The 72,089-nt window shown below is 38.3% G+C and overlaps 1 non-coding gene and 1 pseudogene across 1 annotated transcript; both read left to right on the top strand.

Annotated features, from left to right (window-relative positions):
- The first annotated feature begins 18,662 nt into the window (after positions 1-18,662).
- LOC131232056 (small nucleolar RNA R71) lies at positions 18,663-18,769 on the top strand. The gene has a single exon (XR_009164661.1). It is a non-coding gene; the product is annotated as a small nucleolar RNA R71 (small nucleolar RNA).
- Positions 18,770-46,332: 27,563 nt separating this feature from the next.
- LOC131231375 (mitochondrial Rho GTPase 1-like) lies at positions 46,333-71,591 on the top strand (annotated as a pseudogene).
- The last annotated feature ends 498 nt before the right edge of the window (positions 71,592-72,089 follow it).

Genomic DNA, 72,089 nt, shown 5'->3' with positions numbered 1-72,089 from the left:
GATAATTTCCCTAAGATATAGAAGAATGATTGGAAATGTAGAAACCCAAACTTAGTTTCCCCTCATAAATAATTAAGATAGTCAATTGAAATGATGTGAAATCCCTTATATGTAGAAGTAATTGAGAATACAGGAACCCAAAACTTTAGGCCCCCTAGAAACTTGTTTGGAGGACTTAAGAACTTAGGAATGAACTTAGGTCTCCCTTAGAATTTATTAGAATAACCATTTGAACTCATTTGAACTTCCCCTGTAGTTAGGAGAAATTGAGAGTATAGAAATTTCAGATCTTAGGCCCCTAGCACATTGTTGGATAATCTTAGGACTTGGGAATGGAACTTAGATTCCCTTGGAAATCTCATGTTTAGTCAATTGAACTAGGAGTTAAACTTAGGTACTGTGGAAAAACAAATACCGATCATGACGTATTGGAGATCCAACGAGAACATTCCTTGGACTTAACCCTTGGTGAACAAATTTTATAAATCTTGAAATTTGAACTTCTTTAAAGATTTTGTAGTTAGAAATCATGCTGTTGCCATCTCCAGGGAATGAAACAACCTTAGGCATTGTAAGGAAATCCCATTACTCACCACATCGTACATTAGGTCAGTCGTGGGTCAGTCGTGAATGTTCCCCAAACTTGAAAAATCATAGTAGGGGTCATAGTTTAAATTTCCTAATGCATCTCGTTAATTAGAGACGAGTTTTCATGAATCTCAACACTTAAGATTAATTAGTGACGAAGTCATAGAGTTCTGAGTAAATTTTCAACCTGAGACTAAGCATATTAGAACTAGATTTGAAAATTTCAAACTCAGGTTCCCTATAGAAATCCTGGTCTTGAAACTTCCAAGTAGTGCATTAGGTGATCAGAGCGCGCAGTGGAAGCGTAATGGGCCGCATAAACTTGAGGATATAAGATTACATGATATTTTCTAGAAGTCCAGAATAATTAGGATCACGGATTGATGGAACCATATTTAGACGAAGTTTACATGGTTTGACTCGAATTCTAAGTCCTAGCAAATCTCAATGACTCCAATGCTCTGATCAAGTAAAGGATCGAGATTTAACAGGATTGTGAATGGATACCAAAATCCTCTGTCCTGCGTATCAGGCTCAAACCTACTACGACCATCTATTCGTGTTAGCCTGAACATTGAAAATTTGAAATCTTTAAGGGGAGTAGGTTGCAATGACTCTTGTTTTAGTAGTGAGTTATGAGCACTTACACAAATAATCTTAGTGCAGAAAACAAGCGGATGCATACGGGCACCGTAAGATTGATTGTATTGAATCTCGAGGACGAGATTCTCTTTAAGGGGGGTAGATTGTAACATCCCGTAATTTTCAGTACTCGAGTGTTACTATTATAATCTAGGTTAGCGTATTTGTATGAAGATACAAATAACGTACACTGTTCGCCATCATTTGATAAGTCACAACTCATTACTTAGTGTCAATAGTCAGAATGCCAATATCTCATATCCCACCGTTGATTTAAATAAATTGGTAACTAAATGTTAAAATCCCATGCATTTTGGCCCACTTAGAAGCCCGAATAATTTAATCCTTATAATCAAATACTTATAGAAGACTGAATAAATAAATAAATGGCTCTAATTGGGCTGTTATCCACATGAACAAATTAGAAATGTACATATATTTGTATATATATAAATCTAAAAACAAATAAATAATTTATCGTAGAAAAAAAAAACATGAAGAACATCTCCAAAGAGAGAACCATGAGAATTAAATACGAATAATTGATAATATATATATATAATAAATTAAAATGAAATATGAAATATTCTAAAAATGTTATTTAATGTTATAAATATATATTAGACCATTTAATTCATAATCTGACAATTAAAATCTAGTTAAATGGTTCTGTAGACCCATTTTAGCCGTTGACATTCAATTTCAGAACAATCCGACCATTAGATCGACGAGAATCCACCGTTGAGGGAAAACATCGTGCCCATCTGACCAGTGGAACGCGCCATAAGGACAAAGGAAGTCCCCAAATGTAATAATACAGCCCACCTGGGCCGTGGCTCCACCCCAAACCTAGGTAGGACCTTTAAGATTGAACCCCAAGACAATTGATCGGAGCAGATCAGACACCGGAGCCGTGATGTGCCCCAAAGATAGGTGCACGTACACCCAAGCTCTAATGCACGATGTGCATTGAACAACTCCCTGCGGTCAAACAATATTTGACCGAACTCAAATCCAATTTCTTAAAGCACATCTCCCGCCAAACGTACGATTTAAAAATAAGTATCTTTGAACTTCAAAGTGGACCACCATGGCCAGTTTCTGGGTAATCCAAACCGTTCATTTTGTTGGTGGGATCCACCCCAACAAAACCATATTAGGATAAGGGCCTCTGCAGAGGAACGAAGGAAATAACTTTGAGCCATCCATTTTTAGCAAACACAGCTGGGTCTTTAAAGGGCGGACAGATTGCTGGCGTGAAGGGCAAGGCGGCGTCGGTTTACCCAAGGAATCACTGACGTGCACCGCCAGCCAAAGAGAATTCTCTCTCTCGAGCCATACACTCCCTGACATAGATAAAAAGTGGAAACAGAGCTTTCCATTTATAGAAAGCGGCGTCTGGCACCGGCGGCCGTCGATTGGGGATGGGCAGAACCAATCCCAGCCTTTGGATCTCCATCTCCTTGCCTATAAAGGGAGACGTTAGTGCCCTCAAAATCCACATCCAAGGAAGGATGAAAGAAAGAGAGGAGAGAAAACTGAGAGAGGGAGGAAACAGAGAAGAAAATTGAGCGTACGGTGAGCTCGGCTCGCACTGCCCCCACTCAGTCCGTGAGAACGGACCGAGCCGAGTCAGTGTAAGACTGCAGCCACACCACTTGAGGGGTGAAAGAGAAAGGAAAGTGAGAGAAAAGAGAGGAAGAAGGTGAGGGTGGTGGCTGTGTGCGTGACAACCCAAGTTCGGGTCGGACCCAACTGCACCAGGTAAAACTTCTTTCTCTAGGAACTCTAAAACAAACTGGGACTAAAGCTCCACCACGCCTCTCCCGCACCTGAAACAAACCCCCAAACAAAGCCTTGTTCATAACTGAAAAACACCCTGCAGCTAGAACCACACGCCGGACCAAGAACAGGCCCTGTTTTGGTGTCGATGGTGGCCTGCGTTCAGGCACTGTTTCGGGGCCGAAACTGGCCCAAGTATGGCCCTGTTTTTAGGCCAAGCAGTGACGTATAAATGGCATCAGGAAGTTGTTAAGACTGAGTTCTAGGACAGCCTAAAAATCGGGCTTTGTTGAGCTGCTGCACACCTCAGGAAAAAAAAATAAAATAAAATCGGACGGAGAAGCGGCCATTTTTCGACATGAAAACGGCCCTGATCGGACCATTCTTTGGCTGAGAGAAGTGGCAATCACCATGCCACCATTTGGGCATTGACATGAGTGTGAAACGGCCAGGAAAAGAGCCGTGGTTGAGCTGAAAATCAGAGCCGGGAATGATTTCCAAAACGGCTGAAGCAGGGACCGTTTTCACGATAGGTAGGGTGCTGTACATGTTGCAAAGCAAGGAAGAAGTGCCGGTGGGCTACACCAAATACACCTGGGCCTTGCCAAATGCAGGTGGGCCTCACCCAAAACAGATGGGCTGCCTTGGTTTTAGGCCCTGCACAAATGCAGGCGGGCATGCGCACAGTGTCAGCAGGTGGACTCCACCGTACCACAGTTGGTGGGCCACATATATGGCCCCACCTTGATGAGGCAGCTTGTCCAGGCCGTCCGTCCATTTTCCCAGGCCTTGGACGTCCTACTTTAAAGAAGAAAAAAATAAAATAAAATATATATATATATATATATATATATATATATATATATATATATATATATATATAATAGTGTATTGAAATATAGAAGCATGCATCTTTACGTGCATGTGGATACAGCATAATATAATATACTATATTGCATACAGCACCACTGTTGAATGCATCCTTCCATGCAAATGTGATGCATGAGGACTGCATACAGGCCGTCCATCAGAGGTTTTCTATGGGCCGGATCTGAGAAGTTCATCCAAACCTTCCATTCTCAGCTCACCGTTGCGATAGTATGGAGTCCCCTCCATTTCATGTAGTAAAGTATTACATGTGGGCCCCACACCCATGTGGAACCCATGATAATATAATATTCAGATTTATATCAGGTACATATGAGTTATAACGTTTAGATAGGTATCAGAGGCATGCAACGTTATATAAGGCTGGAATATACATCAGATGCATGTAATATATGATATTCATATACATGTGCATGTGGCATTAATATGATAATTACATGTATAATGGGCACATGTGGTGGGCCCAACTAAAAAAAGCTGGTGGCCTGCACTGCTGGCGGGCCACACCATCAAGCCACAGTGGGCCGCACAATGCCCAAACGTCCATCTAAAAACGATGTGCCCAGGACCGTCCATCAAAAGACGTTCTGAGCTGGGCTGCCCTACACGTTCAAAAAATAATAATAATAATAATAATAAATGTATATATATCTAAATGCATATGATGAAAATAAAAAAAATAATGTGATATAATAAATAATTAGGAGGTATTGTATAGCACATGTGTTGTGGTAGGGACCACTTACACATAAACTCACCCAGCCGTCCATCTGTTTTCTTCTGGACGGTGGATTTCACTGATTAACTGACATCAGTAAGATGGATGCCATCTTAAGGTATGTAATACCTCTTAACTGTCCAGACTGCAGGCCCCATTTGTCATGGGCGTATGGTGCATCCACACCATCCAAGAGCCTAGTCATATCCCTGGTGGGTCATGCCCATGAGGTATATGTGGTATCTCAACCGTCCAGGTAGGATAAACGGTAAGGCAGGGGAGCGCTGCTATGTATGTATGCACAAACGTCCATCCTTCGACTGTGGTGCGTGGGCCACCACGTCGCACGTACCTTATCCACGACACCCGGTCCAGCTAGAAGTGGGGCCCATTTACATAGGACCCACCCTAATGTGTATATTATACATCCACTCCGTCCTTCAAGAACCATGGATCCCTGGCCGTCCATCAATGGACGTAGCTAGATCATCCATCTATGGACATCCAGCGCCAGATGTGAACACCCAAATCCATAGCCCCACTAGTAGGCTGTGTGGAGATATCTCACTTCAGCACTTGAGGTTTTGAAGGCTAACATGGAATGTGTGTACTATCAGGGGTAGCATCAGTGCCATCTAAACCATCCGTTAGATACACCCCATGATTGGTCAGAGATGGCCGAGATATCAAACTACCTTCTAAAACTCTACGTGCCATACATGTGGACTCCACCCTACTATACATGATTCATCTAAACTGCCACCTCGTGATGTGTTGCATATCTGCACCATCCACGGGACTTCACTGTGATATATCTGTTAATCCAAGTCGTGGGAATACCTGACAAATGTAAATTATAACTCTAGGAGACTCCCTGAGTAACCCCGGACCAAAACAAGGCTCAGACCAAGTTCGAAAACACTACCATACAGTGATGATTCTTCCCCTTGAGCTTTCCATCTTCTCATTAGCTTAAGTTATAGTTTTTATATAAATTTATATTTGATATCTCTCTCTTACAATCACATGTGCTGATGGAAATTGAATTGCTATATTGCCTGCTTAATGTTCATCTTATATGATTGTTCATGGATTATTTGTGGATTGCTTATGGAACTTGAATTGGTACACCAGTGGAAAACCCCCACCTACATGTGTACACCCATACTTGGGATGTAACCCGACTGGTTGTGATAGTAATGGACCTTCGGCTTAGTGGTTATTGAATGGTGGTTTAAATTAACCAGTGATGTGAGCCTACCATCCAGGGTTGTTGTGTCTAACGGTTTTTCAAGGATGGTCTTTTATCGCATGATTTTGATAGTCGCCCTATGTGGCTTATTTTGATATTTGCCTTATGTGTCTTGCTTTGATATCGCCGTATGTGTCTTTGTCCTGGTATTTTCCCTTTATGGGCTCGATGTTTTTATATTGTGCAACCATGCGATGGCAAGCCCCATATGTTGTAATATGATTGACCACTAGTCGATAATTTTTCATTAAACATCCTAAGGTGGTAGCCTCATGAGCCGGGGATGGTGGTAATGGGACACTATGCCCGAGCCGTCGGCCTACGCTGGGCCATGTGCTCCCTGTAATGACCGTGAGCGTATTTAAATTGGCTGATTGTAACTGGTCTAATAATGGTTTGGCTAATCATGCATTCATAGCATGTTGGCGATAACGGGTGGCTAATTCTGGATGTTGTAGCACGTGCCCTTAGGATCTTTGGGTTATCGTTTCGCTAGCTCCCAGACCATCGACTATCAACCCCTGTCCGACTGGATGATTTTCCCAAGTCGATGATTTGCATGGGTGACGAGCCCAAGTCCGGCTGGATGTGCATCCCCAGGCCGATGTGCATTCATGCATTCATGCATTTAAAAAGATTGCATCATGTATTGTTTTGATTGCCTTGTTGTTTTATAATTATACTTACCTAATGTGGCAGTGTGTAATCTTGAGGGGAATTCACATGAGCTGGCCACTCATCCATCAAATATACAACCGTATAGGTAGTGCAGGTGGCCCCGTATATTGGTGAGGAGCAGGCTATGGTTGATAAGGGTGCATGATTCTATTTGCTAAGGGTTGCTACATGGTTTTACAGTTTAAGATTGTTGCAGTTTACCTTGTTTCACATGTAATATTATGTCAATTTTGTATTTGTAAGAATGGGGACATTGGTTTGTATAAGTCATTACGGGTAACCACTTGTATATTCTAAATGAAAATTTAAACTTTCCTTTTAGCTTACTTGTCCATTCTACGCTCATCTGCTTACTCTGATAAGGAGAAAAAAAAATATACATGAATTTGACCATCCTTTAAAGTTAACACTGGAGCATTGCTAGATTCACCATCATCTTTTGAGTCTTTGGACTCCTTAGGTATCACATCCTTCTTAGGAATCTCCTTGTCAATTTCTTTTCCACTTCTCAAAGTGGTGATGGATTTAACATGTTCCACATGTAGAGTTGAAGAATTGGGATCACTTATCTTCAATTATCCCTTAGGGTTGGGTTGAGGTTAGGTCAGAAAGGTTCAATTTCCCCTATCATTTAGTTGTGCCTCAATTCTTGCAACTGATGTTCTGAGTTCATTCATGGCCTGTGAAACGGCCTAGCTATATGTCCTAGAGGGGGGGTGAATAGGACTATTCCAAGTTAAAATAATAACAGCAGAGTACAAGAGTATGATAGCCAACTAAAGGAAATCAATTCACAATGCTGAAATAAAAAGCAGCCTTCATAATCAAGTATTGAGACGTTGATATAAATGTTGTTCTAAGGACAACCTTACACCATAAAATCCAAGGGTTTATGGCAGGACAACCTTATTTCTAAAACGTTCTTTATATCAAAAATTCAAACTGAAAAGGAAATAAAAGAAATAGCAAGAAATAAATTCTAAACTATTACAACATTCCCACAATGCTTGAAATGTAAATATACAACATTCACATCCACACATACATCCCCCAAATCTGAATGATAAAAGATATAGAAATTAAGCAAACATTCAAATCACACGACACAAGAAATTATAGTGGTTCACCTGTGTGTACACCAACTATTAAACAACAGCCACACAGCTACTCCACTCCTAATATCCTCACACAGGGGATATCAACGTTCACTATCAAAATAGGTTTCACGGGTTCACCTAAAACCTTCACAATTGTGTCTTTTAAATGGGCTTACACAATTCAAAAATCCCTCTTTCTGAGTTTTCTGGATCACCTCAGACAAAACCAAAATAGAGATTTTCTGGAGCAATCTCACAAACCCGAAATGAATTGAATTACCGAAAAAGTAAAAACTTATCTATATGACGATTCTGAAGCAGCCCGGTAGAACCAACTTGATGAAGTTTGAATATAGAAGTTCAATGTCCAAACTCACTTTAAAATGGTTCTAGGTTCTAATTGATTTTAAATTAAACCAGTTGGGCTTAGCTTTATTTGATTTTGATTCCAAGAAGACGAAATACAAAAATTCCTCTTTCAAATCAGATTGGAATGTAGAAACAAAATCAAATGCATAAGCTAACAAAAAGAGAATATTAAATATGCACAAAGTAGCTTAAAATGAACACAAACTTATCTCAGAGTGAAGCCTTGAATTTTCTTGAATTGAGTTATCAATCTCTGAAATTCGTGCTCTATTTATAGATGCAAAAACCTCGTCTACGACTGGTCTTGAAAACACTTCGACTGGTCGTAGAACCAACGACATTTTGAAATTTTGAGCGCTATCTGAAAAAACCGTTCTACGACTAGTCTTAGGATGTCCACGACTGGTCTTAGACCATCCACGACCGGTCGTAGCAGACCCAGGACTGGTCGTAGGAAACCAGGATTGGTTGCTGTAGTTCGAGTCGTAGAACCAGGACTGGTCGTGGGACGAGTCGTGCACTGTTCACACGACCGGTCGACCAGGTCTCAGGACAGGTCGTAGCATAACCAAAAAATTTTGAAAAATTGCAACAACTTAGGACTGGTCGTGAAATTTCTTGGACTGGTCGAACCAGTGCTAGGACTAGTCGAACAAGGTCCAGGACTAGTCTTAGAACAGACCAAAATTATATAAAAAGATTCAACTTGAATTATGTATACAAAATGGCCTACCCTAAGGTCAAACTAAGGTCTATCATACCTAGGACATGAAGTATGAACATTGAAACTTCATTCAATCAGAAGATGGTTGACCTTTGAACCTTATGAAGCTTGAGATCTTTACTTGATGTAGCTTGATCTTGAGATCTTCTAAAGCTTGGATTTGTCTTCTTAGGTTGTACTTCATTTTGAGTTGAACATCTTCTTTAGACTTGAACAAGCACTCTTCTTATCGATGTAGTTCTGAATATTGAAGCTTACAGAAGAGGACCAAGTACATGACCTTGCATTTCTTGAAGTAGATCACCGTACTTGACTTGAAGCATTGATGCAGTGTCTTGAACATTCATATAACAACAAACTACACAAGACACATATAGAGGTTTTGGCACAACAGAATTTGACAACCAAAGGAGCATGAGACCATAGCACTTACAATCTCCCCCTTTGTCAAATTTGTGACAAAACACACTCAAATAAAAATAAGAGAAGCACAACACATACTTAACAAAGAATCATGCACCAGTTATAGCAGAAAACCAGTTACAGCCTGGTTAAAGAATCATGCACCAGTTGTCATAAACTAACACACAACATTCATCTAGAGGCACTCCTCTATACTTACTCCCCCTGAGTAGCATACATAAAAAATTATAAATCTGCTGCTACTAATCCATCTCCATTTCATAACCATAAGCAATCAAACTAAAAGCTTCTCCCCCTTTTTGTCACAAAATGACAAAGGAAGAATAAATGGACAAGAATAATAAATAGGAGAGTAATAGATGAAATAACTAGGCAAGATATGAGACAAAGATAAGCACAAGTAAAATACACATGTCATAATCCAGTTTAATCTAAAGATAGATAAAAACAGACTTACACACTGAGAGAGAGCAAAGTAGGATTGAAGTTATTACAGACCATCAGAGAAAAACATTTAGTCAGATCCAGAAGAGGGAGCAGGAATAGATGGATCAATTTTGTGTAAACCCTTAGTAACGCGCCTCATATACTTGCGCAGATAAGCAAATTGAGATGATTGTGTTACACATAATTGAGCTATCTCTTCCTTAAGAGAATTCAACCTCTCATCAACATCAGAAGGCTGAAAATTCGGATCATTTCCAGAGTCTGATCCCAGTTCATCAAAAATATCATCCATATCAACATCGTCAGGAGGAAGATTCCCAGCTTCTGCTTCATTCCCTGCTTCAGCACCACTACCACCAACATCCACTTGGCCAGGAGCCAATTCCAATTTCATCTTGTTAATATTTGTATTGTTGAATATAAGATGATGGATAGGTGCCTCTCCAACAGGCATAACTACGAGCATGTGAGTGGCTAAAACAATCATAAGATAGGTAAATGGAATATTACTATGACCTGGATGGAGACGAAACTGAATGATGGAATGAGAGATTAAAGAAGGCAGATAGATGTTTACACCAGAGATGACAGAATGCAAAACATGAACCATAAAAGCAATTAGTTCTGTTTTGTTACTAGAACGCGGGTACATATTTAAAATAAAGATTCTGTGAAGAACCCTGTATCTAGGTAACAAATACTTTGAGGGGAGTGCATTCCCTTTATAAGTCCATTGCACATCCATATTACAAGTTCTCTAGTGAGCATGCGCTTTTCTAATTCTGAGGGTTTTTCAGCTAAAGTATGAATGGGAATACCCTCATCATTAACAGGAATGTCCATAAGGCCAGCAATTAGATAACGATCTACATCAAATGGACCTTCTCTAGCATTAATTTTAAATGATAAATTCTCACTAGAAAAATAAGAAATGCATGCAAACATGGATTGAGCAATAGATTGGTATGCAGGCCCACCCCAATGTAAGATGTTATCCCATCCTACAGATTGGAGTAGAGGTAGGATACCAAAGTGAGCAATATGGTTAAGATCAACAGGACGTTCAACAATGACTTTGCACATACACAAATCCTGTACAACGGAGGGATCATTTTCGGGTGACCGAAGATGGCGTTGAGTGATAGAAGTTGATCTAGAAGATGATGGACCACGAGAAGTTTTCTTTTTCCCCCTAGCATCCATTTGCAATACAAGACTCGAAGAAACAAATAGATACAAAAGATTTGAAGTAGGGTTTTGATAGATCGGATTTTTCAAAAGAAAACCCCAAAATTAAAGATCAAATAGATTACTCCAAGAGTGAAAATGAAGTAATATTAACTAGAATCTACAAGAAAAATGTATAAAACCCACTAACCTTGAAGAACAATGAAGGTGGGTACGACTGGTCGGGCGTCGGCTTGTTGGAGAGAAAAGTGGAAATGAAGAAGAAAAGGTTTTCCTCAAATATTAAAAGATCCACAGAGTTTTACGATGGGTCGTGGATGTGCTCGACTGGTGTGACACGACCGGTCGAGTACACACACGACTAGTCGTGTACCAACAAAAATAAGCATTTTTCATAAAAATTTAAAATTTAAGCCATTAAATTATCAAATATATATATACACACACTATGATACAAGTATGCAAGAATATTCAATTTAAATTGCACATACCAAGATCAAATTTTAATTTACTAAACCTGCTTTTGTCGAGCGGTTTAGTGAAAATGTCAGCAAGTTGAGTCTCGGTCGGAATGTATTCCAAAGATATTATTTTATCTTCCACTAATTCATGAATGTAATGATACCTAATGTCAATGTGCTTAGTACGTGAATGCTGGATTGGATTTTTAGAAATATTTATTGCATTGCAATTATCACAATATAAGACCATATAATCTTGTGCTATTTCATAATCACTTAACATACGTTTCATCCAAACAAGCTGAGTACATGTATTTTCAGCTGCAATGTATTCAGACTCAGCAATTAAGAGTGATACGAAACTTTGCTTCTTGCTAAACCAAGAGACTAAACAATTTCCAATATAAAAACAACCACCACTGGTTGATTTCCTATCATCGGTATTCCTAGCCTAATCAGCATTAGTGTACCCTGCCAACTGAACACTAGTATCATATGGATACAAAAGACCCAAATTTACAGAACTTGCGACATATCGAATAATCCGCTTAACCGCAGTTAGATATGACTCTTTAGGGTTAGACTGATATCTAGCGCAAATACCAACACTTAAAGCAATATCAGGTCTACTAGTAGTTAAATAAAGTAAACTACCAATCATACTTCTATACAATTTAGGATCCACATCTTTACTTGTAGAGTCCTTTGAGAGTCTTAGAGTTGTACTCATAGGAGTATCAAAATTCTTACCATTCTCAAATCCGAACTTTTTAATCAAGTTCAAGGCATACTTGGTTTAAGAAATAAAAATACCATCAAGTTGTTGTTTTACTTGCAACCTTAGGAAATAATTTAATTCCCCAACCATGCTCATTTCGAACTTAGATTTCATTAAATCTGCAAACTCAACAGTCATGTTAGTACATGTTGATCCATAAATAATATCATCAACATAGATCTGAACCATTAAGATATCATCGTTATGTTTCTTAACAAAGAGCGTCTTATCGACACTACCCATTTGAAAATTATGACTTAGTAAAAACTTAGTCAATTTTTCTTATCATGCTCTAGGAGCTTGTTTTAAACCATATAGAGCTTTTTAAAGATGATATACATAATCAGTAAACTTAGGGTCTTCAAACCCTATAGGTTGTTCAACATATACTTCTTCATGTAAATCGCCATTCAAAAAGGCACTCTTTACATCCATTTGATAAATTTTAAACTTTCTAAAGCATGTAATGGATATAAAAAGTCTGATTAATTCAAGGCGAGCAACTAGGACAAAGGTTTCATCATAATCAATCCCTTCTATTTGAGTGTAACCTTGTACAGCCAGTCTTGCCTTATTTCAAATAATATTCCCAATTTCATCAGACTTATTTTTGGAAATCCACTTTGTTCCAATAATATGTTTATCTATAGGTCTAGGAACAAGGTATCAAACATCATTTCAAACAAACTGATTAAGTTCTTCCTACATAGCTACTATCCATTTTTTGTCAGAAAGAGCTTCTTTTATGTTTACTGGTTCAATCTGGGATGTAAAACACACGTAGTTACATATGTCTTCTAATTATCTATGAGTGCGCACACTAGTGAGAGGGTTTTCAACAATTTGAGTGGTTGGATGATCTTCGACAGTCCTTAATTCAGAATTATTTTGACTTGATGAAGTATCTGGTTTGTCAATCAAAAGAACTTCATCATTATCTGAACTAGGGGCAGGTATACTCAAGTGATCATCAATGGCCACATTAATGGACTCTTGAATCACACCGGTCCTGTTGTTCAGAACACGATATGCAAGACCGTTTAAAGAATATCCTAAAAAGATCCCATCATCACTTTTTTTGTCAAACTTTCCCAGATTTTCACGGTCACGCAAAATATAGCACTTGCTGCCAAAAACTCAAAAGTATTTGACAGTAGGCTTCTTATCAAACCAAAGTTCATAAGCAGTTTTATTATTAGATTTACATGTATAAACTTGGTTGATAATATAGCACGTAGTATTTACGGCTTCAGTCCAAAGATTTCTAAGGAGCTTCATACTGTTCAACATTACATTTCCCGTTTCTTGAAGCACTCTATTTTTCCTCTCCACAATTCCATTTTGTTGTGGTGTTTTGGGCATAGAGAATTCATGCGATATTCCCTGATCGCTACAGAATTTCTCAAAACTACTATTCTCGAACTCAGATCCATGATCACTATGGATCTTACAAACTTAAGAACCTTTTTCAGTTTGGATCCGTTTGAGAATCATTTTTACTTCATCAAGGGTTTCTGATTTATCCCTTAAAAAGGCTACCCAAGTGAATCTGGTAAAATCATCCATGATTACCAGTATGTATTTTTTGCCACCTTGACTCTCCATCCTGGTAGGTCCTATAAGGTTCATATGGAGAAGCTCGAGTGGTCTAGATGTAGCATTGGAGTTCACCTTTTTGTGAGAGCTCCTTGTTTGCTTGCCATACTGGCATTCACCACATATTTTGTCTAATTTTTATAATTTAGGTAGACCTCTTATTAGTTCTCTCTTGCTCAATCTGTATAAATTACGGTAGTGTACATGTCCAAGGCGTTTATGTCATAATTATGTTTCATCGATATGGACTATGTAGCACGATTGATTAGATGAGCTACCATCGCTTACAATATAGTAGTTTTCAGAAGTCCTGTGACTAGTTAATATTACAGAACCATTTTTGTTTAAGATTTCACAACCTTTATTAGAAAATTTCACGCTATGATTGTTATCACATATTTGAGATATGCTTAACAGGTTGTGTTTTAGCCCCTCAACATATAAAACATTCTTAAATAAGGGGAGGTTATAGAGTTGAACCATACCTTGGCTAATAATCTTGCAATTGCTACCATCACCAAATGTGACTGACCCATCAGTCATATCTTTAAGATCGGTGAATAAAGTCTTGTCGCCTGTCATATACCTGGAGCACCCACTATCAAGGTACCCTTTGAATGGCTTGTAGCTTTGAAAGCAGTGTGGGCAACCAAGCAAGTAACCTTAGGAACTTATTTCATAACTGTTTTGGGTTTAAGAGTATAGTTGGTCTTTTTCTATCTGTTGTTGTAAGAATAACCTACTGAGTTAGATTTTAAGAGCTCCTTAAGCAAATCAACTATTTTTTCAGCTAAAGGGTTTTGGTTTTGAGTTTTATAGTTGACATAATTGCTTTTAGGTTTTTGAAAAGTTTTAGCATTTTTAGAGAAACTTTGATTAATACTTTTCCCTTGTGATTTAGAGGTTTGTCCTTTCACAAACTTAGGAGGAGTATTCTTCTGTGTAGAAGGTATATTCTTATCATAGCCCAACCCGAATCTGTCGCCACATTTTCTAGATCCGGATAGAAGTTTTTCAAACATTGGATCTCCTTGGGCATACCTCCATGTATCCTTTAAACTCAAAAGTGAAGAGTTTTCAAGCTTAAGTTTATCATTTTTATATTTAAGTTTTTCAATCAAGGAGGTTTTAAATTCTAAATCACTTTTAGTCTTTTCAAAACAATTTGAAATATGGGATTTTTCTAAAACAAGAGACTCAAAATTTTCTTTAAGTTTTAAAAACTTTTCTTTTTGAAGTTTTAGTTTTACGGCAATTTTACAACTTTCCTTGTATAGGGCATTATAAGCATCTTGTAGATCTTCTTCATTTTCATGATCACTATTCAGATTTTCTTTACTAGTTAAATCATCATGATCTGAAAAAGTGAACTTGGCCAGAGTCATAAGGACTTTAACTTCATTGCTCAACTCAGTTTCAGAATCTTCTGATTCAGAAGAGGCTTCAGTGCCAAAAGATTCATCCTAAGTAGCCAACATTTCTTTCTTTTTAGATTTGTCCCTTTTAGGACATTTGTTTGCTAAATGCCCATATTCTTGGCAGTTGTAACATTGACTATCTTTCAAAGATTTCCAAGTTTTAAATTTAGGTTTAGATCTTTTCTTATCATTTGATTTTTGAAAATCAACCCTCTTCTTACTTTTGAAAATCTTGTAAAACTTTTTCGCTAAAAGAGTCATATCGTCTTCAAAATTTTCTAAATCAGAATTTTCTTGAGAAATATTTTTTGAAGATTTAAGAGCGATAGATTTACATTTAGGGGCTTTAAAGTTTAACTCATAGGTTTGTAAAGAACCAACTAGTTCCTCTACCCTCATATTGTCCGTATCACGAAGTTCCTGGATCGCGGTTACCTTAGAGTTGAACCGTTCAGGAAGTGAGCTTAGTATCTTTGCACACACTTTACTTTCTGGGATTTTATCACCAAGACCTCACATAAAGTTTATAATGTCATTCAATCTTATATAAAAGTCCATAAACATTTCATTTTCTTCCATATGAATTTCCTCAAATTTAGTTGTGAGGAGTTGGACTTTAGATTTCTTACCAATTGATGTACCCTCATGTGTCATTTCTAAAATATCCCAAGCTTACTTTACAGTATCACAGGATATAATTCTTTTGAACTCATCCAGTGATAGTGCGCAAGTGATTGCATTTAGTGCTTTTGCATTGGCACTACTCTCATTTTTCAGAAGAGTGGTCCATGAGAAATACGGTGTTACTCTCATCGATTTTGAACCATCAATACTAGTCACTTCAGTGGTAGGTGGGATCCATTTAGTCACTGTGGCTTGCTATACACTCTCATCCATTGATTTGAGGAAAATCCTCATCTTGGCTTTCCAATAGGCATAATTGGAGCCATCAAATGGTGGAGGCCTAGTGACTGAAAGGCTATCAAAATTTGACATCTTATATATAGCTTAGATCATTAGCTTAGGAAATGAATCCAAGAATAAAGAATTAAAAACGAGCTATTAGGCATTGATACCACTTGAAACGGCCTAGCTATATGTCCGAGAGGGGAGGTGAATAGGACTATGCCAAGTTAAAATAATAACAGTGGAGTAAAAGAGTATGATAGCCAACTAAAGGAAATCAATTCACAATGCTGAAACAAAATGCAGCCTTAATAATCAAGTATTGAGACGTTGATATAAATGTTGTTCTAAGGACAACCTTACACCATAAAATCCAAGGGTTTATGGCAGGACAACCTTATTTCTAAAACGTTCTTTATATCAAAAACTCAAACTGAAAAGGAAATAAAAGAAATAGCAAGAAATAAATTCTAAACTGTTACAACATTCCCACAATGCTTGAAATGTAAATATTACAACATTCACATCCACACATACATCCCTCAAATCTGAATGATAAAAGATATAGAAATTAAACAAACATTTAAATCACACAACACAAGAAATTATAGTGGTTCACCTGTGTGTACACCAACTATTAAACAACAGCTACTCCACTCCGAATATCCTCACACAGGGGATATCAGCGTTCACTATCAAAATAGGTTTCATGGGTTCACCTAAAACCTTCACAATTGTGTCTTTTAAATGGGCTTACACAATTCAAAAATCCCTCTTTCTGAGTTTTCTGGCTTTCCTCAGATAACCAGTACAATGAGATTTTTCTGGCGAATCCCAAAAGAAACCAAAAAGAATGTAAATTACAATAATGTAAAATACCTGGATTTCTCCCTTTCTTTGAAGCAGCCCGGAGAACCAATCAGAGTAGAAGTTTGAATATAGAAGTTCAATGTCCAATACTCACTTTAAAATGGTTTTAGGTTCTAATTGATTTTAAATTAAACCAGTTGGGTCTAGCTTTATTTAATTTTGATTCCAAGAAGACGAAATATAGAAATTCCTCTTTCAAATCAGATTGGAATGTAGAAATAAAATCAAATGCATAAGCTAACAAAAAGAGAATATTAAATATGCACAAAGTAGCTTAAATTGAACACAAACTTATCTCAGAGTGAAGCCTTGAATTTTCTTTAATTGAGTTATCAATCTCTGAAATTAGTGCTCTATTTATAGATGCAAAAACGTCGTCTATGACTAGTCTTAAAAACACTTCGACTGGTCGTAGAACCAATGGCATTTTGAAATTTTGAGCGCTATCTGAAAAAACCATTCTACAACTAGTCTTAGGATGTCCACGACTGGTCGTTGCAAACCCAAGACTGGTCGTAGGAAACCAAGATTGGTTGCTGTAGTTCGAGTCGTAGAAGTAGGACTGGTCGTGGGACGAGTCATGCACTGTTCACACAACCGGTCGACCAGGTCTCAAGACAAGTCGTAGCATAACCAAAAAATTCTAAAAAATTATAACAACTTAAGACTGGTCGTGGAATTTCTTAGACTGGTCGAACCAATGCTAGGACTAGTCGAACAAGGTCCAGGACTAGTCTTAGAAAAGACCAAAATTATATAAAAAGATTCAACTTGAATTATGTATACAAAATGGCCTACCCTAAGGTCAAACTAAGGTGTATCATACCTGGGATATGAAGTATGAACATTGAAACTTCATTCAATCAGAAGATGGTTGACCTTTAAACCTTATGAAGCTTGAGATCTTTACTTGATGTAGCTAGATCTTGAGATCTGCTAAAGCTTGGATTTTTCTTCTTAGGTTGTACTTCATTTTGAGTTGAATATCTTCTTTAGACTTGAACAAGCACTCTTCTTATCGATGTAGTTCTGAATATTGAAGCTTACAGAAGAGGACCAAGTACATGACCTTACATTTCTTGAAGTAGATCACCATACTTGACTTGAGGCATTGATGCAGTGTCTTGAACATTCATATAACAACAAACTACATAAGACACATATAGAGGTTTTGGCACAACAGAATTTGACAACCAAAGGACATGCGACCATAGCACTTACAGCCTGCAGTTGCCCTTGCAAGAATGCATTTAATGTATCATCGAGAGTTCTTATGGATGAAGGTCCACTAGGTGGCCCTTGAGGATTATCAGTTACATTCATAGTTGGTATGTTCCTCCAACTGAAATTTGGATGAATTCGCTAATCAGGAGTGTACGTGTTAGAATTCGGTGCATTGAAGGGGCGTTGGTAAGCATTTGTAGCATTTACTTGAGCATGCAACACCACTTAGAATGTAGGGATTACAGGACAATCTTTTGTTAGATGTATATCTCTGTTACAAATACCACATACAATCTCAACAGCCGCTTTGTGTCGGATCCCTTATTTCCTTGATTCTAAGGCCTCAATTTTCCTTATGAGATCCACCAACCGTACACTTACATCCTCCTCATCTTTAAGCATATGTGCTTCCCGCTCTCTTAGCACTACCTTCGAATTATTAGCTTGGTTAGATGTATCCCATGATTAGGCATTTTCGGTTAGCATGTTGAAGTAATCCCGAGCATCTTCTGGTTCCTTGCTCATAAATTCGTCATTGCACATCATCTCTATGAATTGGCACATATTTGGATTCAATCCTTCATAGAAAAAGTTAATTTTTCGCTAAATTTTGTAGCCATGGTGTGGGCAAGTGAGAAGTAATTTCTTGAACTGTTCCCAACACTTAAAAAAAGTTTCATCCCTTTTTTGAGAGAAATTCATTATGTCTCGTCTGAGAGTGTTGGTTTTATAAGTCAGGAAGAACTTTTTAAGGAACTCCCGGTTCATCTCATCCTAAGTGCCAATGGATCTTGGCCTTAAGGAGTGAAGTCATGATTTGGCCTTCTCCTTTAATAAGAATGGGAATAATTTTAGTCAGATAATATCAACAGTAACATTGTTAAAGTGTAAAGTTGCAACTATCTCTTCAAATTCTTTTAAGTGTAAATATGGACTTTCTGAATCAAGCCCATGGAATTTATGAAGTAATTGGATCGTAACAAGTTTGAAGTCCACATTTGCTGTATTGATTGGAAAAATCATGAATGAAGGTATACTTGTTCTCACTAGTTATAAATAATCTCGTAAAGTTCAAATCGGTGGAACTTGATGTACTTCATTCTCATCATGCACTGTCCTAACTGGTGGTGTGTGATGCACAGGATTCTCATCAAAATATTGTTCATCTTCAGTCATCATTGCAAATGATGCTTCAGGAGAATTTAGGTGTTTTCTAACTCGTTGATGGATTTCAAGCCCGTCAACTAAACCTCCTTAGTTTAAAAGTCTTAGTGTATGGTACCTTACCCACTTGGGCATGAACCACTCCAAATTCTACTTCTAATTCCTAAATCTTACAACAATTATGAAAGCATAATTAAGAGAGGATGGGTATTACCGAATGAGAGGGACTAAATTAAAAATCCTACAATAAGAAACACACGACAATATTAATGATAGGAAAATAAGACAAACACTAAAACAGCAAAATTCTAGAAATTGAAATATCCTAAGTTCTTAGCTTGAAAAGTTTTTAGGGAACCAAACAAAAAAAAATATAACCTAGAAAGAAAACCTAAACCTAAATGTGTTTGCGCCAATCCCCTGCAACGGTGCCAAAAACTTGTTCACAACCCTAAGTACAAGGTTACGCTGTAGTAATAACTCAGTGAGACCGATATCGAATCCACAAAGAATAGGGAACATGGTCTACTGTTAATCTAAATCTAACTTGCTTGGTTGGATTTTAATCCAGCGATGTGAATGGAAAAGTAAACAGTAATGAAAAAACACTAAGGACTTATAACACCCTAAAAATTGGCACCCGAGTACATGGACTCTAATCCCGCCTATTAACTTAATAAAATACACATGTCTCCTCATTCAAATTTACATTAATTTCACACACAATATCAGAGTAACGCTTTTCAACCTACCAAAACCAAAGCAAGGTACATATAGCAAAATCTAAAAATATAGGGCTAACACCCAAAAGTGGTGACTACCCATGTAAGAATTATACAAATCACAATAATTACAATAGGAATAGAAAAACGACTACCAATCAAGAAGAAGCTAGAGATCTTCTATGCACCCCGAGCACATCACCGATTGGTCCTATTCTTGAGTTACCTGCGTATGTCAAATATTAGGCGTTAAACGCCAACATAGTGAAGAAATATCCTCAAGATTGTTACTTAGGACATTTTAGTGATTAGTAGATTCACAACAGATACATATTCATATAATACAACTAAGCATGTTACCTTTAACGCACAGCTACTAAGCAAGTTATACACGTTACCAACACAAACAAGTATAAGTAATGATGGCATAGAAAATAAATGATTTCCTAATATAGTTGGTAAATATATTAATGTTATGATGAAATGATGCATGCTCCTTATAATCTAGCACTCCCTCACAAGCGACTTCAATGCCTATTTTGCAAATGCCAACATTCCCTCACAAGCGACTCCAACACCAAATCGCAACCTATCATAGGGCATGCATGATTAGTCAAGTGATTATTAGTCCTACTTCATATAGTAGATTGGCCAAGCTAGGATACCATCATTATATCATAAGTCATTATCCGGATCACGTGGCTCATTGCGCCACATGGTGGCTCCTCACCAGTGTCCCTTGATCTATTTAGAGGTGTGGGCTCGTCACTCAAAACCAAATCAATATAGAGGAAAAGGGCTCGTCACCCATTTCCATTCATGTCCGGTCGTTCGAACGGTGCTCTGGCACAAAACTATCTACCTGGTAATTTGACGGGGGCCATTCGAATAACATCCTATCACCTCTATCAATGCTTAATGGTTACTATGGGGAGGCTTGTCACCCCAACATAGGGTGACAACTCGAACCCGATATCCCATACCACCATGCTTGACTCATGAGTATTTGAGGATCCTAATGCAATAATGGTTATGAGTAGACTAAATCAATGGTAATGGTAGTATCTCAAATTTTATTGCATGTTATACAATCACCAAGCACAAAAATGATCGAGCTTGCATTAGACTGATGCGATCGACTACGAAGGACATCGGGTAAACTGGCATTGGGTACAAAGAATCCCATGTAGCTCTAACAATTGTCGATCATACATATTCAACTCGGTCGACTGTATAAGCCTGGGATAGACTCTCTAAAGTAGGCTATCTGCATATTTAAATAATTTACGAAGCCCGATCCACCACAACAACACAATTCAATCATATTAGGGATAGGGATTCTAAGCATTCGACATCGAAGAATTCTAATAATAAGAGTTTCATATCATTCAAGTATTTCATCAAGCATGTTATGAACCAAATAGAAAATAATACATTTAGTTATTTTAAAATGCCATGTAGAAGCTTGAGGGTAGATCTTCACCTTAGAGTCAAAATCCTTGACTTGGATGTGACCCGAAGTCTGGAATTTGGGGAAAACACTCCGAACTTAAAGTAAAGTACAAGACTATCATTAATGATGTGGATTTAGTCCTAATTAAATGTTAAATAATGAATTATGGTTTAACTAACTCGATCAAAATGATCCATCAATTCAGTTCGACGAATCAGGACCCGGAATCGGCGCACAATCGAAACCCTAATTGAGTTGATCCCGATTATACCTCCTGCAAGAGTATGAACTGCTCTAATTGATAATTGAGACTCAAAACCCTAACATTAAGGTTTGCAAGAAATGACAAAAACGAACGGGGGTTTCTAACCCTAATGGCTCAAAATGTTGAAAATGAAAGAAAGAGATAGAAAGAGAAGTAGGAAACTTCTTACCTAGCAAGGGTAAAGAATTTATCCCAAAATCATCACATTTCGACCGTGGAAAGCATGAAACTGAGCGCAAATGCAAGATCTTACAAGATCCATGCGAGCATGATGATCAGACGACGAGATGTAGCTCCGGGCTCCACCATTTCTCACTTCCCTCTCTTCCTCTCTTTCTTTCTCTCATTGGCTTAGGAAAAATTCGTATGGGGAGAGGGGGAGTCCAAATGAGGCCCTTTTATAGAGCCAAAAGTGGTGAAAATAGGCCCAATGGCCCTTTATTGATTGTAATAACCCTGGAGGGGGTTGTTTCCAACCAATGAGACCCATTGGAGGTGTACGAGCTAATCAAAGCCATGGGATAAGTGTCTCACTAGGCGATCTATGTTTGGACACAACCATCCGATGATTGGACATACTGATTGATCGGGAAGGCCCTAACCCAGTTCGACGGTCATCGAGTGTTGATCAGGTCTATAACTATACAAATGTGAGAAGGGTAATAATCTTGATTGGTGCCTTAAATTTAGTCATCATTTAACGGTCCGAAAGCCACAACTTTGACAAAGACCGAATACAGACAATTAACTTAAGTTCCTGGTTAATTTTATAAATATTCACACATGTCATGCACTAGACTTACAGGTCCAAGTTGAGCGATTCGAGACACGATCTTGGCTCCATGTCCTGCGATGGACGTCAAGCCCACTGAGATGAACGTCTTTCTATAGTCATGTGTTTGGTGGCCCACTAACGAGCAGTTTAGGGCTTATTTGGTTAATTAGGGTATTTTTTAAATGATCTGGGCAGCAAGGTTTCTTTTGTAGGGCAACTAGAGTTTGTATTAACTAAGTTCATAGTGCAGCTTATTCATAATTAGCGAAAATGATGATTCAGCTCTAATCACTCCAATAAAGAACCCTAATTCAAATATAATAGAACTATCCAAATTAGTAAAATATACTAAAAATGAAAAATATTATTTTAATCACATAGGTTGATTTTTATTTTGATTACAAGAAATTCCTAAGAAGACGCCAAATACCAAAAATCTAAAATGAAAAAGATATGTGCGGTTCATCGGCAACATGAAGTTGTAGAAATTTTAAGTTTTAATAGGTTTATTGCTTGTAATTTTTTTATACTTTTATTTATTAAATTATTTTTAAAAATTTCATAATATTTTAACATCAAGTATACTTTATCCCCATCAAATTTCAATACAATTTGAGTTCTAGAAAAATTCTAAAAATTTCAGAAGTGTCAGCTGCCGGAAACTAATAATTTTCTTTATAGTTTCTAAAACATTCTAAATTTAACCTTATTTGATATTTTATTTTATTTTTATTTTTTATATAAAACTAGACTCATCAAGCTTCAATTTGGCTTTTGAATCACCTCAATTAGAGTTATAGAAAAATAGATATGAACTTTTAAAATTAGTATACTGAAACTGTCAAAAGTCAAACATGCAGAATATTATTAAACATGGTTACTCAGTTCAACCAAGTCCCACTCAGTATAACCAAAATCTATTGTCCAAATTTACTCGATTGCTCGATGTTTACTTGGTGCAATCGAGCATTGATGTCCCAGTTTGCTCGGTGCAACCGAGTTCCATTCTGTTTAACTAAACCTTGTTGTTCATATTATTCAAAATTCTCAAATTTCACTCGGTCAGGCGATTTTGGTGGATCCAAGGTCACTCCTTTTGATCCAAAACATGTGTGAATACACACATAGACATGCACTCAAGTCAAGAAATCAAAGATAATGCCAAAGGATGTCCAACTCCCAAGTTAGCAAAAAAAATTTGGGATGTTATAGTCTAGGAATCCACTTGTAGCTATTTCAATTGCAATTTGTTGATTCCATATAAGATAACTCAACTGGAATTGAAGTCCTAATCTATCCAGTCGGATGATGGAGTGGTTAAACCATTCACAAATATTAAGATGAATATAATTTCAATTGACCGGTTCTTCCATTAAGTACTCGGACATCAATCGCAGAGAATCGAAAGCATCGAATGCACCCCTAGGTATCATTGGATCAATTAACTATACAGATTAATTCCTTCTCTAGGTCAATGTTAAATAATTACTAAACTAGAGCATTTGTTGTATCCAGAGTGCACAACGAATCTAGAAACAAACAATTCAAAGACTTTTAAAGTGAATTCTAACCAAACTAATCTACTATCATCATTCAAGGTAATAGTATTAAATTCAACAAACTAAACATTGAAATTAGCTATAAGCTTCATCCCTTAGCCTTAGCTAAAAGATTAGCTAATCATAAGCATGATTAAACTAATAACTCTCAAAGAAAAATATAAAAACTAACTAGAACAAAAGGAATTGAAGAGGAGAGAGGACTCCTTAAAGCTCCACAACACCTTGCTCCACTCCTACCCTAATTTGTGCTTAGAAGAATTTAGAGAATTCCTTTATATAGGCTTTGTTTGGATCAACTTCAAAATTGACTTCAATTTAGGCAGTTTATCGCAGCTTCAATGGGACTTCAATGGCATCGAAGATCCATCATCGAGTTCGATTCGAATTTGGAAATTGTCAATAACTATCTGCATAAGTCCTTCGACGAGATCGCCCGATCCTCGATGGCATCGAATTAACTTTAATTTCATCGAACATGTTCTTGATGGGATAAAAAAATGTTCAAAACTGGACAGCGAGTTCACCCCAAAATTCATGATATTTTTGATGTCATTGAACTAGCTTCCATGGCATCAAACTTTTCTTCGATGGGATAGAAGTAGTCTTTGATGGGTCGAGAATTCCACTCATATGTCTAGTAACCAAACTTGATTTTTATGATTTTTCCAATAAGATTGAGCCTCCTTTGATGGCATCGAAGCTGTGTTCGATGGTATCAAGCTGTCGAGTTCAACACTTCCATATTTTTGTACTTCGCTCGAATTTCTTCCTTCTTCACTTGGTTTTCTTAGATCTTGGACTCTTGAAATCTTCAATATTAACCTCCAAGTATCCAATCCTATCTTTGGTAATTCTTAAGTATCAAATCCATGCTTTTAACATTCTTTTTCACTTTAGCTCTTAAAATCACTTTGCAAGAGAAAACATATATAAATAAATCGATTAAGCACTATCATGATCATAAAATGAAGTCATAAATAGAGGAAAATATGCAATATTTCATACTCAATATGATAGAAATATTCGGAGAGAATCTTGCGATGTATACGAGCAAGATTACCCAACAAGATCCTAACTAAAGATCACACAAATTAAGGCATAATCGAAGATATCCTTGAGACTAGATTCCAACTCCAATACGGGCCCCTTTAACATATCCTGCTAATCTACTCATATACGCAAGATGCTTAACAAACCCATAAATATATCACCCTGCCTAAGGGAAAAGGTGCACACAAAGATCCTGACTCTAGCCACACCTACCTTGGGTTCATTTACATGACTTAGTCATCGGAGGGTCCCTGACCATAACCGGCACCCCCAGTGTCACTATGTTCTCCATTAACATGCATTTGCCCATTAGCTTACTGGAGGTGTTATGGGATTGACCAGATTTGAGCGATAACAGATTTTATCCTCAATGATGAAGATGGACTTGATCTCCACCTTATTCTAGAAATTAGTCTTGAACCAATAGTTAAATCTTTGTCTAAACCCTCCAGAACACCCATCTAAGTGAATCTTCTAAGCATTACAACTTCGCATTAATTGTAGGAGATTCACCCTAACTCCTATCACCTTGGTCACTATATCGAAGTATCATATGCAAGGTGTTTGATCTTCAAGCTGAAGCATTGGTAAGGCATCGGCATCATGATTGGGGGAGAAAATGGGAGTTGATTGAAGTATGTGAGAGCATTAATCAAGTAACCCGAGACGGCGCTATAAAAGGGGCTCAATCCAACAAGTTGTCATTTGTAAGAGTCTGTATACTCTCTTTCCTTATGTAACATTGAGGATAAGAGTTTGTGAGCAAAAATTGATAGGTTCTTGTTGAGACCTAATTATTGCATATTTATCCCTTCAATTACACTAGCTTTCCTGGCATTTAAGTGTTAATCCAATATAATTATGTATGTTTTTATCATGTGAGGTGGTTTTAAACCTAAAGATAAATATGCACCTAAAAGGATGGATTTAGAGCTCAAAAGAAGATACTGAAGAATTGGAGATGTGAAAGTCATTAATGAAGAATTCACATGCCAAAGATCCCAAAAAATAAAGTAGAAATGATTGAGAAAAGACTGGCAAAATCACAAGTCTAACGAGAGAACAAACAAACTGTTTAATCCCACCTAAGGTCAGTTCGTCCGACCAAAAGTGCATAAAATAGTCCAACAAGAAATTGTGATTTTCATAATTAATTTGGCTCGACCTTTGGTCCCACACCTAAAAAGCTTCAGTGGGACCTAAGTTAGACAGATTCTACACAGACTTTTCAAATGAACTTCGGTGCGACCGAATCGTAACAAAAGAGCAAAAATTGAAGTCAGTTGAAACTCGATGCGAACTTTTCCTATTTAAATGAGTTTTCTTAGTTGTTTTATATACGAATTAGAGGTATGGAGAGAGACCAAGGGGTGACGGAGTCTCTACGAAACCATTCTTCTTCTTTGACTTCTAAATTCTAGTTTGTTTTTCTTTTGTTTTTTCTTCTAGGTTATTATCCATGTTAGGCTAATCTCTTATCTAAGGATAAGGAATGAAGCTTATAATTCATTATATCATTTAGTTTATTTGATTCAGCAAATAGTGGTTGGAATTATAATATTAGATTGAACAGATTTAAATTTCACTTTAAAGTCTTTGAGTTGTTTATTTCTAAATTTGTTGTACACTCCGAGTACAATGAATGCTTTAATTTAACAATTGTTTAGCCTTAATTTAGAGAAGAATTTAATCTATATAATTGATTGATCTATGGTCGCTTAAGGGTGTTATAGATGCTTTTAATTCCCTGCGATTGATGACCGAGTACTTCATGAGAGAATTGTTCAATTGAATTCGTATTCTAATATTGTTTATGATTGGTTTAACCGCTCTATTTTCCGATTGGATAGGATCGATTCCAATTGAGTTATAATCATTACATCAATAAAATAAATATGATAATTGCTATAAGTGGATTCCTGGATCCTTAGTCCTTTTTCTTCTTGTTTAAAACCATTTTTATCTCGCTGGATTAAAAACACAGACAAACCATTAGACTTAGATTAGTTTTAGGTCGTGTTCCCCATTTCCTGTGGATTCAATCTCGGTCTCATCGAGTTATTACTACTTCGCAACCCTACACTTGGGGTTCGTGAACGTTCTTGTGTAGGACCTAAGCTCTTGTGTATGGCCAAATTCACCAGACACTGGTGTGTACAACTAACCAAAGAGTGTCCTACAATCCCTGCATTTCAAGAGGTGTTGCACGTTCAAGAAACCTCTACAAATGCCGATCAACGACCCTTCAATGCACCAAATTTCGACACATACACTCCTGATTGGCGAAACTTTAATTGGAGAAATGAAACAACTATGAATGCAACCAATTATCCCCAAGGGCCATCTAGTGGACCCCCACCCAGGACAACCCTTGAGATACATTGGATGCATTCATGCAAGGACAACTGTAGGATATGAATGAACTCAGAACTCCAGTTACAAGACTTGAGACACGACTAAATGTTAGAGAGACCAGGACCTTTTTGGCCTAGCCTCAACCTAACCCAAAAGGGACAATTTGAGATAAGTGATCTCAACACTTCAACTCAACATGTGGAACATGTTAAAGGCATCACCACCCAGAGAAATGGAAAATAAATAGACAGAGATTCCGAGGAAGGTTGAGAAACCTAAGGAGTCTAAAGACCTAATGGAGAACCTAGCAATGCTCCACATGACAAAGAGCCATCATAGGGATACAAGCCAGTGACCCTATTTCCCCAATATTTTATCACATAAAAAAGGTCAAGTGAGAATCATGATATTTTAAAGGTTTTCTAACAAGTCAAGATCAACATCCCCTTGTTGAATGCAATTAAATAGTTCTCATCTCATGCCAAATTTCTAAAAGACCTATGTGCGGTAAAGCAGAAGCTGAACGGACATAAGAAAGCCTTTTTTATTGAACAAGTGAATGCCATCATAAATCAAAATACTCCCTCAATGTACAAGGATCCTGGAAGTCATACAATCACATCTGTAATAGGAAACTTTTGGGTTGATAAAGCACTTTTAGACCTTGGGGCAACTGTCAATCTGATACCATACTCGGTATAGGAACAATTGGCCTTGGTGAGTTGAAACCCACTAAGACAATGTTACAATTGACCAACTAGTTGACTAGAATACTGAGGGGTGTGGTAGAAGATGTGTTGGTCCAAGTAGATAGATTCTACTACCTGGTAGATTTCATCATCTCGGATACACACCCAGCTATAAATGCAAACACTCAAATTTCTGTCATATTAGGCTAACCATTCCTAGCCACTTCTAATACCATAATTAATTGTCAGAATGGAATTATGAAAATATCTTTTGGGAATATGACTTTAAAACTAAATGTGTTTAACTTCCACACACCACAAGAGGATGAGGATCCATGAGGTAAACTTGATAGACATATTTGAGGATGATGATTAGCCTCTTTTAACTGACACATCTAAACATCTAAAAGTATGCTTGGGTTGAGTGTGAAACATTATATAATTCCCCCCTGTTGTAACTTGGTTTTATGAGAATTAATGTACTTAAGTGAATTTATTACGTATATTTTCTCTTTCGAGGTGATTTCGAGAGCTTGAAGTGGAACGGATGCTAAAAGCATGGATTTGATGCTCAAGAATTACTAAAGTGAGAATTGGATCTTTGGTGGTCAAGATTGAAGAATTCAAGAGTCCAAGATCCAATAAAACCAAGTGAATAAGGAAGGAAATCGAGATTGTAAAGTACAGAAATCTAAAACTGTTGAACTTAAAGTTTGATGACATCAAACACAACTTCGATGCAATCGAAGTAAATGTTCAATGCTATCGAAGGAGGCTCAATCACATCGAAGATTCAAAGAAAATCAAGTTTGGTTGCTGGACATATGGGTGTAATTCTCAATCCCATCAAAGACCCCTTCGATCCCATTGAAGCGAAGGTCAATGACATCCAAATTTTCATGAATTTTGGGACAAACTCGCTAGAAAGTTTAGGACGTTTCTTAATTCCATCAAACACATGTTCGATGACATCGAAGGTCAAGCAATCTCATTAAAGGACTTTCATAGAGCAGTTTTCAAATTCGAATCAAACTCAAAGTCAAAGCTTTGATGCCATTGAAGTCCCATCAAAGTGACATCGAAGCTATGTAAAGCTGCGTAAATTAAAGTCGGTTGGAATTTCCCTATAAATAGTGATTTTCTAGGTTCTCATATAAGCACGGATTAGAGTTGGAAGAATAAAGCAAAGGGTGGTGCTACGCCCAAGGAGTTCTTATTCATTTTCTAGTTAGTTTTTCATATTTGTCTTTAAGAGTTTTAGCTTAATCATGTCTTTAGTTAACTAATCTCTTAGCTAGAGCTAAGAGGTGAAGGTTGTAGTTTATTTTGATATTTTTCTTACTTTGATTCAAGTTATGATCTTTATATTGGATATTTCATAGCTTATGGTTTGAATTTAAGAAGTATTTTGGTTATTACTTTGATCTATCGTCAACTCTAGGCACGGTAGATGCTTGGGAACTCCCTGAATGCTTTCTTCTCTTTTGGTGATTGTTTGATCTGTAGAATTCCTTGATCTACCATTGATTATGGGCATGGTAGATGCTTTGAACTCTCTACAATCAATTCAATAAGACTGTTATACTTGGATAATTACTATGAATGTCCAGATTTATGTTAGAATTATTTTATGGTGCTTTAATTACTCTATCATCTAACTGGATAGATTACGACGTCAATTCCAATTAAAGTATTGATTGAATCAAGTAAGGATGCATTAAGAGGACTATAAGTGAATCTTTAGCGCTCTAGTTTCCATAATTTTGTTAGTTTCAATTTACAACATCTCTTTCAATTATAATTTTAAGTTTAGTTACTAATTATAAATATAAAGTAACTCAAAAATCACACACATTCAGTCCTTATGGGTGTGACATCGGTGTCACCAAGATTATTACTACTTCGCAACCTTGCACTTGGTATTCAAGTGAGCATTTGACAGACTTTAAATATTCAAATGATCTTATGATTAAAGATATAATGAGTGACTTGCGAGATTGTGTGTCCCGGTATCTGACACTGATCGGGCAACAAGTTGTATTGAAAACCCTCCTTCCACCAATGCTAAATGTTCATCATTATAGGTGGAGGAGTTGAATTCTGAATTGAATTTTGAGGCTTCAGGTTTTAGGGAAACTACATTGAACGAATTTTTTGATATTCAATTGTTTGTAGTCTCTTATTCACCACAGCCCAATAACATTGAAATTTTTTTTGCTACAGGTGAAACATATACTCTTTAGACACCTTGGGACATAAAGAAGGAATTCTTTGATGAGGTGTACAGATATCTCTAGACGATACTAGTCCAGGACATCCAATCTTATTCTAAAATAGGTTTTTGGATGATCCTGTTAAAAAGCTTACCGAGAAATCTGTTAAGGTATTTGCCAGAGGAAGAACCGATACCTCTGGATGATAGGATTAAAAAGTTTGTGCTTTCTTAGTATTAATCCAATGATGCCTAGGGGTACATTGGATGCTTTCGATTCCCTGCGATTGATGTCCGAGTGCTTGATGGAAGAACCGATCAATTGAATACATATTCATCTTAATACTTGTGAATGGTTTAACCGCTCCGTCATCCGACTAGATAGATTAGGACTTCGATTCTAGTTGAGTAATCTTATATTAAATCAACTAATTGAAATTGAAATTGCTACAAGTGGATTCCTGGATCCTTAGTGTTTTATCACTACTATTTACTTTTCCCTTCACATCATTAGATTAAAATCCAACCAAGAAAGTTAGACTTAGATTAATACTAGTTCGTGTTCCCCATTCCCTATGGATTCGACCTCGGTATTACCGAGTTATTACTACATCACAGCTCTGCATTTGGGGTTGGCAAACAAGTAACACATCCCACACACACATGTATACTATCATTTATATACTAGTTGCTGAATTGTCACATCCTTTATAGTCTATGTGATTAGACCATCTAATGGCTTTGAAGCCTTAGAGTTAATTGACTTAGTTTATATTGCATATTAGTTTAAGTAGGCAATTGTATTTTAATTGGCTAAAATTTTATTTGGTCTTAATTACCCGCTTTAGTGATAATTTTAAGCTTCGCCAAGCTTCCGCTCACAGGCCATGGGTCCACCATGTGCAATTTCAATTAGTATCAGAAAGGGTTCCTCTTAAAAGGCTTAACCACCTGGAGTGAGATCCGAATGAGCTTTGGAATGATATCGGCTAAGGTTAACCAAGAACATGAACATATCTGTAAATGTAGTATGGGTAAGCCTTTTAGGCACAATAAAGGTTTTGAACTTATTAGTCATATCTTTGCCTCAATCCCTTCTGTAATCCAAATGGACTCATCTACTTTGGGAAGTAACTCGGGAGCCTCTTTTGCATGCTATACTTTTAAAGATATTGGGCACTTTAAGTTTGAATGTGCAAGCTTTAAAAGGAACCAATCCACATCAGTCTCAAACCAAATCGAAGAATTCTTCATGACTGAGAAAATGACACACCAATGGAGAAGCATCCCTAAAGACTCGTAGGGGAGAGAGAGAGAGAGAGAGAGTTTCCAACCATTTTTAAAAAGACTAATCGAATGAAGATGTTGCTAACTCTAATTGCCCGACTTAAGAAAAATGCTAAGTCAATGCTAATCAAGGGTAATGATAATCAGGGTATGAATAACATAGATAAATCACTTACTGTAATGCCCTGAAATTCGGGGGTCGAGCATAACTCAGCTCCCAAGTTCCAAAACATCACTTATGTAACATATTTAATGATGGATGTATGTTGTCTGTATTAGTGCATAAAACATGGAATAGATTAAGCCAAATAGCAAATATAATTCAGGGATAAGTGAAGAAAGCAAGCAGAAGACTTATAGAAGTAAATGTGTACATGTGCAGATCCCTGAAATACATATACATACCAGGTCATAATTCAAGTGTTACTATCAAAATTATAAGTATCAAATTACATCATTTAATTCCCAAAAGAAATTCCAGCATCCCGCGCATCAGAACTAGGCTCACTAGAACCCGTCTGAAAACTGCATAAAAGAGAAAGCAGCCTCATCATCATCCATCTCCCGCTCTGCCTCAGAAGTCGCATCAACATCTGCAACATCAGCAACTAAGACAGAGTCTGGTGGGTGTTTAACACCGGCCCAGAACGTGGGAGTGAGTGATCAACTCAGTAGAACAATAAAGCACAGGTTAACATGTTATCAATTCAATCAAGCAGTAATGATAAAGCAGAACAATTAAACATGTCTTAAGTACTCTTGTTAATGCAAGGATGTATGCAAAATGATGCGTGCCCTCACGCGTACACCCTCAGCGTCTTCATCTTACGTTACGCATGACACCACCTCAAAGTGCGCCACATCTACAAAGCACATGGAAATGCGGTGCATGATCGTGATTACCAAGTTGTTATTAGTCCTATTTATATAGTAGGATTGGGAAGCTAAAGTACCTTCCTCATATCATCATCCATACAGTGATCCATTCTAGGGTCGTCAATCCTAGACATCTCATACGATCATATGGTTGTAGGTCGTTGGAAAGGGCTCGTCACCAATCAATGCACGCCTATCATACCGTCATTACCACAACAAGGCTCGTCACCTCAATGCGGTATCCAGGCATGCTCGAGGTCACTACAAAGGGCTCGTCACCAATCAATGTAGGCCGACAACGCGAATATAGTGTCCCATACCACCATAATCGGCTCACGAGTTTAGTTGCTCACTGGTCACTACAGGGAGGCTCGTCACCCCAGCGTAGGCCGACAGCTCAACCACGGTATCCCATACCACCATGTCCGGCTCATGAGTCTTAGCGGATCAAGGTACCAAGGTTAATAGGATTTTACTGGTAAGTTCGGTACCCTAGATTCAAACAATAGCGTCCATACATGGTGAACATACATCGGACAATCGGGTTACTTGACGAACTCGACTAGCATGAGTGCACGTTGAATTGAACGACATAGAGTGCGCAAACACTCCGCGTGGCCAAACCACTGCCGACAACTCTAATACGACTCGGGTTCATCTAATACGTCCTACGTGGCGAAAGCAACCTCAGCCACGAACTTAGGGTCAATTACCGATTTCCTGGACTAATGCATAGTCCCACACTCCACTATAACAGATATTCATCTCTACAATTTAGAATAATAATGGAACAACAACCCAATTCATATGGTACTCAAGCATTTGAAGAATATCAACTTAACATGAATGTAAGCATAAGTAATACTTGAATTTAAACAACAAGGAATGTAACTTACATGAAGGAAATCATACACACTAGTGGGAGAGTTGAGAATCGCTTCTCAACGCCCATACTAGGTTGATACATCACACTTTAGATCATTCAGACATTTCTACAAACACTTAGAATACATAGTTCAACATACATGACGTATGTTGAAAACACGCATTTGGACAATTCCTTTTACCAAGGAGTTGTCGCACATACATCTAGCATAAGTACATGACAAATAATCATGGCAATCACATGTTCATATTTTATACGCATACGGTACTTTATACATACACATAGAGTACACAAATCTTAATATAACACATGCATATCAGGAACGCAACATAAACATAACATTTGACATGTGAAATCTCATCCATAGTAAGAATAAATCATTAACTGGCATTGAAAGCCTTGAAAACCATAACCTATACACTTAAAGTCTGCACCTTAAGCCAGAAAAGAACACCGAACTGATTTCAGACGATATGTCTTCGTCAACGGCGACAGAACAACCTAAGGCAAGAAAAGAAATGAGATACAACAACACCAAGACTATTCTAAGCTCTAACACAGATTAGGGTTAGGTTAACTTACCCAAAGATGAACTCAGAATCGCCGGAATAATGATTCAAAGGTGAAGGTTAAAGGATGAAGAAGAACAGGAAAGAATCTAAGATGATTCACCAACTTCTCTCTCACTTTCTCTCTCTTTTCCTTTCTCTTTCTTAGGTAGGGTTAGGAAATTCGTATGGAAAAGAGAGCTAAGGTTTAAGGACTATAAATAGGCCTAACATTGATGGAAATAACCCCAGGGCCAAGGTGTACTTAGGGTATAACCAAAACCAGCCTCTCACGATCTAACGAAGCACTTCCGGTGGGCCTATAACCACGAAAGGTCAGACTTAAGCTCTTTGACTATGGATCTAGGTCAAGCTGAGTTTTCGTACCGACCGGATCTTCAGATTAGCCATGGCAGACCACACTCAATTCAACGGTCACTGAATCTCGATCAGGTCCACCAGGGAAACTACATTGAACGAATTTTTTGATATTCAATTGTTTGTAGTCTCTTATTCACCACAGCCCAATAACATTGAAATTTTTTTTGCTACAGGTGAAACATATACTCTTTAGACACCTTGGGACATAAAGAAGGAATTCTTTGATGAGGTGTACAGATATCTCTAGACGATACTAGTCCAGGACATCCAATCTTATTCTAAAATAGGTTTTTGGATGATCCTGTTAAAAAGCTTACCGAGAAATCTGTTAAGGTATTTGCCAGAGGAAGAACCGATACCTCTGGATGATAGGATTAAAAAGTTTGTGCTTTCTTAGTATTAATCCAATGATGCCTAGGGGTACATTGGATGCTTTCGATTCCCTGCGATTGATGTCCGAGTGCTTGATGGAAGAACCGATCAATTGAATACATATTCATCTTAATACTTGTGAATGGTTTAACCGCTCCGTCATCCGACTAGATAGATTAGGACTTCGATTCTAGTTGAGTAATCTTATATTAAATCAACTAATTGAAATTGAAATTGCTACAAGTGGATTCCTGGATCCTTAGTGTTTTATCACTACTATTTACTTTTCCCTTCACATCATTAGATTAAAATCCAACCAAGAAAGTTAGACTTAGATTAATACTAGTTCGTGTTCCCCATTCCCTATGGATTCGACCTCGGTATTACCGAGTTATTACTACATCACAGCTCTGCATTTGGGGTTGGCAAACAAGTAACACATCCCACACACACATGTATACTATCATTTATATACTAGTTGCTGAATTGTCACATCCTTTATAGTCTATGTGATTAGACCATCTAATGGCTTTGAAGCCTTAGAGTTAATTGACTTAGTTTATATTGCATATTAGTTTAAGTAGGCAATTGTATTTTAATTGGCTAAAATTTTATTTGGTCTTAATTCCCCCCCCCCCCCCCCGGACATAGTCATTGTTCCTTAGCTTCGCCAAGCTTCCGCTACAGGCCATGGGTCCACCATGTGCAATTTCAATTAGTATCAGAAAGGGTTCCTCTTAAAAGGCTTAACCACCTGGAGTGAGATCCGAATGAGCTTTGGAATGATATCGGCTAAGGTTAACCAAGAACATGAACATATCTGTAAATGTAGTATGGGTAAGCCTTTTAGGGACAATAAAGGTTTTGAACTTATTAGTCATATCTTTGCCTCAATCCCTTCTGTAATCCAAATGGACTCGTCTACTTCGGAAAGTAACTTAGGAGTCTCTCTTGCATGCCATACTTTTGGAGATATTGGGCACTTTAAGTTTGAATGTGCAAGCTTTAAAAGGAACCAATCCACATCAGTCTCAAACCAAATCGAAGAATTCTTCATGACTGAGAAAATGACACACCAATGGCGATAATTACACCATGTAGGGGAGCGAGAGAGAGAGAGAGAGAGAGAGAGAGAGAGAGAAAGAGAGAGAGAGAGAGAGAGTTGACAACCATTCTTAAAAAGACTAATCGAATGAAGATGTTGCTAACTCTAATTGCCCGACTTAAGAAAAATGCTAAGTCAATGCTAATCAAGGGTAATGATAATCAGGGTACTGAACATAGATCGGGTCCTAGAAAAATCACATTCAAGACGGTAAACAAAAGGAATATGTAACCTTGAAATGTCTGTTTAGGTTTAGTTGTTAAATTAGAGGTTCAAAACTCATCTTTGAGTTCAATTGATAAACTTGAAGATTTCAACCTTAATTACGTCTCTAATTGAAAACTTCAGGATTTTTAACCTCATGATGAACATATATGAAAATTTAAGGATTTTATACTCATTTTGTGCTTAATTGGTAAATATGAGGATTAAACCTCATTCAGTATGATAGTTTAAGCTTTAAAGTTGCTAAATTTTAGTATCATATGTTTTTAGCTTAGACTATCATTGGTCATTCCTCATTTGATTAGTATATCTTTTAAATGACCATAATTAGCATGCTACATGTCTTTAATAATTATATACACCCTTTAATTCCCTGTTCATATGTGCCTTATAATTGGTAAATCTATGACTTATAAAGTTGTTTCATGCTCTCTTGTCTTTCATCTAGGTGGGCAGAAATCACCACCAAGTATGTCTCATCTTGACCTACGTAAGCATATTTAAGATCAGCCGGCAATGGTTTTAGGTCAAGCTTTGGTGCCTTGATGCTTGACGGTAGAGGCTTTGTCTCATCAAAGGGAAATTATTCAAATTGTGGCCTCCACCTGTCAATCTCAAGTACAGGTGTTGCATAAAGTAAGACATCCATCTCCCTAATCATTTCATCATCCAAATTAGGGGAGTGGGCCAAGCACATCTCTAAAGCATCAGAGTAAAGAGTCAAAAGAGCTTTTTTTTCCACGAATGAATCTATCAAGTTAATTTCATGAGCATCGTCAACTCCCTCAAGTTGTTTGCACATATTAAAGATATTCAACTCTAATGTCATATTTCCAAAAGTCAATTTTATAATTCCATTCCTACAATTGATGATGTCATTTGATGTGGCTAGGAATGGATGACCTAAGATGATTGGAATTTGAGTGCTCACATCTATGATGGGCTATGTATTCAAATGATAAAATCTATTGGGTAGTAGAATTTGTTGACTTGGACTAACACGTCCTCGATCATTCATCTTGGTATACGAACCGAACGATCAATTGGTTGAAGTGTGGTCTTGGTGGGTTTTAATTCACTAAGGCCAAGCTGTTTGTAAACTGAGTAAGGAATCAGATTTACGCTCGCTCCTAAGTCAAGAAGTGCGTGCTCAATCCGGTGGTCCTCGATTACACAAGAGACAGTTGGGTAACTTGGATCCTTGTACTTTTGTGGCACTTCTTGCTTTAGGATGACATCACATTCTCTGTTAGAAAAATTTTCTTTTGGATACTTTGCTGTTTTTTGGCCATGTAAAGGTCTTTTAAGAACTTGGCATGTGAGGGTATTTGTTTGATAGCATCCAAAAGAGAAATGTTGACCTTCACCTGTTTTAAAACCTCTAAAATATCCTAAGTGTTAGATAAAGGTTTTGGTGCAATCAACTATTGGGGGAATAACGCAATCGGCTTGTATGCTTTTTCCGATTCTATCTCGAGGAATAATAGGGCTATCATCTCTCTCAGCTTCTTCTGAGTCCTTAGGCTTTTGATCCCTCTTTGGAATAGTCTTGTCAATTGTCTTTCCACTTCTAAGAGTGGTGATAGATTTGACTTATCCCATGTCTTGATTAAAGAGCTTGGATCACTTATTTTACATTGTTGTTTTGGGTTAGGAAGAGGTTGGGTTGGAAGAGTCACTTAACGGCTAATTGTGACTCAATTCTTTGAATAGACGATGCAAATACTCCCATAGTTATTTTGATATCGTAGAATGCTTGTAACATATTCTAGTTAAATTGTTCTTGATTTTGCATTAATTTCTGAACCATATTCTCTTGAAGCCTCATTTGATTGAGAAGTTGAGTAAGGGCCTTTTGAGGGTTAGCCGTTTGTCCATTCCTCCAACTGAAGTTCAAATGGTTCCTCCAGCTGGGATTGTATGTATTTAAAGTGAGTCTGCTGAATGGGCATTGGTAGTTGTTCATGGTGTTCAATTGCTGATGCAACAACTCTTGAAACATAGGAATTGTGAGATAATCCTATGTAAGTGTATGTTCCTAGCACAAATACTGCAAACAACTTCCATGGCCTCATTGGGTTTGACCATTTCCACCTTCTTGAGTTCCATGGCTTCGACTTTCCTTGTGAGATTGGCCACCCTAACGATCATATCGTCGTCTTCTCTTAAGACATACATCCCTCTCTTCTCTCTTAATTGAGTTGGCTTATAAGTGGTGGGCCTCGAAGAGGTGTCCCATGATTGAGTGTTTTCAGCAAGTAGGTCAAAATAATCCCACTCATGATCGGCCTCTTTGTTCATGAACTTGCCATTACACATCATTTAGAACTGGCACATGAGCGAAGTCAATCCATCATAAAAAAATCTTAGTACCCACTATGTTTCAAAGCCATGATGTGGACACAAATTCAAGAGATCCATTTATCTCTCCCAACATCGGAAGAAAGTATCTTCCTCATTTTAGGTGAAATTCCTGGTTGCCCTCCTTAAGGTGTTTGTCTTATGAACCGGGAAGAACTTTTTAAGGAACTCTCGGGTCATTTCAGCCCATGTACCGATGGATTGCGACCTTGAGGAGTGCAGCCATGACTCAGAAACATTGTTAAAGTATATGGTAGCAACTATCTTGTCAAACTCTTTTAAGTGCAAGTTTGGACTTTCAAAGTCTAGTTCATGAAATTTGAGAAGGAGTTATATTACTCCCGGCTTGAAATCTACGTTTCCTACATTAAGTGGAAATACCATGCAGAAAGGTGTACTCGCCCTTGCAGGTTGTAAGTAATCTCGTAATGTTCTAGGCGGGGGATTATAATGCACCTCATTCCCATCTTGAAGTTCCTCAGCCGGATGCTTAGGTTAGTTTGCAACCATTATTTCCACTAACTCAGGGGATCTTAAGTGATGTATAATCCAGTGATGGATAGGCAACCCTTCGACTAATCCTCCTTCACTCAAAAGACGTATAGTGTTGTCACGGACCCACTTAGGCATGAAATACTCTAAATTCCTTTAGTTCTAAACAACTTACTCTTACAAATAGAAATTCAAAAGCTAGAAATTCTGAAAAAGAGAAAGTTAGAAAGATATTATTGAATAAGAGCTGTTAAGTTAGATGCTACAAAACAGAAAAATCAGATTAGTAAGTAGAATAGAAACAACTCTAATCTAGAAAAATTAGAACTAATATAGAAAATCTAAAAGAATAGTCCTAATCCTAAACTAATTCTAAAACCAGAATAATCTAGAAAATACAGCGCAGTCCCCGACAACGGTGCTAAAAACTTGTTCGCTTTTACCCCAAGTACAAAGTTGCGAAGTAGTAATAATCTCTATGAGACCAAGGTCGAACCCACAGGGACTGAACGTGTTGTGATTTTCTGAACTACTTTAGAGTTAGGACTAGCTGTGAAATAAATTTGAAGATTTAAGAATAATAGTGTAGTGAAGTATACTATCAATCTTCGCTCCGAATTCAACCAAATCGACTCAGGACATCACATAGACTTGATTTTTGAGGTGAAGGTCAAGTCCAACATGGTGACCGCAACAGCCTAAGATCATCGCTATCGGACTTTCGACGCGTGGTCCAGGTCTGATCCAGAACTTTCAAAATTTTTTTAAAACAACTGGATTTAGCGATGGATCCCAGATTTCAGAGTAACGTAGCGCTAACTAATCTACAAGTTTTGAGTCATGCAGATCAGATTTAAAGTAATTGATGCAAATTTCACAAGCAATCGAGATAAGCGCTAATTACCCCAAAAAAACTACTAAGGAAAGAATAACACAAAATTTTCAGGGTCATTACACTTACTGAACATAGATCGGGTCCTAGAAAATTCACATTCAAGTGGGTTTTGAAAAGGAATATGTAACCTTGAAAGGTCTTTTTAGGTTTAGTTGTTAAATTAGAGGTTCAAAACTCATCTTTGAGTTCAATTGATAAACTTGAAGATTTCAACCTTAATTACGTGTCTAATTGAAAACTTCAGGATTTTTAACCTCATGATGAACATATATGAAAATTTAAGGATTTTAGCCTCATTTTGTGCTTAATTGGTAAATCTGAGGATTAAACCTCATTCAGTATGATAGTTTAAGCTTTAAAGTTGCTAAATTTTAGTATCATATGTTTTTAGCTTAGACTATCATTGGTCATTCCTCATTTGATTAGTTTATCTTTTAAATGACCATAATTAGCATGCTACATGTCTTTAATAATTATATACACCCTTTAATTCCCTGTTCATATGTGCCTTATAATTGGTAAATCTATGACTTATAAAGTTGTTTCATGCTCTCTTGTCTTTCATCTAGGTGGGCAGAAATCACCACCAAGTATGTCTCATCTTGACCTACGTAAGCATATTTAAGATCAGCCGGCAATGGTTTTAGGTCAAGCTTTGGTGCCTTGATGCTTGACGGTAGAGGCTTTGTCTCATTAAGGAGCAACTTTTAAATTGTGGCCTCAACCGGTCAATCTCAAGTACTAGTGTTGCATCAAGAAAGGCATCCATCTCCTAATAATTTCATCATCCAAATCAAGGGAGTGGGCTAAGCACATCTCTAAAGCATAAGAGTAAAGAGTCAAGAGGGATCTTTCTTCCACGAATGAATCTATCAAGTTAATTTCATGGGCATCGTCAACTTCCTCAGGTTGTTTACACATATTAAAGATATTCAACTCTAATGTCATGCTCCCGAAAGCCAATTATATAATTCCATTCCTACAATTGATGTGGCTAGGAATGGACGGCCTAAGATGACTGGAATTTGAGTGCTCATATCGACGATGGGTTGTATATCCAAGATGATAAAATCTACTTGGGTAGTAGAATTTGTTGACTTGGACTAACACGTCCTCGATCATTCATCTTGGTATACGAACCGAACGATCAATTGGTTGAAGTGTGGTCTTGGTGGGTTTTAATTCACTAAGGCCAAGCTGTTTGTAAACCGAGTAAGGAATCAGATTTACGCTCGCTCCTAAGTCAAGAAGTGCGTGCTCAATCCGGTGGTCCTCGATTACACAAGAGACAGTTGGGTAACTTGGATCCTTGTACTTTTGTGGCACTTCTTGCTTTAGGATGACATCACATTCTCTGTTAGAAAAATTTTCTTTTGGATACTTTGCTGTTTTTTGGCCATGTAAAGGTCTTTTAAGAACTTGGCATATGAGGGTATTTGTTTGATAGCATCCAAAAGAGAAATGTTGACCTTCACCTGTTTTAAAACCTCCAAAATATCCTAAGTGTTAGATAAAGGTTTTGGTGCAATCAACTATTGGGGGAATAACGCAATCGGCTTGTATGCTTTTTCCGATTCTATCTCGAGGAATAATAGGGCTATCATCTCTCTCAGCTTCTTCTGAGTCCTTAGGCTTTTGATCCCTCTTTGGAATAGTCTTGTCAATTGTCTTTCCACTTCTAAGAGTGGTGATAGATTTGACTTATCCCATGTCTTGATTAAAGAGCTTGGATCACTTATTTTACATTGTTGTTTTGGGTTAGGAAGAGGTTGGGTTGGAAGAGTCACTTAACGGCTAATTGTGACTCAATTCTTTGAATAGACGATGCAAATACTCCCATAGTTATTTTGATATCGTAGAATGCTTGTAACATATTCTAGTTAAATTGTTCTTGATTTTGCATTAATTTCTGAACCATATTCTCTTGAAGCCTCATTTGATTGAGAAGTTGAGTAAGGGCCTTTTGAGGGTTAGCCGTTTGTCCATTCCTCCAACTGAAGTTCAAATGGTTCCTCCAGCTGGGATTGTATGTATTTAAAGTGAGTCCGCTGAATGGGCATTGGTAGTTGTTCATGGTGTTCAATTGCTGATGCAACAACTCTTGAAACATAGGAATTGTGAGATAATCCTGTGTAAGTGTATGTTCCTAGCACAAATACTGCAAACAACTTCCATGGCCTCATTGGGTTTGACCATTTCCACCTTCTTGAGTTCCATGGCTTCGACTTTCCTTGTGAGATTGGCCACCCTAACGATCATATCGTCGTCTTCTCTTAAGACATACATCCCTCTCTTCTCTCTTAATTGAGTTGGCTTATAAGTGGTGGGCCTCGAAGAGGTGTCCCATGATTGAGTGTTTTCAGCAAGTAGGTCAAAATAATCCCACTCATGATCGGCCTCTTTGTTCATGAACTTGCCATTACACATCATTTCGAACTAGCACATGAGCGAAGTCAATCCATCATAAAAAAATCTTAGTACCCACTATGTTTCAAAGCCATGATGTGGACACAAATTCAAGAGATCCATTTATCTCTCCCAACATCGGAAGAAAGTATCTTCCTCATTTTAGGTGAAATTCCTGGTTGCCCTCCTTAAGGTGTTTGTCTTATGAACCGGGAAGAACTTTTTAAGGAACTCTCGGGTCATTTCAGCCCATGTACCGATGGATTGCGACCTTGAGGAGTGCAGCCATGACTCAGAAACGTTGTTAAAGTATATGGTAGCAACTATCTTGTCAAACTCTTTTAAGTGCAAGTTTGGACTTTCAAAGTCTAGTTCATGAAATTTGAGAAGGAGTTATATTACTCCCGGCTTGAAATCTACGTTTCCTACATTAAGTGGAAATACCATGCAGAAAGGTGTACTCGCCCTTGCAGGTTGTAAGTAATCTCGTAATGTTCTAGGCGGGGGATTATAATGCACCTCATTCCCATCTTGAAGTTCCTCAGCCGGATGCTTAGGTTAGTTTGCAACCATTATTTCCACTAACTCAGGGGATCTTAAGTGATGTATAATCCAGTGATGGATAGGCAACCCTTCGACTAATCCTCCTTCACTCAAAAGACGTATAGTGTTGTCACGGACCCACTTAGGCATGAAATACTCTAAATTCCTTTAGTTCTAAACAACTTACTCTTACAAATAGAAATTCAAAAGCTAGAAATTCTGAAAAAGAGAAAGTTAGAAAGATATTATTGAATAAGAGCTGTTAAGTTAGATGCTACAAAACAGAAAAATCAGATTAGTAAGTAGAATAGAAACAACTCTAATCTAGAAAAATTAGAACTAATATAGAAAATCTAAAAGAATAGTCCTAATCCTAAACTAATTCTAAAACCAGAATAATCTAGAAAATACAGCGCAGTCCCCGACAACGGTGCTAAAAACTTGTTCGCTTTTACCCCAAGTACAAAGTTGCGAAGTAGTAATAATCTCTATGAGACCAAGGTCGAACCCACAGGGACTGAACGTGTTGTGATTTTCTGAACTACTTTAGAGTTAGGACTAGCTGTGAAATAAATTTGAAGATTTAAGAATAATATTGTAGTGAAGTATACTATCAATATAATGGAAACTAGAGCATTGAGGGTCCACTTGCAGTCATCTTAATGCCATCTTGGTTGACTCAATCAATACTTCAACTGGAATCAAAATCTTAATCTATCCAGTTGGATGATAGAGCAGTTAAAACATCATAAACAATTCAAAACAAATTCTGATCATTCATAGTAACAGTTTTTCATATAACAGTCTTATTGTATTGATTTAGAGAGTTCAAAGCATCTACCATACCCTTAGCCAATGGTAGATCAAAGAATTCTATATATCAAACAACCATAAATCAGAGAAGAGAGCATTTAGGAAGTTCCTAAGCATTCACCGTGCCTGGAGTCAACGATACATCAGAGTAAATTTAATCATACCTCTTTATTTAAACCGTTAACTATGAAATATCCAACATGAATATCATAAGCTTGAATCAAAGTAAGAAAGACATTAAAATAAACTACAAACTTCACCTCTTAGCTCTCTCTAAGAGATTGGACAACCAAAAACATGATTGAACTAAAACTTTTAAAGAAAAACAAGAAAAACTAACTAAAATTGATAGATTAAAGAAGATAGAAGACTCATTGAAGTTCTCCAATACCTTCCTCTACTCCTCCCACCCTAATTCATGCTTACAAGAACTCATAAGATCCTTTTATATAGGCTTTGTTCGGACTGACTTCAATTTATGTAGTTATCGTAGCTTCGATGGGATAGAAGTTCGATCATCGAGTTCGATTCGAATTTGAAAACTATCAACAACCATCTGCGTAAGTCCATCAACAAGATTGTCCAACCTTCGATTACATCAAACTGGCTTTAATGTCATCAAACATGTTCTCGATGAGATCGAAAAATGCTTCAAACTGCCCAGCAAGTTAATGCCAAAATTCGTAATTTTTTCGATGTCATCAAATAGGCTTTGATGGCATTGAATTGGTCTTCAAAAAATAAAAATCGAATAGATCTTCGATGGCATCAAGAATTGTACCCATATGTCCAATAACCAAACTTGAATTTTTTTATTCTTCTGATGGGATTAAGTTTCCTTTGATGGCATCGAACACTTACTTCGATGACATCAAAGCTGTGTTCAGTTGCATTGAACTGTCAAGTTCATCAGTTCCAGATTTGTACACTTTGCAATCTCGAATTTCTTCATTCTTCACTTGGTTTTCTTGGATCTTAGACTCTTGAAATCTTCAATCTTGACTTCTAAAGATTTGTCTTGGTAATTCTTGAGCATCAAATCTATGCTTTTAACACCATTTTCACCTTAAGCTCTTAAAATCACCTTGCAAGAAAAAACATGCTTAAATAAATCAATTAAGCATTATCATGTTCACAAAACTAAGGTATAAATAAGGAGAAATATGCAATATTTCACGTTAAAAAATAGATCCGTTATTTAACAGGTCTTTTATAATCTTGCCCGATATGTTTCCTCATAAATTGACACATTGATTGTGGCCATGTGATATGCGACAATTCATCCTTTCAAAGGCATGCGTAAGGGTTTGTACCATCGCATTAATAGTGGAATACATAATGCTGAAGGAAAATCAAGCGAAGATTTCTTTGGGTGCAAGTATGCTTCCGGCGTGTACTAATCGCATAGTAATACCATGTGGCAATTTCTTACTTTGCCAAGTCAGGGCACCAAAAAATGGGTGTAAACATTGGAAACAAATATAGTTAGATTATAGGCCCCGAGGAACTCTTACGGTGTGATTATTGGTCTTAAGAACGAATATGATTAGATTATACGTTCCATGAATGGTTATGGTGTGATTGCAAGTCATCTCGATCAGTGTTTGCCCCTCATTCGCTGACTTAAACATGGGCAATGCGCGTTGTCCAATTTTCAACAACTTGGAAAGTATGACTTTTTCACACCTCAACATATATGTTGAACCTGTATCTTCTTGCTACATGTCCCTAGGAGGATGTCCATCTCTTGAGTTTCAGTCGTATGAATGTTTCTAGGTGCTATGGCATTTCCGGGGTATCTTTAGCGGAGGTGTGTTTCAAATTCTTACGGTTTCTATCTGCACGAGTACCTTTCTTGATTTCTATAGAAGTGTGCCAACACATGGCAATATCTTATTTGTTAGAGTTGGTTGTGGCGAATATTATAAATACTAGGTAATTGTGAATGTGCACATACACAAGTTTATAAATTAAAAACCACATTGTTAGAGATCTAGCGATTACTTGAGCCATGTGATTCAACAACACTTAAGTATGATCAGTCCTGAAGATGAACGGTCAGGATTGGGATCCACACGTTCTAGGCATGGATACCCTCGGCTTTCCTTCTCCCATTTTTCAGTACATGTGTGCAAAAGTTGGGGGGCATTACGGGGAAAAAAAAAACATATCATAAGCCACACCATTACATGGATGGTCTAACAGTATCCTAGGAGATCATCAGGTGAAAAATAAAAACGACAGTCGAGCTGGTCGGCCCATATGTTAGAAGGTTCATGTGCTTCTCCTGTGAAATAGCTGGGCCGTCGTGAGAACGTGTGGACTTCTGTCATAGTAGACCATCCAGATTATTGGTGGTGACTTAACCAGCTTCCATGTGGAACCCATGTACAGGTATATAGACCATCCAGATTATTGGAAATATAATGCATGGAGCATGCATATAGAATCATACTAGTCAAGAAATCGTAACCATATAATAGATGGTCCTAGGAAAAATCAGATGGTTACTATCATGGAAATACCCAACCGTTGAAGAATCGAAGGTTTTGGAAGGCCATGCCCCTGCGAATCCCCGGCAACATTTGGATGCTGGCGATCATATGGACTCCAGGCGCTCTACGAGGGATGTAGCTCTCGAGACAATATATAGGAACGGGACACATTTATCAGTTCCCATCTCGCCCCTTCGCTGTTGGTTCTTCTCCACGCAGCAGCCTTATGAAAAACAAGAAAAAAAAAAAAAAAAAAACCGAAAGAAAGAAGAAATAAAATAAAATAAAAAAGAGAAAAAAGAAAAAGAAAGGAAGAAAAAAAAAGGATAACTATTAGCTATCACTTCTCATTTCCTCTCTCTCTGTAGAAAAAAAAAAAGAAGGAAAAACATAGATCTCATTGAATCTTTACATATTCTTTCCCAGATTCCCTTTCACATTTTCCAGTCTCCATGGCGGGTTCTGCTGGCCCCAATGATTTTGGCGGTCGCACGAGCGTCCGTGTCGTTGTTGTCGGTGACCGTGGCACTGGAAAATCAAGCCTCATTGTGACTATCGCGGCCGAATCGTTTCCAGAAAACGTCCCATCCGTCTTGCCGCCCACTCGTCTGCCATCCGATTTCTACCCAGACCGTGCCCCCATCACCATCATTGACACGTCATCCAGGTACAGAACATATATAATTGTTTTGTATCCTTGAAATGCTGAGGCTTTCATCCCAATAGGAGCTGTTTTGCCTAGCTGACTAGCTCGACATTGCCGAGTAATGATTCCATTGTCTTTCTTTAACTTGGCTAGTAGAAGCAGTTCTCGATCAGGGCTGTCCTTTTTTCTATCCAAAGTGATGACTAGGGCACCTGAGTGAAGCTCTCGCGTAGCTCTCCAAAGAACTTTTTTGGAAGATAAAACCGTGTCTCATATAATAGATACCCATCATGCCTACTATTTCATGGTAACTCAATGCTCAGGCCCTTAGAAAGTGCTGAAATACTTTTGCGAACATCATTCTTGGCTGTGTAGTCTCCATTGAGTTCCTGGAGTTCAACACAGATATTGATAGGGTAGATAAGATGCCCGATTTTTGACTGAGGCGGTTTACTACCTTATTTTCCACACCTGCCCAATCATTCAAATCAAGGGCTTGTTTGGATTGCGAATTACATTAGTAATGTAATGTAAAAGTTCCATCGTTATGATTTTACAACGTTTGTTTAAACATGTAATCCAAAGATCAAATGTTATTGTAATAGGAGACAGGTTAGGGAATCCGATGGTCAAATGTTAATATAATAGGAGACAGGTAAGGGAATTTCCAATCATTACAATTTTACAGTGTATTGCAGTAGAAATCACTTATCCAAACACACACATCAGGGTGTTTTTCCTATTGATTTGACATTTCAGTATTGTAGAAATATCATCATTATGATTTTACCACGCCTATCCAAGCATGGGAATTGCCGGTCAAATTACCCAGGAGACGGGTATTGTAATTTGTAATCGCTGCGGTTTTCCAATTTCCTCTGGAGATTGTAATGCAAATTAAATGAGCCATCATTATCATTTTAAGGTTTTTTTTAAAAATAAATGTCAATATGGCATAGTTGTTTTTTCAAATATCAACTATGCCATATGGTTAATAAATGTCAAATTTGTCAAGATCATCTCCATTGTAAACATTGTATTGAAGTTGTCCTTGTATGGTTTGCTCCAAAAAGATACAAAACTTAAATATCCTCTCAAAAGTGCTTAATGCAAGTGTGAGAGATGTTATTTGGGCTTAACAGGCCCTGCAAAATTTCCAAAGGAAAAAAAAAGGAAAGCAAATAGTAATTCTGTAGGCCATGGTTCTTCCGACAACCATTATCTTTGTTTTCCAACTGAATCAATTGAATCATAAGATTTGAGTTAGTATAATTCATTAGATCCAGTTAGGACCAGTGTTTTAAATAGCTACGCTATGTAGCGTGTAGCTTATGCTACGTAGTGTAGCTTAGCCTTAACGCTACGTAGCTTATGAAAATAGCTTAAGTTGTGTGTAGCCTACGCTACATGATAATTTGCATATGCTACATGCTATAGACTATACGCTATACACTATATCGCTTACATTACAAGTTATTTTTCACTACAATAAAATCAATTATGTTTTCAATGAATTGTTACATCTTTCTATTTTCAATAAAAATTAGATAATCTTTTCAATGCTTTTAGTAAAATAATATAAGAAACAATATTAAATCAGTTTCGTTGCTCTTCTCTACCTTTATACTTAATCATTGTCCTTATTACTTTAGGTTGCATTTAGTTGCACCAAATATCATGCAATTTTGTTAAATTTCATTATTAATCAGTATAATTTGGTGCAGAATATTATGAAATTGGTGTAACCAAGTGCAACCTTGAATAAAAATCTAGTAGCATGTAGCTTCCGCTACATGCTATGTAGCTTACGCCTCACGCTTCGGAGGGGTGAGCGCTACGCTACACGCTATTCGTTATTTAAAACACTGGTTAGGACTTTAGGAGAATGTGATTCAAAATAAGATTCATACTGTTATAGAAGGTTTTATTTGAGTCATAACATTCAAAGTGTAAACTGTAATAAAACATGTTCGTGTCCAAAGTACTCTTGCGTGGGTGGGACTAATAGTTGGATTCGAAACATTATTTCCTTCTCTGTTTTGATGTATCAATACTTTTTTAATGATTGCATTTTTGTTTTCCATTTAATAGCCCAGAGCATAGAGGTAAGCTTGCTACTGAATGCAAGCTGGCGGATGCAGTTTTACTGACATATGCATGCGATCAGCCGTCCACGCTTGACAGACTGAGTACCTTCTGGCTTCCAGAACTTCGTCGGTTGGAGGTACTTTGTTTTGCTGTTTTTTTTTTTTTTTCAATTATACAACAGGGTTCCTAACCTGTGGTCACTGGTCACTGCGCACGTTAATTATCCTATCTCCATTAGAACACTGGATATACGTCCAACAGTTTAGTGATCTAGACCATACATCTGACGGTCTGCACCATAATGGACCACAGGTCAAAATCACATCGATTGGATGATTCCATCTACCAATTGGTAGACAGTCTTGTTATGAATAGTCCTTTTTAGCCTCCGTTTGTGGGTCACCCATCAGATGGCGAGGTTTTCCCTGTCATTGTGGTTATTTGATCACATCCAGTTCATTGTATAGCCCACCAGATGTACAGGCATGGATCACTGCACTGTTGTGCCACATGTCGATTATGTAGAAGCGGCACAAGATAATTAACTGGTACTGGGCACAAGTAATTTCCACTTAATTGCTTGTTATTGTACTTGTTTTGTGATGTGCACAGGTGAAGGTGCCAGTGATTGCTGTTGGTTGCAAGTTAGATTTGAGAGATGAGCAACAACAAGTTAGCTTGGAGCAGGTGATGTCGCTAATCATGCAACAGTTTCGGGAGATTGAGACATGTATTGAATGCTCAGCATTGAAGCAAGTTCAGGTGTGCGACAGTGGCTTGTTTTTAAGATTCTATTTTAATGTACATTTAGAAATCCTTTTGACACAGGGACTCCTTTGGTGGAGAGAATCCAAAATATGGAAATGGAAAACCCGTGGAAATGGAAAAGGACAGTATATCCCTCTTACCTGCAAACTTCTGTTGTAAAATTCCATAAGCTGATGCTATTCGTGAATGGTGGAATAGGATGATAAACTCGATCAGCTATTCTGTTGAGACGTCTCACCAAAAAAGGTAGAGTAGCACCACCGGGTTGAAGAATCTCTCTTCAAGAACCCTGTCAAAAGACATAAACAACAAGAGTAATGAAACTATATTTCATAAAAAAAAAATGACAACAATCACTACAACTCATGTCATCATCATCATCATAGCCTTTCTCCCAGCAATTTAGGGCTGCCATTGCGTAAACGATGAAAAGAAATTTGGGTTGTCACACCGAACATTACCTTGTTTTTGGAATGGTCATGGTAGATGCTCATACTGACAAGACTCATGCCAATACGAATCTTGCTAGTAAATGCTAAGCCTAAACCCATATACAGACACCCCAAAAAGGGCAAGCACAAGGAGGGCTTGTTGCCTAACAATACCACTAAGCTTGAGGCGCACACATGAATGTTCCCTTGTGTCAATTCTATCATAAAATAAGGGGGCGTTTGTTTTTTCAATTACATATGTAAATAGGGGTAAATAGTTAATAATATTACTTTTGAAGGGTGTTTGTTTAAGAGGGAAATACCCCAGTAATTATGCTTGGAAAACGACGCCATAAAGTATGAAATTGAACAAGGCTTCAGTATTGTCAAAATTCGAGGGTCCAATAGTGATTTATATATGTGATCCATGCTGTCCATCCATTTTACCATCTCATTATAGGACATGAGCTAAAAAATGAGGCAGATTGGAAGCTCAAGTGGACCATACCACAGGAAACAAGGGGGTTAATGACGTTCACCATTCAAAATTGAAACCTTCATAGGGCCCACAGGAATGTCTATGATGGGGACATCACATCACGTGTGCCCCTACGCATATATCAAAGGAGGAGACGGACCCCAGTCTCTTTGTGGCTAGATGAGTACCCATTCTGAAGAGCCTGCATGGCATCTACGGGCATTTGGAAGACCCCACATTGGGAAGATGCATGTGGGTTGCTAGAGGGAGTTTTTTTTTTTTTTTTTTGACCATTAGATTGGATGCATGAATGAATTAAAAGCAATGGTTTTCTTCCTCTTTTCTCTTGATTGTTGATTGGGGATTTCTAAAGGTGTGAATCCTTCCTTTAATGCAAATCCAAAGGTTATTACTTGTTGTGAAGCCAAAACTTTCTTCATTCTCTCTCTCCCTCAAATGTATTTTCTCCTTAATCCTTTTTTCATCTCTTACATCATCCTTTCTATTTTTTTCTTTCTTCTTCACATTGTGCTTAACCTACACCAACCTAAACCCATCCCCACACCCCATCTCCGTTTTTTTCCCTACCCAAGCACGCGTGCACACACACACATGCACATGTACGAACAACCATGTGCGGCTGTCCCTCTTCATCCTTTGTGCTTCCCTTTTGATTCCCCTTTCTTATGAAATCAAAACCCCCTTGAAACCCTAACCATAAATCCCCAAATTTTCCCTTTTGCCCAAATTCCTAACCCTAATCCCAAATTCCCCCCATTTCTTTTTTCAAATCCATAAACCTAGTTCACCTTAAACCTAAATCCCTATCTAATCCCTTTAGGATACAAGTGAATCCCTTTTAATAATAGCCTATCCCTATGTTAATTTGGAGTTTCTCAACTCCATTGGCACCTAATTGTTTTAATATATTATTAGTTCCTAATTCCGAGCATGTAATAGCTTAGGATCTGATATGATTACTGCTTGTTGATTGTTTGGATTTATATGAAGTTGCTGAAATTTATTGTTCTTGCTCACATTATCTAAAAGCCGAATTTTCTTATCATTTTAGGATAGAAAACATTGTCCTGCATCAAATTTTGATATCAAAGCATAGGTTAACATAGGGTAGGTTCATCTTAGGCTTAGCCTAGGGTGTTCATCATCATATTTAGCATAGGTTTGATTTTGCATATTACATGTTTGTAGAAATTCCCACATACTAGGTGTTCGATCAAATTTCTGCATGACTACATCACCAGATGTATCTGAATTTCTGCACCAACAATCGGCAATCGCTGAAAATCTGATTTTCTGCATAACAGTTTCTGTGAAAAATGATTGTCAGCAGTTTGATAGTCAGTAATCTGAAAATCTGATTTTCAGCGGGCTGATTTTCAGCACACCTTTGAAGTTGACGTAATTTGAAATTAATTGTTATCACATCAGATTGAGTCCATCATCATATGTAGTGTCATTCATCATATTGTGGCATTCTAGAGGTACACTGCTGTAATTTTTGGTACTAGTTAATTCACATGCTGCATTGCTGGAATTTTCGAGTGTTAGTCATATCTCGAGGTATAGTACTGAATTTTAGTGTTAGTGTTTCTTTTGACCTATTGCTGGAAATTTTACACTATTATTACCCTTATCCCTTCGCCGAATTTCCCTAACACATTAATTCTTCTTGCCACATTGCTGAATTTTAGTACTAGGATATTTCATTAGTTACATTGCTAGAATTTTAGGGAAAATTGTCTCTTTGGTCATGCAGAGTCATATAGGGTCATCTAGAGTTGTCTAGGATCATATAGGGTCGTATAGATTCTTCACATTAGGTTTTCTCCATGCATACCCACGCAATCTGGATGTAGATTTGGTCTTTAAGCCACGATAAATCTAGAACAACTCACTGAGCTCATTCAAACTATGAACACCCGTCTAATAACCATAGAGGCACAGGGTAGAGCCAACAACAATCAACTGGCAGCCCAAAATAACCTTTTAGAGCAGATAGAAACCTCTCTACAAGCCAACCCCAACACCGGGGAGGATGGCCAATCCCAAGTGGGAGGTCCAATGCATATTGACATAGGAGGTCCTACTGGAGGACGTGGATGAGGTCATGGCCGAGTTGGCGGCCGTGGTGGTACTCATTTTCAAGCATCCCAGAGAGAGTTCTAGGAAAGAGAGTTCTATGATTGCCATGATCCAAATGAGCGAGTCATGAAGAGCGTGAAGGTAAGTGCGCCGAATTTTGATGGTCGCCTGGACCCCAAAGCATTCCTTGATTGGATGGCGGACATGGGCCACTACTTTGAGTGGTATGACATGTCTGATGCCCATCGTGTGAGGTTCGCCAATATGAGATTGGAGGGCCAAGCCATGTTTTGGACCAACACCTAGCGGAAGATTGAGTGGTCTGGAGGTGCCTCGGTAGCGCATTAGGAAGAGATGAAAGAAATGTTGAAAGAAAAATATCTTCCCCTCTCGTACCATCAAAGGCTTATGGATCAGTGGCAATCCTTTCGCCAGGGGACCATGCTTGTGTCAGATTACATCGCCAAGTTTGAAGAATACATGATGCGATGTGATATTTAGGACCCGATGATTATGGTCTCTTGTTTCAATACGGTCCTCCGAACTGATATTCAGCGAGAGCTCCTCTCTTGCGACGTCGAAACCCTGGAACAAATGTACCAAGTGGTGTAAGACACTGAGCATTACCTCAAGCTGCAATTTGGGAGGCAATTTGACTCTCGAGACTCAATGTTAAGACCACTCCCTAGGGAGCTAAGTCTAACTTTGGGGGTCAATCCAAGTCCCTTACTAGTTCTCAATCCAACATAAAGGATGCCAAGGGAAAATGAGTTGCCAGCACCAGTTTGCGAGGTGGCGAACCCAGGCGATGTTATAATTGCCAAGGATTTGGCCATTTCGCTCATGAGTGTTCCTCTAAAGAGCGACCTAAGGCCCTCATAATCGAAGAGCAAGAAGAAGGTGAAGATGATCAGGGCAAATACGAAGAAGTGTATGAGCTTGAAGGAGGTGCTAGTGACGAAAGAGGAGTTGATACCATGACACTTACAGTTGTCAGATGTGCCCTAGCACAATCTAAGGGTGATGATGATTGGCGCAGGAGCACAATTTTCTATACTTACGCCAAGAGTGGAGATAAAAACTGCAAAATGATCATAGATAGTGGAAGTTGTTCAAATATGATCTCCACTAGCACCTTAGATCGCCTAGAGTTGAAAGCTACTCATCCTGAGCCCTATAGAGTTTCTTGGGTAGACAAGACTTCGATTTTGGTTTCCCAGTGATGTTAGGTTCCTATCAAGTTTGGATCTTACAAGGACACACTTTGGTACGATGTGTTGCGTATGGACGTAGGCCATATAATCTTGGGTAGGCCCTAGTTGTTCGATCGGGATGTGACAATATTCGGCCGCTCAAACACTTGTTCATTCATACATGAGGGCAAGAAGATTAGGTTGGTCCCTCTTCCACCCAAGGGCACCTCGAAAATGGAGGATGTTAAGAAAAACGATCCTAAAGTGTCAAGGAAATCCCAACCCAAGTCGCTGCACATCATAAATGCCAAAGAATTTGAAAGAGAGATTGAGGAAGATTCGATGGTGTATGCCATTGTGGCTAGAGATAGTACACCAGAGATTAGAGTAGAGTTGCCACCTGAGGCGATTCCAGTTTTTAAAGAGTTTAGTGACTTTTTTCTTGATGATTTATTAGATGAGCTTCCACCCATGAGGGACATCCAACATGCCAATGATCTTGTCCCCGTGTCGACTCTACCAAACATTCCTTGTTATTGAATGAACCCTATGGAGCATGCGAAGTTGAAGAAGCAGGTAGATGAGCTCCTTAGAAAGGGTTTCATTGAGGAGAGTCTGAGTCCGTGTGCCGTGCCAGCGCTTCTCATGCTAAAGAAAGATGGCACCTGGCGCATGTGTGTGGAATGTGGATAGTAGGGTCATCAATAAAATCACGGTCAAGTACCAGTTTCCTATACCACGTCTTGATGACATGCTCGACATGATGGCTAATGCCACCATATTTTCAAAGATAGACCTTAAAAGTGGTTATCACCATATACGAATACGCTCAGGTGATGAGTGGAAGACAACTTTCAATACGAAGGACGAGCTATATGTGTGGCTAGTCATGCCCTTTAGCTTGACTAATGCCCCGAGCACATTCATGAGAGTGATGACCCAAGTGTTGAGACCCTTTATGGGTAAATTTCTTGTTGTGTACTTCGATGACATCCTTATTTATAGCACATATAAGGAACAACTTCTCCACCATTTGAGGCAAGTCTGCGAGGTCCTCAAAGCTAAAAAGCTTTATGCCAACCTTAAGAAGTGCACCTTTATGTCAAAGAACGTTATCTTCTTAGGGTTCATAGTGTCATCTGAGGGCATGAGGGCGGACCTCGAGAAGGTCAAGGCCATAGTTGAGTGGCCTAAACCACATGACATTCATGAGGTGCAAAGCTCTCACGGCTTAGCAACTTTTAATAGACGGTTCATTAGAGGGTTTAGTTTCATCATGGCTCCCATTGCCGATTGCATGAAGAAAGGGGAGTTCTCATGGACTAAAACAACTTCTAAAGCTTTCAAGGAGATAAAGGGAAAAATGAGTGAAGCTCCCATCATGCAACTTCTAGAGCCTTTGAAGTTGCATGTGATGCATCTTGTGTAGTTATAGGTGGAGTGCTTAGCCAAGAAGGGCATCTCGTTGCTTATTTTAGTGAGAAGTTGAATGAGACAAGGCAACGATACTCTACCTATGACAAGGAGTTCTATGCGGTAGTCCAGTCATTGAGACATTGGCGACATTACTTACTACCGCAAGAATTTGTCTTGTTTTTTGATCATGAGGCCTTACGTTATCTTGCCTCCTAGAAGAAGTTGAACCCAAGGCATGCTAAGTGGGCTAAGTTTCTTCAGAAGTTCGCATTTGTATTAAAACATAAGGCCATGATTGAAAACAAACCTGCAGACGCCCTTAGTCGCAGAGTGACACTTCTAAAATCCATGAGTATAGAGGTTACTGGGTTTGAGCAACTTAGAGATGAATACCTTGCTTTCCCAGGCGAAGCTATTCTTTGGCGAGGTAGTCATTTTGCACGGTTTGCCTAAAACCTTCATGTCTGATCGGGATGTTAGGTTTATAAGTTATTTTTTAAAGACACTGTGGCATACGATGGGTACGCGGCTCCAATTTTCATTGGCGTACCACCTTTAGACTGATGGCCAGACAGAGGTGGTCAATAGGAGTCTTGGTAATTTGTTAAGATGTCTCATGGGTGATCACACTAGAATGTGGGTGCAGTCTTACCTATCGCAGAGTTAGTATATAATAGTTTGGTTAATAGGTCTATAGGCATGAGTCCATTCGAAGTTGTACAGGGTTATAAGCCTAGAAAACCTATCGACCTAATTCCCATGTCATTATCATATAGGCCATCAGAGTCTATAAAGTCCTTTGCATAACACATTCATGCATTGCATAACGAAATCAACCAAGGATCAATATGAGCAATGAACATTATAAACTTTCTACTGACTCTCATCATTCTTCAAAGACTATCAGGTAGGTGATTATGTGATGGTCTGTATTAGGCCAAAATGGTTTCCACATGGAGTCATTAAGAAATTGCAAGCTCGTAGTGCCGGACCTTTTAAGATATTGAAACGAATTGGTCCTAATGTGTATGTTATAGATCTTCCACCTTCCATGGGTATTAATTCTACATTCGATGTAGAGGGTCTTGTATCTTTTAAAGGGACGCCATATACCGCTTCCAATACTTCATTTGACCGTCACAATGATCCAGACCCATGGCCATTGCCTGATTTGTCTTCCCATCCTTTGCCTCCTTTGCCATCTATACTTGCTAGGTGAGAAGAGATTGAGGAAATCTTGGATCACCAAGTAATTTCCACACACCAAGGAGGATTTCAGAAGTTCCTTGTAAAGTGGAAGAACAGGCCAACTTCAGACAGTACTTAGATTACAGAGAGGAAGTTCTCGAGCATCGATCCGGATTCACTTAAGTGGTACTGGAGTTTTATTTTTGCCAGAGGCGAAATTTTCTCAACCGGGGAGAGTTGATGGGGACATAACATCACGTGCACCCCTACGCACGTATTAGAGGAGGAGACAGACTTCGGTCTCTTTGTGGCTAGATGAGTATTGAGTACACATTCTGAAGACCTCACATGGCATGTACGGGGCATCTGGAAGACCGCACATTAGGAAGATGCATGTGGGTTGTTAGAGAGTTTTTTTGACCATTGGATTGGATGGATGCGATGATCGGACCATCATATCAGATGGAGTACATCATCAAACTATTGATCGTGGGCCATCTTCATCGAGGGACATCACATATCTTAGGATTAGTTTATTTTTATGTTATTTAGTGGTTTGGATCATTAGTATATGTTTATTTTCTTTTATTTCGAGTGTTATTACATTTATTTTGAGTTGGGACTTAGTTGGAACAAAAAATATCTGAAGGGGCATTTTAGTCATTTGTAGTCCAAAAGGCTATAAAGCCTCTGATGCATGAATTAATCCTCTCTTCTCTTCATTGTTGATTGGGGATTTCTAAAGGTGTTAGTCCTTTGGTGCAAATATGAAGGTAACTACTTGGTGTGAAGCCAAAACCTTCTTCATTCTCTCTCCCTCAAAGGTATTTTCTCTTTAATCGTTTTCTTATCTCTTACATTGTCTTCATCCTTTTTTCTTTTTTTTTTTCATTTCTTTCTTTCTTCTTCACATTGTGCTTAACCCAACCTAAACCCATCCCCACACCCCATCACGTGCGACTGTCCCTCTTCATCCTTTGTGCTTCCCTTTTGATTCCCCTTTCCTATTAAATCAAAACCCCCTTGAAACCCTAACCCTAAATAACAACGCAACAAGTTCAAATCCATAAACCTAATTGATGCAGGACATGAAAATTAAATATGATATGCAAGATTTCAGGCTTAAGATCACGTTAGTTCAGAAACAATTGCACAAATTCCATATCCCACATGAAAGTCTAAACATTCAATTAAGGGGAATCTATGCAGGTCCAGGCCTACACATGATAAGGCTGGATCAATAAAAATTATGAACCAAACAATACTCAAAGATAAGAAATAATCATCCACGCATGCATAGTAATCAGTCCCTAATCCAAGGGATTCAGAAATTTCAATTCGGGGAACCCTGAGCCAAAAGACGATCCCGCGTGTGGACAACAACAATGGCCAGACGGACGTGCGTGTGATCCCGGCCGCACGTGTGTGGGGCCCACTATTCAGAAAAAGGCCACCTTGGCCCTGGTCGGCCAGGGATGGTCTCCAAAACCCCCAAATCTCAGCTCGATCTGATGTACGGTTTGTGCGTGGTGCTCCGCCGAAGTTTCAGCTCGCCTGCGGGCTGAAATCTGGAAACCTGCTGTAATGAAGAAATCTGACACAACAAAAGGACGAATTCGAAGTACGGATGGTGGGGGGAGATGGAAAAAAAAAGATGATGGAGGATGGGAGTGAATCGGGATCGATGTGGCTTCACACCACGGTAGTTAGCCCTTCGAAAAGGGAAGGCTTCGCACCAACTTTTGAATTCTTCCACAACTCACGAAGAGAATAGAAAGATAAAGCAGGAATTTTTTTATTAACTTCAATCAATCAAAAGAACTACAAGGGGTGCCTATTTATAGGGAAAATCCTATACCCCAAAACTCGCACCATGTGCGCAACCTATTACTTGACGATGAAGTAAACTAAAATAAAAACCAAACAGAGAATTCTAAAGCATTCACAATGTTCTAAATAATAACAATAAGCAAAACCTAAAATATGAAATCAATTCGATGAGTGGGCCACGATCATGAGATCCCATGATGGGCTTTTTCTGATTATCGGGCCCAATCTTTTGAACCAAAGTTTGTCTTCTAGGTAGGAGGCCCTCCCTGGACGTCGTCATCGAGACAGATCGATGGTGGGGCCCTCCTACTCCGTGCGTACTTGCGTAGGTGAGGCGGGGTGCGTGTGCGTATGCGCGAGATGTCCCCATCAATTCTCTTAGGCTGCGAAGATTTCGCCACTGGCGAAATAAAACTCCTGAACCACTCCAGGACGTCAAGATCAAGTCTCTGAAGCTCCTCCGCAGTGAGCCACGTGCTGTCTGAAGCTGGGCGTGACTTCCACTTGACCAGGTACTTCTGAAACTTGCCGTCCGACATTAAAACTATCTGATGGTCCAGGATATCCTCTATTTCCTCTCTGGGTGTGTGAAGGTTAGGTATAGGAGGGAGTGACTGAGAAGAAATGTCAGGAAGAATATGTATGGGAGGTAGAGGCTGAGAAAATGGGTTGGGACGGTTAGGTATGGGAGGTAGAGGCTGGGAAAATGGGTTGGGACGGGTAGGTATGGAACGTAGAGGATGGGAAAATGGGTCGGGAATGGTAGGCATAGGACGTAGAAGCTGAGAAGATGGGTCAGAACAGGTAGGTATGGGAGATAGAGGCTGGGAAAATGGGTCGGGACGGATAGGTATGGGAGGTAGAGGTTGGAAAAATAGGTCGGGAGGGGTAGATATGAGACGTAGTAACTGGGAAGATGGGTCGGGACTGATAGGTATGTGAGGTACAGGTTGGGAAAACGGTTCGGGAGGGGGCCATGGATCAATGGAAAGGTCTGATGAATTAGAATGGTTAGGCGAAAGGCTAGACAATGCATCAATGGACCCTTGAAATGCAACTAGATCCTCCACATTGAATGTGGAACTAATTCCCATGGAGGGTGGAAGATTTGCCACATACGCATTGAGACCGTTTCGTTTTATAATTTTGACGGGTTCAGCACTACGCGCGTGTAACTTACGAACGGCCCCCGGAGGATACCGCTCGGGCCTGATGCGGACCATCACAGAGTCCCTTACATTGAATTCTTTGAAACATTTATGCTGGTCTGCAGAAAATTTGTAATGTTCATTACTAGTAGTGATCTTCTACCTGATTTCTTGATGCCATGAATGAATGTGATGCACAAAAGACTCTGCAGGCTCTGACGGCCTATGGGACAGTGATATAGGGACAAGATCAATAGGTTTCTCAGGTTTATAATCAGTAACGACTTTATAAGGACTGAGACCTGTGGACCTATCGACAGAACTATTAAACGCAAACTCAGCTGTAGGTATTATTGTGTCCCATGTTCTGGTGTGCTCTATATCCCTCCTAGAGGGAGATTCATCCGGTAGATCATTAGGAAAGACATCACGAAACTCATATACTACCGGAATGGCCTCAGTGGGCAACTCTATACTAGCCTCTGGGGCACTCTCTCTAGCCACAAGGCCGTACGTGTTGTGCCACTCAAAATAGTGGTCTTGATGCCCCTGTTGGGGTGGGTGCACGGGTGCATGCCCATGACTGATTCCTTGGCCACCTCCATTCATTGGTCTATCCTCCTGGCCACCTGCCTGAGATTGGACATCTACCCCAATACTGGGATTTGTCCTAGCGGAGGCCTTTAGTTGGGTAATGCGCGCATCAAATTGATTACAGCGTTGGTCTATATATTGTTCATAGCACTTACCCAAATACTCGATTTACTTGGACAACTTGTTCATTGACTCTAGCAGTTGCTCCATGTTTATTGTAGGGTGCAAGCCAAAATTCAGCAATATAGTTGTCAAAATATAAGATTTTTTTCAAAAAAAAAAAAAAAAAAAATTTAAAAAACAACCTAGTTTCTAAAAACGAAAAAGGAAAGTTTCTGAAAACAAATTAGGAAAGTTTCAAAAAAAGCAACCTAGTTTCTAAAAACGAAAAAAAGAAAGTTTCTAAAAAACAAATTAGGAAAGTTTCTAAAAAAAGTAACCTAGTTTCTAAAAAAAGAAAAAGGAAAGTTTCTAAAAATAGAAAGTAAGCTAGTTTCTAAAAAAGAAAAAAGGAAAGTGAACTAGTTTCTAAAAAAGAAAAAGGAAAGGAAATTAGTTTCTAAAAACAAATTAAGAAAGTTTCTAAAAAATTAGTTTCTAAAAACAGAAAAGGAAAGTTTCTAAACCTAGAAATAGAAAGCTAAGCTAATTTCTAAAATAATTCAAATAAGGGGATAACAGAAAATTTCAGCAGCTTATGTCAGGGTTTATGGACTTCTAAACAACCATATATGATGAGAATTGATGCGTAATGGACATAAACAACCAAACCCTAAACATGTAATGAATTCCCCTACAAGAACCCTAGGCTCTGATAACAAATTTGATGCAGGATATGAAAATTAAATATGATATGCGAGATTTCAGGCTTAAGATCACGTTAGTTCAGAAATAATTACACAAATTCCATATCCCACATGAAAGTCCAAACATTCAATTAAGGGGAATCTATGCAGGTCCAGGCCTACACATGATAGGGCTGGATCAATAAAAATTATGAACCAAACAATACTCAAAGATAAGAAATAATCATCCACGCATGCATAGTAATCAGCCCCTAATCTAAGGGATTCAGAAATTCCAATTCGGGGAACTCTGAGCCAAAAGACGATCCCGCGTGTGGACAATAACAATGGTTAGACGGAAATGCATGTGATGCCGGCCACACGTGTGTGAGGCCCACTATTCAGAAAAAGGCCACCTTGGCCCTAGTCGGCCAGGGATGGTCTCCAAAACCCTCAAATCTCAGCTCGATCTGATGTATGGTTTGTGCGTAGTGCTCCGCCGAAGTTTCAGCTCGCCTGCGGGCCGAAATCTGGAAACCTGCTGTAATGAAGAAATCTGATGCAACAAAAGGACGAATTCGAAGTACGGATGGTGGGGGGGTGATGGAAAAAAAAAAAGATGATGGAGGATGGGGGTGAATCGGGATCGATGTGGCTTCGCACCATGGTAATTAGCCCTTCGAAAAGGGAGGGCTTCGCATCCACTTTTGAATTCTTCCACAACTCACGAAGAGAGCAGAAAAATAAAGCAAGAATTTTTTTATTAACTTCAATCAATCAAAAGAACTACAAGGGGTGCCTATTTATAGGGAAAATCCTATACCCCAAAACTCGCACCATGTGCGTAACCTATTACTTGGTGATGAAGTAAACTAAAATAAAAACCAAATAGAGAAATCTAAAGCGTTCACAATGTTCTAAATAATAACAATAAGTAAAACCTAAAATATGAAATCAATCCGACGAGTGGGCCACGATCATGAGATCCCATGATGGGCTTTTCTTGATTATCGGGTCCAATCTTTTAAACCAAACTTCATCTTCTAGGTAGGAGGCCCTCCCTGGACGTCGTCATCGAGATAGATCGATGGTGGGGCCCTCCTACTCCGTGTGTACGTGCATAGGTGAGGCGGCGTGCGTGCGCGTATGTGCGAGATGTCCCCATCACTAATTCACCCTAAACCTCAACCCCTATCTAATCACTTTAGGATACTAGTGAATCCCTTTGAATAATAGCTTAGCCCTATGTTAATTTGGAGTTTCTCAACTCCATTGGGACCTAATTGCCTTAATATATTATTAGTTCCTAATTCTGAGCATGTATTAGCCTAGGATCTAATATAATTACTACTTGTCGATTGATTGGATTTACATGAAGTTGCTGAAATTTATTGTTCTTGCTGACATTATCTAAAATCTGAATTTTCTTACCATTCTAGGATAGAAAACATTGTCCTGCATTAGTGTAACTATCATCCAACCTGTTCATAAGATCACAATAACATTTATGAAGGGTATACACAAATATCAGCTTGATCCAAAACTTCTATGGCCCCCAAGAAGTTTTCAATGTTAGGCGTTCAATTCCCACCATTTCCTATAGTGTGGTCCACTTGAGCTTCAGATCAGCCTCAGTATTTGGGCTCATGCCCTAAAATGAGCTGGCAGAACAGATGGACATCGTGGATAAGATACAAACATCATGGTGGGCCCCATGATTTTTATATGTGGAAATTGTACTAATTCAATTCTCTTGAATGGGAAGCTTTGCAAACCAGCTCATTGTCAACGTCAACCTCGAGACCAATGCCATAATTACATGGGTAAATAATCATTGCCCATTTATCGGTAATTACATATGTAAATGAAAAAACAAACACTCCCTAAGCGTGGACACCCAAGTTGGCACGAATGGAGACACTTGTATGGCCGTTGAACTGAAAGTGGTAAAGATATGCCCATGTAGTTGGCTACGAAGAGTAGCAGAAACCTGCTGGTACGTGTTTACTGTACACCCTCACATGGCAACAAGACATGCCCCACACTTGCAATCTAGTGCATTACCTCAAAAGGGGAATTTGCGAATAGTTAAGGTCTATAACATGAATGCGAAGCCAACTCACTTTGCATGATAACAATCAAGGGCATATGAGACATTTAGAATATATAAATTGCTTTACAAGATTTGTATTTGTAGACCGTTGGATGATTTTCTAATTTAAGTGAACTTGTTTCTCAAGTTACCTAAATTAGACTGAAACTAGGAAAATTGTTTGCTCGACTTTCTTTAACTAGGAACCTTTTGGAGTGCGTTTTGAGCTATTTTTGAAGTTAATTAGGTGATGCCTCCATCAAGTGACATTCTATCCAAGGCGTGGCATGAGGGATTTCTAGCAAAGGAAGAATTAGTTATTTGGTGCATGGTCTTGCTTGTGGTTTTATGGAGTGTTTGGGGCAAGGTGTGCAAAAACGGTTATGTATCGACTGTAACGGTTGAAGCTGTTACACGATACGGGTTTGAAAAGGGGTCCTCTAGCTTTTTTGGATGGTAACGGCCATTATGGCCTCGTAGTAGCTGTTACACACAACCCTAAAGAAAAAGGGGGAAAAAAGAAAAAAAAAAAAAACATTCCTTTTTCTTTCCTTTTCTTCTTCTCTTTTTAGTTTTTCTTCTTAGGCTGCTGTGGTTGCTGCGGCTGCGACGACAGCAGCAACAACTGCTCTTCTTCTTCTTCTTTCTTCTCCATGGTGTGGCCCTCTCTCTCTCTCTCTCTCTCTCTCTCTCTCTCTCTCTATCTTTCCCTCTTTTCTTTTTAGTTCCCTCTCTCTTTAGAAGAAACGAATGGACTGGGTGGCTGTTTCACAACCACACACTTAAAATGCTTTGCGGTGTACATAACTCAGTGCACTTGCACAATTCCGTTGTGTGACGCCCACCTTGATTTATGTGTAGTACATTCATGTTGTCCATCAATTTTTCTAGTTCATTTTAGGGCACGGTCCCTAAAATGAAGGGATCTAAATCTCAATTGGGCCACACAGTAGGGATTGAATGCCCACCGTTAAAATCTTCTTAGGGCCCACTATAATGTTTATTTGCGACTAAACCTATTGATAAGGTCACATAGACCTGGATGAGGGGAGAACACAAATAATAGCTTGATCAAAAAATAAAATTGGTCCCAAGAAAATTTTAATGGTGGGAATTCAATCCCTATTGTGTGGTCCACCTGTGATTCAGATTTGCCTCATTTTTGGACCATGCCCTAAAATGAGTTGGCAAAACGGATGGACCACATGGATATACAACAAATGCATTGAGGTGGGTCCCACATTTAAGGCATCACTCACCAGTGGTCCGCTTGAGATTTAAATCTACCTGAATTTTTGAACCATGCCTTAAAATGAGTTGGCAAAATAGATTGACGGCATGGATATACAAATACATCTAGGTGGCCCACTTGACCCACTAGTGGTCCACCTGAGATCTGGATTTCCTCATTTTTTGACTATGCCCTAAAATGAGTTGGCAAAACGGATGACTGACATGGATATATAATACATGCATCAAGTGGGCCCCACGTACATGGCCCAAAAAAAAATGTACTTTAGGCATACATCAAGTCAAAATTAACCAATTAAATTTTGGGACCATTGTTGCGTAGTCACAATCCCAAAATTAAATTGTTTGAACAATTTCTACCATTAATTTGAAGACACTTGTTTTTTGAAATAGGCCATTTGATATTTTTCATTCTTCACTGTCCAAGAAATGTCCACCAATCCATTAGTGGGATAAGTGTCGAAAGATTGCATTAATTTGAGGCTGATTTGGGGCATTGAATGGTCCCTCAAATCATCTCCAAATCGGCAACACTATCTACCTGAATTTAAATTTAATTTTTTCTTAAGATCTATGGGGGTAAATGATATCAAGTTGTTAGGTATATGAATTACATAATAGGGGAAAAAGTCCCTAAGCTTTGTATATTGAAATGAAATGTATGTGAGTTGCGAGGTATGTAATACATCAATACCTTAAATAATAGTAAAACCTGCAAATACGAGATGTTTTGGTATTACATTCATTATAGTATTTTATATTGATATTTATATAGTTAGAAAATTAAATATAAAATGCTTGCAATCAATTCTAGGTTGTCAAGTTCATAAATCCATCAGACAACCCGATATAGCATTGTCCCCGAAGATTGGACCGTTACACTATTATAAACATGTTCAAAATTATAAATGAATGCATATTTGGAATATTTATAATTTTCTAGATTTTCTGAATTTTTTGGAGCAATTTTTTTTTCCTGACCGATACAAGGGTGTATCGCCCATCAGCATCATTAAGCCCACCGTTACCGCTACAGAACACCTTGGCTTGGGGAGAACAAAATAGATGATACTTTCTTAACAAGCTAGGTTTGTGGGAATATGTGGCTTGGAAATCCAAAAGAGATGAAAAATTGATAAGGAACTTCTTGTCTCTATTCATGTGCCCTAGTTCAGTGTTGGAAAGGATGGAAAACTTGAGAAGGAACTTCTTCTAGAAAGGAAATATAGAAGGAAAAAAGTTCCATCTTCTCAGTTGGAGGGAGGTTTGCAAACCTATCTTTGAAGGGGGAGCCAGAATAAAAAAAAATTAGGGACACATGAATACTGCTCTTTTGGGGAAGTGGATCTGGAAGTTTGGAACGGAAGAAGTCAAACTTTGGAGGGAAATCATTGCCAGCAAGTACGGATCTCAAGGGGAAGGTTAGTTTGTAAAAAGATCTTCTCTTTATTGTGTGTCCGCTCTATGGAAAGCTATAATGTCAACAAAACATGTGGTTCGCAGAAATATAACATTTGCTTTGGGAAACGGTAGTAGGGTCAAGTTTTGGATTGATGTATGGTGTGGAGAGAGATCTCTTTAGGAGGAATTCCCTACGATGGCCGCCCTTTTTCCAGATCATGACATCACTGTTTCTTGATGCTTCTCTCTTTGTGGTGAGCAGATTGTGTGGTGTCCTCGTCGTAGGAATCTTAATGACAAGGAGGCCTGGGAGTTCATCAATTTTCTGGATCATCTCAAGCTCCTTATTCCTTCCCAAGATGAAGACTCCATGATTTGGAAAGGACACCTATCAAGTAAATTTTCTGTTCGCTCCTTATTCAAAGGTTTGACGTTTCCAAATAGAGGCTCCGCTCCTCTACATCCGTTTCATTGTTGGTTTTATGGTGCTCCCCCTAGAGTGGAAGTTTTTGTTTGGTTGGTGGGTCATAAAAGAGTTTTGACTATTGATACCCTCCAGCGAAGATCTTTGGTCCTTCCAACATTTGCTTGCTTTGTGTGGCGGATGCGAAGTTGATTGATCATATATTTATTCATTGCTCTTTTACCTGTTCGATTTGGGAGTCATTCCTGGCTGTGCTTAAATCCCTTGGGTCTCATGCCTTGGTCCGTGGGTGTCCTCCTCTGGGAGTGGCATGGGGGAGGTGATGGGAAAGTAGTTTCGAGGCTCCTCATTATGGCCTTGTTTTGGGTAGTTTGGAAGGAAAGAAATGAGTGTTGCTTTCGTAATGGTGGGACCTCTGTGGATAGAGTTATATGTTTTATTAAAGATCTTGTCAAGAGGTGTGCTCCTTATGTTAATGTAACAAACGTTGAGTCTGTCTCTTCATTTTTGGGTCATTAGTTTTTTTTTTTCTTTTTTTCCGTCCTTGCAATTCTTTTCCCGTCTTTTGGCGGGCTTCTTAATCTTGTTGCCTTAAAAAAATAAAAATCCAAAAGAGATGAGTTAGATTGGGTCTTTGGGGTTAAGAATGTAAAAGATTGTAAAATTTTGTCGTTAATTATGTTGTAATGATGGGGTTGTATTCTTTCCTTCTTAGACTTTTGTCTTAGCGGTTTATCAATAAAATAAAATCAATTATCCTTCAAAAAAGAAAAACAAAAGAAAATAGAGAAAAAGAAAATAGAAGAGGAACAAGTATGTCAGTTGGCAGCTTAGTTGTCCAAATCCTAAGATTTATGATTAACAATTTAAGTCAAATCTTAGGCAAAACGATTTGAAATCCCACTTCAAATCCTTTTTTAGATGAATCCTATGATTCTATTTAGATGAATCCTATAATTTTTAGATTTGAATCTTGCGATTTATGACTCAAATCCCAATTTTTGATTCAAATCCCGATTTACAATTCAAATTACACTTGTTCTCATCTTTCTTAATTTTACTTATCTTTTATTTTATGTTTTTAAATTGGTGGGGGCTTTAACTTTATTATTATTATTATTTTTAAATATGCCAATTATTTTATTTTATAAGATTTTAAATGATGAATCTTCTCTTCAACCGTAAATACTGTAAATTGTGGAGCCTTTTCTTATAATTTCTTACTTCAAATGGTCGAGACACCAAATTAATCTGACTTAATTGGAATATCTTTGTTGAAGGTTCTGATCATGTTGACTTATATGTATTGTGGTAGTGATGGTCATGATTGGACTTCAACTTAAAGACTCAATTTTTTATTTTTTTTTGGTCGCATTTCTAAGTATCTTGACAAATTATTATTATTATTATTATTTATAATTTTCTATGTATTTTTCTAAGCTTTCATTATGTAAGTTTAAACTCATAGGTTTATTTAATTCTTCATATAATAATGAAAAACTTACTAAAAGATTTTTTTTGAAGGCCTCATTAAGAACAATTCCATGTGGCGTAGCTCAGTTGGATTTTGGATCTGACTGATTTTTGGGCCTAGGGCTCAATGTGGGAAGGCGCTTCTAATGGATGCGTCGGATGCCATGCATGCATCAAATGCGGCCCATTTCCAATTGTTACCATTACAATTATTACAAGAACGTCACCATATGATCGTGTGTGTGTGTGTAGATATAGATATACACAAAGGGAAATGGTACGATGAGGTCAACCTCATGGGAGCTTCCCATGAGATTGAGCTTTGTGGGCCTCATTGCGATCTATTTTGGACATCCACGCTGTGCATTTGGTGGGTCCCATCAATATTATGGGATATCTCAAAAATCAGCCATTTCCGAAACTCAAGTGGGGCCATACCATCTGAAACCATGTGAAATTGTGCCTAAAACATCTAAAACTACTTGGTGGGGGCACACTTGAGTTTTTGATACAGCTGAAAGTTAGTGTGACTCCTCATCCAAGTGGGACACACACAATTGATGGGTTGGATGTCTGAACCACATCTCAATGGGCCCTATAAATGATCATGAAGGTTACAATAGGTGGGGATCTAATCTCAATTGTTGTATGTGGTATGGCCCACCTAACTCATTTATTGGCCTGATTTTTAGACTCATGGCCCACCATGGAAGGGTGCATCTGATTGATGGAGTGGATGTTCGACATAGATTACGGTGGGGTCCACAGATCTCAACCTTATGGGAAGCTCCCATGAGATTGACCTCATAGTACCTTTTTCCAAATATATAGACACCTAGCCCATCCATTGTGTGTCTCACTTGGATGAGGGGTCACACTAAGTTTCAACCTTATAAAAAACTCAGGTGGGCCCCACCAAGTTGTTTTAGATGTTTTAGGCACAATTTCATATGGTTTTAGATGGTATGACCCACTTGAGTTATGGATATGACCAATTTTTGGGATATACCATAACCTAGAGGAGACCCACCAAATGCACGGTGTGGATGTCCCACATAGATCACAGTGGGGCCCATAGAGCTCAACCTCATAATACCATTTCCCAACATATATATATATATATCGGGAAATGTTTTTGTAAGGCCCACCATGATGTGTTGAACATCTGAACGGTGTATCTGGTGAATGGTATCTTGGAGACGGGATGTCCCAAAAATCAGCTGCATCTGGAAGTCTGGTGGGCAATAGTATCTAGACAGTGCGAATCATGCTGAAAACATCTAAAATCAGGGTCCTACCTGAGTTTTGGAGTGGCCTATAATTTGGTGTGACCCCTCATCCAGGTGGGACGGGACACACACAATGGATGGTTGGATGTTTGAAGTTTGAACCACAACTTGATGGGTCCCAGAAACAATCAGGAAGCATTATTATGGTTGGAAGTCCATTCTCTATTGCTTCCTACCATTTGGCCCATGTAAGTGGTGGATCGAGTAAGATTTTTAGCTTTTAAGCATGATGGGGAGGGGCACATCTGATGGATGGGGTGGATGTTTAACTCTCATCATGGATAGATGGTGGACAAGGGTTGCGTGTGAAAAGAAAGAAAATGCCAAAAAAAAAAAAAAAAGAAAGAAAAGAAAAAAGAAGTGCTATTTATAATAGATACATGGATGGATGGATGGTTAAGGGTCAGGTGTGAAAAGAAAAGTCTAAAATAAACACGCTATTATGAGATGACAGGGCTAGGAAAGGGAGGGAGGGATATGGATCGATAGATGGATGGATAAGTAGATAGACTGGACTAGACAAGGGTTGGGTGTTGAAAAAGACAAGCCTAAAAGGTGTGCTATTTATGAAATGACAGGGCTAAAAACATGTTCTGTTTATGAGATGATGGGGGCTAAAAAGGGAGGGTGGGGTGGGGTGGGGTGGGATGGGGCTAAAAAGATGTGCTATTTATGAGATGGTGGGGATGGGGTAGGTGGTATTTATGAGCTGAAGTGGTGGGTGTGAAGAAAGGGTGGGGGAGAGAGCTTCTATCGGCCCATGTAAACATTAGACAATAACAATCTCTCCTTTCGGGTAGTAACCATCTCTCTCTCTCTCTCTCTCTCTCTCTCTCTCTCTCTCTCTCTCTCTCTTGAAAATATGGGGTCCTCAATATCCCCTTTTCTTTCTATTTTGAAAATATGGGGCTAAAAAGAATTATTTCTCATTTTTTCAAATTGTCCGAAGGTACCTTAAGACCTTTTTCTTTCTTTCTTTCTTTATTGAATATTCAACTTCCTTTTGGTTTTTATATTGGCTCTCACTGGCAATATGGTCATTGCTGTCTCAATGGTTCTTTAATGTATTATCTTTGTCACTTGTCTTGTAGCAGAGTTGATCCTTTCAATTTTTATTTATTTCCTTATAATGTTATCAACACTACCAATCAAGAAGCCATTGTTTCACATTTGAGTTTGTCTTTTCTGCTGGAAACTTTGGATATTTCAAAATTCAAGGTAAGCCTTATTCTGAGTTGCATGAAGCTTCGATGGATATGGTATTCAAATTACTGTAGCCCCTTCTTTTCATATATTATTATTTTGTCACTTTCAATCTTATGCTCTTTAGAGTAGTATGTCTGCTTTGTGCTCTCAGATAATTAAATATATCATTTCTTCCTTTCAGGTTCCTGAAGTTTTCTATTATGCCCAAAAGGCGGTGCTTCATCCGACTGCCCCGCTATTCGATCAGGAAGCACAAACTTTAAAGCCTCGATGTGTGAGGGCTTTGAAACGTATTTTCATTCTTTGTGATAATGACAGAGATGGGGCTCTCAGTGATGCCGAGTTGAATGATTTTCAGGTTTTTATTTTATCAATATATTTGAAGCTGAATTATTTTGAGCTTTTCTCATTGAGAGTATCTTTTATTTTGTAAGCTTGCTCAAAAGTTTTTGACATGTTTAATGTTGTGGTGTTAGTGGCACATTGATGCCTTACATCTGCATGCATCAATTAACATTTTTGAAATAACTGCATTTTGCATGTATGCAGGTTAGATGTTTTAGTGCTCCATTGCAACCATCTGAAATAGTGGGTGTTAAGAAGGTTGTACAAGGTAAGCTGCCTGAGGGGGTAATGACCATGGTCTCACCTTGACTGGATTTCTTTTCCTCCATGCACTTTTTATAGAAAAGGGGCGCCTTGAAACAACATGGACGGTTCTAAGGAAATTTGGATACGACAATGATATGAAACTAAGGGAAGATCTTATTCCAGTTGCATTCAAACGGGCTCCTGACCAGGTATCTCTCATTGAGAAAAAATAGTTACAATGCTTGTACAAATTGGGTAATCAACTTGGGGAGTGCAATTGAAAATTTAGTCATAACATGGGCTAACCAATACTCAAGTTCGAAAAAAATGGATTTGCAACATGTTTTAGTCATTGGATATTTTAGTTTTAATTAAACCTTGAAAATGGAGTGCAATTGAAAATTTAGTCATCACATGTTTTAGTTTTAATTAAACCTTCCTTTTTAATTAATCAGAAAGGTTAAGTGTGAGAAATTGGAGCAAATAGTGCATGGTGCTATATGTTTAGATTTACCTCAAAAAATGTTTGTTGTTCTTTAAACAAACTTTCAAAAAAAAAAACTTGATTGGTCTATCTACTTGAACCTGTCATCACTTTCTATTTCTATGAAGTAGTCTTTTGTATAATTTCTATGAGTTTGTTTTATAGTTATAACTAAATCATCCTGCCAAGCTGGATTTTTGTCTATAGATGATTTCAGTGTCTGCAATTCCCCCCCCCCCTGATAATTGATAATTTCTTTTGTCAAAATAGGTTGTGTTGCTTCTAAGGTTTCGTTTCAAGTATTTTTTTAAGAAAAAAAGTTTCGTTTCAAGTTGCTGATAATATCCCTAAATTGTGTGGTGTAGAGTGTGGAGTGAACAAATGAAGCTGTGGAGTTCTTGAAAGGGATCCTCTTCATGTTTGACATTGAGGTGTATGTATTAATTTCCGCTTCATTCACTAATTGGTGATGTTGATCATAGCTTTTATGCTAATATGGCTTGAAGTACTGGCTTATATTAGTAGTATTACTGTACTTTTTGATAAATTCATTTGGGCTTGTTGCATATCTTTTCTCGCGATCAAAGTTTCTTTACCTGTGGCCCCTTCTTCTTTGATGCACTTCCTTTTTTGTTATTATAATTGGTTTCTCATACTCATTGTTGTATGTATTGGTATCGCACTCCGTATGGCACTCTTTGGAATATAGAAACATATCGATGTCAAATGGGAAATATTGCATGCATCGAGGAATGTTAGTTGCATTAATGGCAATGACCAGGGGGTACCAATCAAGGACAATGAGATCAATGAGAGGTACATAAGCTATTTTCAGAACTTAAATGAGAACCACTTGAAAAGCATATGGATACAAGGAACTAAAAACTCAAATGATGTCGGAGGCCATAGAAACTTTCGTAGGTTTTAGCTATCTAAAGTGAAAGAATCTTTGAGACAGATGAAAACGGGAAAGACCCTCGGACTGGATGGTACACTAATAGAAGTTTGGAAGTATATGGGAGATACTGGATTATTTTGGTTGACAAAGTTGTGTAGCAAGATTGTAAGGTCGAAGAAAATGCTAGACGAATGGAGGAAAAGTCCTATGATACCTATTTATAAGAATAAAGGAGACATACATAGATGCACTAACCATCGTGGGGATTAAACTTATGAGCCATACTATGAAACAATGGGAGAGAGAGATTGAGCCCTTTCCTATGCTTTCC

Source organism: Magnolia sinica, chromosome 17 (assembly GCF_029962835.1).
Source record: "Magnolia sinica isolate HGM2019 chromosome 17, MsV1, whole genome shotgun sequence".
Classification (NCBI taxonomy): Eukaryota; Viridiplantae; Streptophyta; class Magnoliopsida; order Magnoliales; family Magnoliaceae; genus Magnolia; species Magnolia sinica.
This window is presented reverse-complemented; position numbering and strand designations above follow the sequence as displayed.